Source organism: Artemia sp. Qi Xiang Cuo, chromosome 4 (genome assembly GCF_049724085.1).
Source record: "Artemia sp. Qi Xiang Cuo chromosome 4, ASM4972408v1, whole genome shotgun sequence".
Taxonomy (NCBI): domain Eukaryota; kingdom Metazoa; phylum Arthropoda; class Branchiopoda; order Anostraca; family Artemiidae; genus Artemia; species Artemia sp. Qi Xiang Cuo.
The window spans coordinates 82,998,839-83,070,927 of NC_142797.1; the positions used below are offsets into that span (position 1 = coordinate 82,998,839).

General features: G+C 33.4%; 2 protein-coding genes across 2 annotated transcripts; both read right to left on the reverse strand.

Moving 5' to 3' along the window:
- Positions 1–8,879: 8,879 nt before the first annotated feature.
- Positions 8,880–10,582, reverse strand: LOC148953525 (uncharacterized). Its single transcript, XM_089087997.1, is given in 2 exon segments — positions 8,880–9,461; positions 9,464–10,582. Coding segments are annotated over 2 exon segments (1,701 nt in total).
- A 26,550-nt stretch (positions 10,583–37,132) lies between these two features.
- Positions 37,133–58,289, reverse strand: LOC148953526 (uncharacterized). Its single transcript, XM_089087722.1, has 3 exons — positions 58,169–58,289; positions 54,846–55,042; positions 37,133–37,411 (listed from the first exon to the last, which is right to left on the reverse strand). The coding sequence occupies exons 1-3, from the start codon at positions 58,190–58,192 to the stop codon at positions 37,255–37,257; spliced, it is 378 nt and encodes a 125-aa protein (XP_088943848.1). The 5' UTR covers positions 58,193–58,289; the 3' UTR covers positions 37,133–37,254.
- Positions 58,290–72,089: the final 13,800 nt, after the last annotated feature.

Consider the following 72,089-nt stretch of genomic DNA (forward strand, 5'->3'; position numbering starts at 1 on the left):
CCGGGTGTGGGCCTTTGGGGTTCCGGGTGCTCTTTGAGCGACCAGGGGACCTTTGAGGCCGGGGGGTTTCGTTGGGGTTTGGGGTAGGGGGTTTGGACCCCTTGAGGTTGGAGGTAGGGGTAGTGTAACCCTTGTGGATGGGGGTTGAGCGATCGGGGCCCTTTGAGTTGGGGTAGAGAACCTAACAACACTGTGCAATTGAAACTTGTGTATATAATGACCACGCTTAAAACTCCTTTCAAAATCTCTTTAAAAATCATATTTTATAATGACTCTAGCTGTTTCACCGAAATAATTCCATAAAATAGCTAAAGCGGTTTCGGTAAAATAATCTCCAAACAGAATTTCAGCATGTTCCTTTTGGTTGACATCTCTGCACTAAAGCATTACAAATTATTTTGAAACCTTTTCCTACTCTAAGATCTAAACATCTGCCAGTGAATCAATTCTCTTGTTAGAACCCCAATTAATTCCCCTTCCATATCAATCAATCAATCATGACATCATCTGTGATTTAATTGTTTCTTGGGGATTTTTATCTTTGGAAATGCAAAGACATTAATCAACTTCACGTTATCTGCCAGACATTGATTAACTGTATCCTGGGAACTCGTAACATTTGGCTCGGAAACAACAATAACAAATACAATTTCTGGGTCATAACATCTGCCTCGAACAGGAAGGAAGTGTCATTAACTGTTCCCTTGAACCTCAGAACATCTGGCTCGAATAACAATAACAAATACTATTTTTGGATCATTTCATATGCCTCAAACAGGAAGGAAGTGTCATTAACTTTGCCTCAAACAACAACAACATTGATCACATTAACCATATGTTCTCTCTAATGACTCTGTTCAAAACAACAACAACATTGACCTTGGCATTTTGCCTCGGAAACAATAACAAATACTATTTTCGGATCATAACATTCGCTGAGGGCGTGCCAAAAACACACCTGGAGAAAGAGACCATTGACTCTGTCCTCATTAAACTATGTAAAAAAGTTGTAGGTGGCAGCAGGGGTGAGGGATCGCGCTGGTACCCCCATCTCTACTGAAATATGCTTTTGAAGTTTGAGCAGAGGCTTAAAAGTGTAGATTTTGAGTTTCTTCAGGATAATACAGTTATTGATACCAAATTTGGTGAATGGTATGAAAAAATAAAATTACTATTTCAAGAGTGTTTGGAGTTTAAAGAGACAAAGCAAAGATTTGCCAATTAAACCTTGGATTACAAAAGGATTACTAGCCTCAATGGAAAAAAAGGCAAGTCATGTATAAAACGTGCGCAACCGACTCAAAGTTCAGCATCTGATAAAGAGCAATATGAAGAATTTAATAGAAACTTAAGAAGTCTTTTAAGAAAAGCAAAAATGGATTACTATGCACAGAAATTTAAAGATTACGAAGGACACCCGGCTAAAACTTGGCAACTGATTAAGTCGGTAACTCCGATTAATTTGCCGTGGGAGTCGAATAGTGGTGTAGGCATTAACTTGTGTACCCACTTTTCAGAGGCTAAAAATATCGACATCTGTGGAATGCATAAATGGTAATGGTACATACCAGAATTTTCTTCCTGAAGCAAGTGATACAACCATTTATCTTCATCGCGTGAACTTGATAATATCTTAAAAAGTATGAAAAAATCGGAATGGACTTTATAACCTTTTAAATAGTTCAAAAAATTTACCCAATTATATATAGTCGTCTGTTGTACCTTTTTCATCAATGTTTTGAATTTGGAGTGTACCCTAATTGCTTGAAAAGTGCTATGGTTATTCCTCTGTATAAAAGAGGTGATAAGGAAGATATGAACAACTACCGTCCAATATCTCTACTGCCAGTGATTTCTCGTATTTTTAGAAATTGATTCATAGACGACTGATGGATTATTTTGAAAAAAGATGTTTATTTCACTCTAGTCAATTTGGTTTTAGAAAAAATAAGTCTACAGAGCATGCTTAATTATTTTTGACAACATTTGTTAACGATTGCCTAGATTCAGGTTTAAAGGTGGGTTAAATTTTTCAAGATATTATGAAGACTTTTAACTGTGTTGATCATAAGATTTTATTGGCTAGGCTTGAAAATGGTGGAATTTGTTTTAAAAGTCTAAAATTGATTGCTTCATTTCTTGAAGGAAGAACGCAATGAATACGGTTGGGCACAGTCATGTCAGAAGAGATGGTAGTAAAGTGCAGTGTGCCAAAGGGGTCTTTGTTGGGTCCCCTATTATTTCTTGTGTACATTAATGATCTAAATGGATGCTTCAAACAACTTTCAACTCCAAGGTACACTTATGGCCCGATGCGAGCAATAATTCAAAGTTTTACTGATGATACTCAATTTACAATGGCTGCGAAAACAGAAGCGGATTTGAAAAATGGCACTAAACAAGGAATGGTGATAATCGAGAGGTGGATGCGAGTGAACAAACTGCTTGTTAATCAGAAGAAAACAATGTTCATGTTATATGGCAGAAGTGCAAATTACTATCCATGGATTGAAGAAATTGAGTTAGTACATGGAAGCATAAAACGGACAAGTACAGTAAGGTATCTTGGTGCAATGGTAGACGAATGCCTAAGTTTAAAAGATCATATTGCATTTATAAGTACTAAATTAGCCAAAAATGCTAGAACTCTGTGGAAGCTGAAATTTTATTTTCCTAAAAAGGTTATTAGAACGTTATGTTTTTCTCTTATTCATCCATTTTCGCTGTACTGCGTTACAGTTTGGTCGTTGACGTTCACTAGCCATTTGTATCCGCTCCGTGTGGTACAAAATAAAGCTGTAAGATTTTGACCAATGAATTGTCCCAGAATTCGGAGAGATCGAGTTATCACCAATTAAAAATTTTACCATTCTTTGGTTTGGTTAAATTCTATGTAAATTTGTTTATGTGTAATTTTTTTTCTAATTCGTGACCTGCATGTTTTTTGAAACTTTATAGCAAAAAGGACCATAGTTATGAAACTAGAAATGTTGAAATAGTTAGAACGCCAGTTCCAGTTACTACCAGATCTAAATTTTCTATTAGGTTTATTGGTCCTGAAGTATGGAACAGGCTTCCGGCGGATGTAAAAGGTAAGAAGGTTCTTGAGGAATTTCGTACTTCTTTGCGATGTATTTGTTTTAACCAGTATTGTAGACACGGATAAGGTGATTTATCTGGGAGTGAGTATATGCTTGTGAATGTTAATAGAGAAAAATTTTCTTGTGTGTTGATAGAGGTGATTGTCGGCATATGAAAGGAAGCATGATGAATCATAGAGCATGAGTGTTGAATTCCTTTAAGTTCCCTGTAAAAAAATGTGTTATCCTTAGAATGTTCATTTATTGTTTAGTTGGGTTGGGGGAGGAGAGGAGGAGTCAAAGAGTATTATTTCCCCGAGGCTCATTTTATTGGAAATTCAAAGGGCTAGTGACTTTTTTAATATTTGAAAGTAATTGGAGAAAGACTAACGCCCCTCTTACGCCCTCCAATCCAATCAAAATTGTGAGATAGCCATTTTGTTTAACGTAGTTGGAACTTCTGGAAATTGAGGGTTGTAATTTATACCCTGGTGGCATATAAGGTGCTTATAGGAAGTGTTGTCGTAGAAACTCAAAAAGGGCTCATTCGATTGGAAATCAAAAGGCCTAGTGCCCTTTTTAATAGTCAAAAGTGATTGGAAAGCTTGACATTTTTATACTAAAGATCAATATGGGTATAATTTATTAGTTTTTTGTTGTTGTTGTTGTTGTTTAGACCAGGAAACTTTGTATCGAAGGAGTTGTCGTAGGAATTTTGAAAAGGGCTTCTTCGATCGAAATAGAAAGGGATAATGCTCTTTTTAATGGTCGAAAGTGATTGGAGGGAAACTAATCCCCCTACCCCGCCCCCCCTCCCATTTGACTTTATTCTTAAAAACTAAATGTTGCCATAAAATTAAATCAAAATACACTGTGTTAATGTTAATTCCCAATAAGACATCTCAGCAGTATCCCAAGAATGACTGACTGTATTATGTTCAAACTTTCAGGGCTGCTTCAGCTCTTAAAATGCAACCAAATCAAAATAGCGGAAGTTTATCTAAGCTAGCAAAGAAAGTAAACAGATTTTCTTGTGAACGGTATCAAGTTTTCCATTTCAGGTCAACTACAGGAGGTATGAAACTATATTAAACAATACTGCTTGTGTCTAGATTTTTAAGAGGGTGTATGTTGTTAGAAATTGCCAAAAGAAATTTCTCCAGCATACAAATAGCAGGCCAAACTATAGATTCTTAACAAACGAAAAAAATTAAAGCATTATTTTATTTTTTCTTAAAAGATTATGTCAATATAAAACAAACAGAACTTAATTAAAAAAACTTTAAAAAAAAAGTTTTTTAAAGAAAAGTAAAGAACGCCATTAAACAAAAAATGAGCAAAAAAACAAATCAAACATTCTACCAAGTGTGAAACTACCACAAATCAGCATCGATAAATAAATGAAACCAAAAACAAACAGAAACTACCATAAATAACCGAGTCAAACTCAAAACGAGCAGAAATTAACATAAGTTGGGCTCAAACCCCTATGCTTTCCCAAGGCCAGAATATAATTTGCACTTTACTAAAAAAATACAAATAAATAGGCATTGTCAGTTTAATATATATATACTGCTATTTAGCAATAAAAATGTTAATATTATTAGATTTAACAAGTTATAAAAGTAAAAACATTTATATTTTTTTAAGTGAAGTGCAAATCATGTTCTAGCCTTGGGAAAGTATAGGGGTTTTGAGCCCAACTTATGTTAATTTTTGCTCGTTTTGAGCTTGACTCGGTTATTTATTGTAATTTCTGTTCGTTTTGGGTTTCATTTATTTATTGATGCTGATTTGTGGTAGTTTCACGCTTGATAGATTATTTAATTTTATTTTTACTCATTTTTGGCTTAATGGAGTTTGCTTAACTTTAAAAATAGAATCTTGAAAATAGTATATACATTAAACAATTCTTGTTTTGTGCTGAATTTAAATTTATAATAACTATTAAAAATATAACCATACTTTTCATTGAAAAACTTATTTTTTGGAAAAAGTTGTTTTAATTAATACTAACAAAAAGTAATTGTTGTAATATTCAACAAGGGTATAGAAGAAACTGTATATAAAAAGCACCTTAAACATATTTAGACAAAGAATCGGATGGAGAATAAAGATCGACCTTCACCCATACGTTGTGAAATTTTAAAAATAGAATCTTGAAAATACGTTATGAAACTTTTAAAATAGAATCTTGAAAATAGTATATACATTAAATAATTCTTGTTTTGTGCTGAATTAAAATTTATAATAACTATCAAAAATATAAGCATACTTAATCTTTATATTTTTCTTAGGGAACAATATGCGAAGTGGTTTTAAGTGGATTAATAAAGGTAATAAATCTCCAAAATAGTTTTTTCAATATCTAGCGGGGAAGGTCATTTTTTTCCATGAAAATCCAAACAAAGATGTTTTTGAAAATTTAGGGGGGGAATACAATCTATGTTGTCATTTCCCCCTCTCCCCTCCGCTTGGAATAAAACTTGGACATTTTTCGAAAGACTGGGTGGATACTTTTTTGGAGGAGTTTTGGCCGTGTACAGGTACAGTTTTGTTGCTAAGAAATCCTGTTGAAGAATTGAAGAATTAAGCAAAGATTTGGTGAAAATTTGTGGCCTTTACTGTCCATCTGTTTACTGTCACTACATCTATTCATTTTTAACTGTGTCAATTCTGTTGCTACGTGTCTGTCCAATGTCTACTATTGTCCTTTCGAAGCTCGAACCAAAGATTATATTATGTTTTTAATTGTTATTACTACAATAGAATGAAGCACTGTGTTTGTCACCAATTTGGAACAAGCATGCGAAAATAATCATTCATAGGAAAATAAACAATGTTCTAAATAACAAGTTAGGAAATTTAACACGACTATTATTGAATTTATGCAAGGGTAGGAAATATAAGACAAGTAATAGATATCAGAAAGTCAAGATAATTTTATTCAAATAGAAAAAAAGTGCCCTAAGAATCTTAACAGAAAGTATACCATTGGAGTCATTATTAAATTAGTCAATTAGTCATTAGTCAATTAGTTTGAAACTATCGAAAAGCGTTGTACAAAGTTTCTTGCAAAGGGTTGAAGTCCTTGTTTTGCCGATCATTTGGTTTGGGATGGGTGTTAGGGGCGTGACTATTTAAGCTCAGCCACTATTGAACCAGCTCCAAATAGCTACTTGAAGAAACCAAGGACCGCTGGTGCTGACTGTTTAATCTGATGAAATCCTTTAATTTTTATGTAAAACTTCTTAATTTCTGAGGATACAATAACTTATTAAGTGGTTTTTTTTTGTCTTGAAAGTCAGAATCAGATCCAAACGTTGAAGCAAGTAAACATCGTTATCAAACGTGTCTGATGTTGATTCCTTTAGAGAATTTTGAGTTGACTCACACTACCAATATCCTTGCAAATTTTTGTTTAGGATTCATCTTTATTAGCTCAATATTTGGATATTTAAAACGCTTTATAGGTAAACCTTTATAGTTTTATAGGTAAAAAAAAACTATTTTAACTTTTTTTTTCTTTTTTTCCTCCGGAATTTGCGGCGCACTGGTAAAACATAGAGAGATGTTTAATGGCTCATTTTAAAGGAATTTGATGTATTTAAAACCCTTTTGCAATTCACAAAAATAGTTTTAAAAATAAAATCGATTTTTTACGAAACACTGTATTGACATGCACAAGATTGATAAATTACGTCATAATCTTAGGTTGTAACTATATATGGCGTGAAAGTAAATGCAATATTATAACATTAGCTATATTTACATTAGTACAGAATCGCTAATGTTATTCTGCAAGCTGCAAATATATTTATGGTGTCAGAGTAATACTCCTTGTGTATTATCCACGAAAACTTATTCGTGAATTAATAATCGAAGAAATTTATTCATGGTTGCACCGGTTGTAACAATCTATTAGGAGGTATAGTGAAGAGCGAACCATAGCATTAGTATGAAACATCCCGATTTAATTTTCTTCTTTACGACTTATTTTTTTTCAAATCTTTTGCTGAACTATCTTGCAGCTCTAATGCATAGGATGATTTAGTATTTGTCCAAAATTGCATTTTTATTTAATATTTTAGTTACTATTGGCCTAGAGTTTGTTCTTTACTATGAAAACCCAGATTAAAAACAATAAAAGGCCTACGGCTTTTCCTTCTTTGAAATAGTAAGAGACGAACCCCAAAGAATCGATTTTTTAACCAAGTTCAACATGTAATGGTTTGCTCTTCTTATGATTGTCTGTTAATATTAATTTTCATCGTCTTTTACTAAAATTTTCAGAGAAAAAGAGGCCATATATGCCGTATATAGTTGAAGCAAATGTTCTTGTTGTTCAAGCCAATAGATTTTCTCTGTTATTCAATCCCAGGGAGAGTTGGTTTCATGTATAGGAGGTTGGATTAGGTGGTTCTAATAGTGTACTTCTTTTTTTTTATCTGACTCTAGTTTTACGAGTTATTTTTTGTATTTCTTAGTATTGGACGTGATCATCTCTTACTAGGTTGCTAGCCACAGCTCCAACCCGGCTTTGCAAGAGTTCGTTATTTATCATCAAAAATCCTTTTAACGAAATTGCTAAGAGATACAACCCATAAAAATAGCAAAACTATAATATAATTTAGTGCTTACAACTATAACATAATTAACACTAATGACTATAATATATAAAAATTCTAAGCACTATAACACATCTAAATACTAACAACAATCATATAAATCATAGTACTAAAAATACAACATAAATAATGCTAACAACTATTACACAATAATACTAATAACTATAACACGACTATTCTAGCAACTATAACAGATAATATTGTCACATCTATAAAACATGAGCATAAGATATAACATTATTAAAATGCTTAAACATTTTTTTTTTAATAATTCTCTATAAAAACTGATAGTACTTTCGATCAAGTTGATAATTTATTTGATAACCTAACCTAACATACGTAGTTTAAACCTACCTACTTACAAAATCAACGACTACCCACTTTAAAACGTAAACAACCTACCTAAATTAATACATCAACAACCTACCTAGTTTAAAACATCAACAACCTACTTATTTGAAAACATATACAACCTACCTAGTTTGGAACATCAACAGCCTATCTAGTTTAAAAAATCAACAACCTAGCTAGTTTAGAACGTCAATAAAACTACGCAGTTTAAAACATCAACAACCTACCTACATTAAAATATCAACAACCAACCTACTTCGAAATATTGACAGCCTACATAGTTTAAAACATCAACAACCTACCTAGTTTAAAATATCAGCAACCGACCTAGTTAAAACATTAGCAACATACCTAGTTTAAAACTTTAACAACCTACCTAGTTTAAAACATCAACAACCTTCTTAGTTTAAAAAATAATCAACCTACCTATTTTAAAACATCAACAACCTACCTAGTTTGAAAAATCAACAGCCTACCTAGTTTAAAACATATACAACCTACCTAGTTTAAAACATCATTAACCTACCTAGTTTAAAACATCAACAACCTACCTAGTTGAAAACATATAAAATCTACCTAGTTTAAAACATCAACAGCCTACCTAGTTTAAAACATCAACAGCATACCTAGTTTAAAACATCTACAGTCTACATAGTTTCAAACATCAACAACCTACCTAGTTTAAAACATCAACAACCTACCTATTTCAAGACGTCAATAGCCTACCTAGTTTAGAACATCAGCAACCTACCTATTTTAAAACAAACAACCTACCTAACTTAAAACATCTACAACCTACCTATTTTAAAACATCAACAGCCTATCCACGTTTTAAGAACCTAATCTTGACTTTAGAATTTCCAGTCCGCTTTACACAAAATCTTTTACTTTCTGAAATTCCTGTTTTATTATTTTCAATATACGGTAGATTTAATTGAAAATATTCCAAAATTTCTTTGGTATTCGGCCTTTTGTTTGGATCTTGGTTCAGACAAATAAACAATAACTTTTTAGCCAGTGGTGAAATGGAGGATGCAGATATTTTGCTTTCCAAGGCCTTCAAGTGTGTGCTCTCCCAAAATGTTTCTGGTTCAATAAATGAAAGTTCTGTCAATATTGATCCCAAACTCCATGTGGTTACTGGACCTATTTTATTGAGTCTACTGATTTCATTCAAGATTTTTTTGTCACTTTCTGTAATGAATTCATAGTCATGAGTATTGTACTTTTCTTTCATTCTTTGGTGATGGCTGTTCATTTCGAAAGGAGGATGAATACGGTTAAACAATGTTCTAAATCCCTCCTCTTCCATGTTTATGGAGGCATCAAAATCAATTATTGTTACTTTCAAATTACAATCTATAAGTATATTATCTGGTTTTAGATCTCCATGAGCGATTCCTATGAGCAATGAGCGATTCCACACTCTTCTATTTTTGCAACTATGGATACTATTTGTTGGAATATTTTAAGTACTTCACATTCACTCAATACTCTTTGTTGGAATATTTCAAATAATTCAAATTCACTCAACCCGTGTTTACTTATTTCATCTCGCTTTATCTGTTCTTTAAGGGGGATCATTATATGGTAAATTAAAAGGTGTAAACCAATCGTATTTTCTCGGTATTCAGTAACAATAACAGCATTTTTTTCGTCAACATAATAGGCAATACATTTTTGGCAGCCTTCTATATTTTTGACTTTTTCCAGGTAATAAATTTCTGCTGGAACAACCATTTCGTTTATTTCATCTTGAATCGTGGCATCTTCTTCTTGTTTCACAACTTTTACAGCAACTTTTTTTCCGTTGCATTGCCTTTCACTTGCAAGGAAGACTTCTCCATTTCGTCCCTCTCCTAGAATTGTCTCGCTCAAGCAGTAATCATCATTAAACATCTCCATACTTGTCTTTAAATTCTTTACCAGTTTACAGCTGCTCCTGGAAGCATGGCTAACACTGGATAGAAGAAAATCATTACGTTTAGCTTGAAAAATCACAGCTCTAACACGGTCAATAATATAGTTCATTCCTACCGCTACCTTATTCTTATAGCAATGTATCATAGCTGACATAGAGAAAACCACACAATTAAGTCCAATCATCACTTCTTTCACTTTACTGAGCATACTGTTTATGTAGAAAAGACTTTTCAGTTTGTCATAGACATGCTTTTCAGTTCTTTTATTCAAATGATCATCATATTGGCAAAAAATTCGGTGCGTAGCATTACTTCCTTCGGTCTTTTGAATGGGTATGAAGTCTGCACAGAGCTTTTTCTCGTAGTTGTGCATATTTTCAATTAATCTTGCGTCATTCCTATGCTCAAAATCACCATTCTTAGGTATAGCATCTGTAAAGATCTTTGGCATTTGTATAGCATCTGTAGATTCTTTGGATTTTTCACTTGTTTCTACAAAACACGGTAAATCACTATTAAATCCTGATATACTTCTTAATTTTTGCAGGAGGCTGTGAAACCAATTTTGGAAGATTGTTGTTATGTTGCTAAGACAATACATTTTCTAGAATGAGTCCACTGTACTAAATAATCCATTTATGTAGTCAAACTACGTCATCACAAACAATTTTCAATGACGCACTGAGTAAAATAATTTGGCCTCATCCTATGACGTCATAGGATGTAGTGTTATGACGTCAGTAGTGTTAGCACCCGATTTCCTTACTTTGAATAAACCAAAAAATCGATTTTTAACTCATTTCGAAATTTTGAGAATTCTTATCTGAAATATATATTTGGATCCTGTGAAGAATTTTGAAGATTTGTAAAATGTCTAATTGACTTAAAACTAGATCTTCCATCCTTTTTAAAGGTAAAGAAGATAAAAATACCGCTTTGGATTTTACAGGCCCTACTTTTGGTGCTGATCATTGTTTCATGGCCTGTCAGCCAGGATTTGCAATGCGAGGGGGGGGGCAGCCTTCTTGTGATTTCACAAACCCTTCCTGTTCACCTACCCCAGATGCCTCCTGATACCCATTTAAAGCTGGGTCAACTCCGGTTATGCTTACAGCGCCAAGTCAATTACCCTGACTCCAATCCAGTAAAAATAGTATGCCACATGGGTAATGTTTTTTTGGTGCTGGACTAGTGTAAGCAAAACAATGTGATAAACTTGACAATGATTTTGTCCATGAAAATTCAAAAACTGACTATTTGATAGTTCCCAAAGACGAACACACCTTCTAAGAAAAGCTAGCCTTTCTTAGGTTGTTTAGAGCTTATTTTTACCTTTATTTTAGCTTAATTTTTAGCTCTGTTCTGGCTCTTATTTTTAGTTCTATTTTAGCTCTTATTACAACTCGGAGTGTTTCTAGCAATGGTCCCGAGATAAAAAAAAAACTTTTTCAAACTATCAGGAGGAGCTCATCGTATGTATTTCATCCTTCATTAGCTGAAACTGATTTTTGCTTTTTAATCACTCTGCTGAAACTATATACACTGTATCTAAATACACTATATATATTTCTGAATCTATAAGGCGTCATTATTTTTATTGAAGAATATTTTTCCAAAATAATGTTCTAGTCTTTTTTTATTATACAAAACTTAAAAAGAACAAAAATCTATCTTGTGCAGCACTCTCTATGTCTGCTATGCGAAAAATAGCAGAGTTCCGCTCTTCTTTGGCACAGTCTTGTGCCCAGCCTTCGCATTCACCTTGTACCCTTGGCCCAGCCTTGTGCCCGCTCTTCAATGCCCAGCCTTTTTTCATCACCTCCAGTGATGAAAAATAACAGGAATTGTCTATCACCTTTGAAGTTGATCTAGGAAACCTAGCACTATATACCGGACGAAAGAGAAGAGATGTTCAAGATTAGATTAAACAACAATTGAATACGACTTCAAGAAATTAAAATTCAGAAGAACAAAAACATAACACGTCCGTAATATACGGACGTCTGATTTTAGCGTCTCCATAAGCAAGTCAAAGCAGCAACCAGGGATGATAAGAGGATATTTCTCGAAACTATGGCCGAACAGGCTGAGGCAAACGCTAGACGGGGAGATAGCCGTATTGTGTATGCCATAACGAAGCAGTTAGTGGATATTTCAAAGGCGTCATCGACCCAAGTTGAAAGCAAAGATGGCATCTTATTAACCGAGACTGATGACATAGTCCGACGCTGGAAGGAGCATTTTAGCGAGGTACTAAATCAAATGCCGGACACAACTACTTTAAATATCCCTGAAGAACCACTGTTCAATCTCGGAATATGTTCCGGACCTCTCATGCTTAGTGAAGTCAAGGAGGCCCTAAAGACTTGGAAAACGGAAAGGCTGCAGGCAATGATGGCATATCACCAGAATTGAAAGCAAAGATGGCATCTTATTAACCCAGACTGATGACATAGTCAGACGCTGGAAGCAGCATTTTAGAGAGGTACTAAATCAAATGCCGGACACAACTACTTTGAAAATCCCTGAAGAACCACTGTTCAATCTCGGAATATGTTCCGGACCTCTCGCGCTTAGTGAAGTCAAGGAGGCCCTAAGGACTTGGAAAACGGAAAGGCTGGAGGCAATGATGGCATATCACCAGAATTACTGAAGTACGGAAGAAGCGCCCTAGTCGAACCCATATTTGAACTTCTTTCCCGTGTTTGGGATGAAGAAAGAGTCCCTAGTGAATGGTCGAAGGCAATAATTGCAAAACTCTTCAAAAAAGGACAAAAGACTAAGTGTGATAATTGAAGAGGTATTGCTTTACAGTCTGTTGGCAGCAAAGTCCTGTGCCAAATAATTCTTAACAGGATTCAGAGTAAAGCGGAGACAGTTCTAAGGGATGAGCAGCACAGATTCCACCAGAATAGATCATGTTGTGACCTGAAATTTAGCCTGAGAGTCCTGCTAGATGAATCCAATGAATGGCAAGTTCAGCTACTTATAGTATTTATACATTATCTCAAAGCCTTCGACTCGATACATTGCGGAACCAAGTGGAAGATTTTAGTTCATTATGGAATTCCGACCAAAATTGTAAATATAATTAAAGCGCTATATCATGATATCATAAATTGAATTTATCAAGTATTTTGGGCAATAGGTTGCATCATGACTGGGCTGGGTAATTGTAGACAGAGAAAAGCCAAGACAGATAGTCCAAGTAACACCAACGTTTGTAAAACTCGTGATTTTATTGATAACATTTTATTTTTTAATAAAGTTAGTTTTAAGTTTCAAGAAATACGAACACCCTCGTTTAAAATACATCATATTTTATTAATAATATATGATTTTTTGATAAAGTTTGAGTTTTAGTTTCTAAATATATGAACATCCACGTTTAAAATACATCTGGTTTTATTAAAAATACCTGATTTTTAATAAAGTTTGGTTTTAGTTTTCAGAAACAATATCGTTCAAATTTAAAAGACATGTGATTCTATTAATAATATTTGATTTTTTTAATAAAGTTGAGTTTAATTTTCAGAAACATGAACATCCCCGTTTAAAATACATCTAATTTTATTAATAATACTTGATGTTTTAAATAAATTTGGGTTTTAGTTTTCATATATAAGAACGTCCACGTTTAAAATACATCTGGTTTTATTTATATTATTTAGTTCTCTAATAAAGTTGGATGTTATTTTATAGAAATAAGAACATCCATGTTTAAAATACATCTGATTTTATTAAAAATATTTGATTTTTAATAAAGTTGGGTTTTAATTTTCAGACATAAGAACATCCACGTCAAAAATAAATCTTATATTATTAATAATATTTGATTTTAAATAAAGTTGGGTTATAGTTTTCAGAAATAAGAACGTCCACATTTAAAATACATCCAATTTTATTAATGATATTTCATTTTTTAATATAGTTAAGTTTTCAGAAATATGAACACTCACGTTTAAAATACATAAGCTTTTATTAATAACATTTGATTTTTAATAAAGTTGGGTTTTAATATCAGGAATTATGAACATATCCCTTTAAAACAAACCTGAATTTATTCATAACATGTTATTTTTATAGTAAAGTTTGGGTTTTAGTTTCAAGAGATGCGAAGATCCACGTTTAAAATATATATGATTTTATTAATAATATTTGATTTTTCAAATATTAGTATACATCACCGTTTTAAATATATCTGATTTTATTAATAATACTTGATTTTTTTTAAAGTTGGGTTTTTGTTTTCAGAAATAAGAACGTCTACGTTTAAAATACATCTGATTTTATTTATAATATTTGATTTTCTAATAAATTTGGGTTATAGTTTTCAGAGATATGAACATTCCCGTTTAAAATACATGCAATTTTATTAATAATGTTGTTTTGTTAATAAAGTATTGTTTTTAGAAATATGAGCATCCCCGTTTAAAATACATCTGATTTTATTAATAACATTTGATTTTCAGATAAATTAGGGGATTTGTTTCAAGAAATACGAACAACCACGCTTAAAATACATAAAATTTTACTACTATTATATGATTTTTAAATAAACGTGGGTTTTAAGTTTTGAAAATAAGAATATCCACGTCTGAAATACATCTGATTTTATTAATAATACTTTACTTTTTTTAAATAAAGTTGGGTCTTGGTTTTCAGATATATGAATATCCACATCTAAAATACATCTGAATTTATTAATAACATTTGATTTTTTTTTAATTTGGCTTTTTATTTAAAAAATATGAACATCCACGTTTAAAATACACGTAATTTTATCAATAATATTTGATTTTTCTAAATAAGGTTTGGATTTTAGTTTTCAAGAATAAGAACTACTACTTTTAAAATACATGTGATTTTATTATTATTACTTGATTTTCTATTAAATTTGGGTTTTACTTTTCAGAAATATGATCATCCCTGTTTAAAATACATCTGATTTAATTAATAATATTTAATTTTTTTCTATAGAGTTGGGCTTTAGTTTTCTGAAATATGAACATCCACGTTTAAAATATATATAATTTTATCAATAAAATTTGATATTTTTAATAAAGTTGGGTTTTTATTTCCAGAAATACGAACAACCACGTTTAAAATACATAAGATCTTATTAATAATATTTGATTTTTTTTATAAAGTTGGGTTTTGTTTTCGGAAATAAGAGCTTCCACGTCTAAAATACATCTGATTATATTATTAATACTTGATTTTTTAAAGATAAAGTTGGGTTTTTAGTTTTCAGAAATAAGAACACCCACGTAAAATACATTTGATTTTATTAATAACATTTGATTTTTAATAAAATCCGGCTCTAGTTTCCAGAAATAAGAAAATCCCAGTTAAAATACATCACATTTTAATACTAATGTTTTATTTTCTAATAAAGTAGGGTTTTATTTTTCAGATATAATAATATCCATGTTTAAAATACATCTGATTTTATTAATAATATATGATGTTTTAATAAAGTTGGATTTTAGTTTTCAGAAATAAGAACATTCACGTTTAAAATACATCTGATTTTATTAATTCTTTAATAAATTAGGTTTTTGTTTTTAGAATTAAGAACATCTACGTTTAAAATACATCTAATTTTATTTATAAGATTTGATTTTTAATAAAATTTGGTTTTAGTTTTCTGAAATAAGAACATCCACGTTGAAAATACGAATGATTTTATTAATAATAGTTGATTTTTTAAAAAGTTGGGATTTAGTTTTCAGAAATAAGAAGACCCACGTTTAAAATAAATGTTATTTTATTAATGATATTTGATTTTCTAATAAAGTTGGGTTTTAGTTTTCAGAAATATGAACATCCACGTTTAAAATATATCTGATTTTCTTAATAATACTTTATTTTGTAATAAAGTTGGGTTTCGGTTTTTCAAAAGTAAGAAGACCCACGTTTAAAATACATATGATTTTATTAATAATGTTTGATATTTTTCAATAAAATGGGGTTTTAGTTTTTAGAAATATTAACACCCACGTTTAAAATAAATGTGATTTTATTAATAATATTTGATTTTTTAATAAAGTATGGTTTTAGTTTTCAGAAATATGAACACCCCTGTGCTGCACACCAGCACAAGCACAAGAGCGTAGTGCGAGATAAGTAAAAATTTAGGTTTATTTAGGTTCACTTGTCGAGGCGTAACGATAAGTGAACCTTAATGAACCTAACTTTTTGCATGTTTCTGTCATTAGATCCTTGTGCTTCAGTTGGTGTGCTGTCATCTATAACTATAGGTGATAAGAGGGCAGCAGATTTGGTAATGAAAATGTGTCAATATCTTTACTTTTTTAAATATGAATGAAGCTATTTGACTGCAGGTACTCGGGTTGTTTACTGTAACCTAACCTAAATGAATCTAACTTAAAAGTAGTTGACTAACTGTAACTTAACCTAGTGATGATACGACAGCCCTATGATGGAAATGCTATAATAATGCCTTTTGAAAAGTATTGTGAGAATTAGGGTATGCATAAAGGTTCTTATATCTGAAAACTAAAACCAAACTTTATTAGTATTTCTTCAAACTAATACCCAAGTTTATTAAATAACCAAATGTTATTAGTAAAATCAGATGCATTTTAAACGTTAATACTCATATTTCAAAAACTAAAACCCAACTTTATTAGAAAAAATCAAATATTATTAAGATAATCAGATGTATTTTAAACGTGGATGTTCATATTTCTGAAAACTTTGACCCAACTTCATTAAAAATAAATAAAAGTTTATTAATAAAATCAAATTTATTTTAAACCTGGATATTTTTATTTCTGAAAATTAAAACCCAATTTTATGAGAAAATCAAATATTATTAATACAATCATATATATTTTAAACGTTGATGTTTTTATTTCTTAAGACTCAAACCCCACTTTATTAAAGCAAATTTAAATATTATTAATAAAATCAGATGTATTTAAAACGTGGATGTAAAAAATTAAACATTATTAATAAAACCATAAAAAATCGTATATTATCAATAAAATCGGATGTATTTGAAACGAGAATGTTCATATTTCTGAAAACTAAAATCCAAATTTATCAAAAAAAGAAACATTATTAATAAAATCAGATCTACTTTAAACATGGATGCTCTTATTTCTGAGAACTAAAACCTAACTTTATTGAAAAATCAAAAAATATCAATAAAATCAAATATATTTTAAACGTGGATGTTCTTATTTTTGAAAACTAAAACCCAATTTTATTTTAAAAAAATCAAATTTTATTAAAAAACATATAAGCTTTAAACGTGGATGTTCTTATTTCTGAAAACTAAAAAACTAAATATTTCTGAAAATTAAAAAATCAAATATTATTAATAAAATCAAATATACTTTAAACGTGGATGTTTTTATTTCTGAAAACTAAAACACAACTTTGTTTTTTTTAATCAAATATTATTGATAAAATCAAAGGTATTTAAATTTTGATGTTCTTATTTCAGAAAATTAAAACCAAACTCTATTAAAAAAATCAAATATTATTAATAAAGTCGGATGTATTTAAAACGTGGATGTTCTTATTTCTAAAAAATATAACCTAACCTTATTCAAAATTAATAAAATCAGTTGTATTTCAAAGGTGGATGATCTTATTTCTGAAAACTAAAACCCAAATTTAATAAAAAAATCAAATATTATTGATTTTTTGACTTTTAAAATCAAACTTGAAATCTCTGTCTACAATTAGCCGTCTTAATGGAACCTACTATAAATACATCTAATTTTATTAATAATATTTAATTTTTTGTAATACCTAAATGAAACGTAAATGAACCTGATTTTTTACTTATCTCGTAATACGCCCTTGTGCTGGACCTGGTTTGCTGCACGGGGATGTTCATATTTCTAAAAACTAAAACCCAACTTAAAAAAGTCAAATATTATTGATAAAATCTAATTTATTTGAAACCTGGGTGCTAATATTTCTGAAAACTAAAACCCCAACTTATTAAAAAATATTATTAATAAAATTATATTTATTTCAAACGTGAGTCTTCTTATTTCTGAAAACCAAAACCCAACTTTATTATAAAATCAAGTATTATTATTAAAATCAGATGTATTTTTAACGTGAATGTTCATATCTCTGAAAACTAAAACCCAACTTTATTAAAAATTCAAATATTAATAATAAAACCACATTTATTTTAAACGTGAGTGGTCATATTTCTGAAAAGTTAAACCCAACTTAAATTAAAAAAAAATCAATTATTATTAGTGAAATCATATTTATTTTAAACGCGGGTCTTCCTATTTCAGGAAATTAAAACCCAACTATATTAATAAATCAAGCATTATTAATAAAATCAGATGTATGTTAAATATGGATGTTCTTATTTCTGAAAACTAAAATACTGCTTTACTAGAAAATCTAAAACCCAACTTTATTTAAAAAAATCAAATAATATTAATAAAATTACATGTTTTTAAGCGTGGATGTTCGTATTTCTTGAAACTAAAACCCAACTTTAAAAAAAATCAAATTTTATTAATAAAATTACATGTATTTTAAACGTGGAAGTTCATATTTTTGACAACTAAAGTCCAACTTTGTTTAGAGAATCGAATATTGTTAATAAAATCAGATGTATTTTAAACGGGGATGATCATATTTCTGAAAACTGAAACACGTCTTAATAAAAATCAAGTATTATTAATAAAATCACATGAATTTTAAAAGTGGCTCTACTCATATCCGTAAAGTAAAACCAAAACCTTATTAAAAAATCCAATATTATTAATAAAATCACGTGTATTTTATGCATGAATATTCATATTTTTCGAAATTAAAACCCAACTTTATTAAAAAATCAAATATTATTAATAAAATCAGATGTATTTTAAACGTGGATGTTCATATTTCTTAAAACTAAAACCCGACTTTATTAAAAAATCAAATACTATTAATAAAATATGATGTATTTTAAACGTGGGTGTTCTTCTTTCTTAAAATTAAAACCCAACCTTATTAAAAGAAATCAAGTATTATTAATAAAATCATATGTATTTTAGGCGTGGATATTCTTAATTCTGAAAACTAAAACCCAGCTTTATTAAAAAATCAAATACTATTAATAAAATCTGATGTATTTTAAACGTGGGTGTTCTTCTTTCTGAAAACTAAAACCCAACTTTATTAAAAAAAAATCAAATATTATTAATAAAATTTTATGTATTTTAATCGTGAATTTTCGTATTTCTTGAAACTGAAACCCAAATCTTATTAAAAAATCAAAAATGATTATTAAAATCATTTATTTTAAACGGGGATATTCATATTTCTGAAAACTAAAACCCCACTTTATTAAAAAATCAAATATTATTAATAAAATCAGATGTATTTTAAACGGGGATATTCATATTTCGGGAAACTAAAACCCAACTTTATTAAAAAAACAAATATTACTAAGAAAATTCGATGTATTTTAAACGGGGATGTTCATATTTCTGAAAACTAAAACCCAACTTTATTAGAAAATTGAATATTATAAATAAAACCAGATGTATTTTAAACGGGGGTTTTCGTATTTCTTGAAACTAAAAACCAACTTTATTAAAAAATCAAATATTATTAATAAAATCACAAGCATTTTAAACGTGGATGTTCTTAATTCCGAAAACTAAAACCCAACATTATTAAAAAATCATATATTATAAATAAAATCAGATTGTATTTTAAACGGAGATGTTCATATTTCATAAAAGTAAAATCCAACTTTATTAAAGAAAACAAATATTACTAATAAAATTAGATGTTTTTTAAACAGGGATGTTCATATTTCTGAAAACTAAAACCCATTTTTATTAGGAAGTCAAATATTATAAAAAAAACAGATTTATATTAAACTTGGACGTTTTTATTTCTAAAAACCAAAACTCAACTTCAACACTCAACTAGCGGGGATGTATACTAATATTTGAAAAATGAAATATTAGTAATAAAATCGTATGTATTTTAAACGTGGATCTTCCTATATTTTGAAACTAAAACCTAAACTTTATTATAAAAATGAAATGTCATCAATAAAATCAAATGTATTTTAATCGGGCTGGTTCATATTTCCTGAAATTAAATCCCGACCTTCCTAAAACTCCAATGTTATTAATAAAATTATATGTATTTTCAACGTGGATGTTCATATATATGAAAAATAAAACCCAACTCTAATAAAAATCAAATATTATAAATAAAATCGGATGTATTTTAAACTCGGATGTTCTCATTTCCGAAAACTATAAACCAACTATATTAAAAATCTAATATTATTAATAATATCGGATGTATTTTAAACAATGATGTTCTTATATCTGAAAATTAAAACTGGACTTTATTAAAAATCAAATATTATTAATAAACATGGATGTTCTTATTTCTGAAAACTAAAACACAACTTTATTAGAAAATCGAATATTATAAATAAAACCACATGGATTTTAAACGTAGACGTTCTTATTTCTGAAAACTAAAACCAAAATTTATTTAAAAAATCAAGTATTATTAATAAAATTAGATGAATTTTAATAGGGGATGTTCATATTTCTGAAAACTAAACCCAACTTTATTAAAAAATCAAATATAATTGATAGAATCACATGTATTTTTAACTTGAAGGTTCTTGTTTCTGAAAACTAAAACCAAAGTTTATTAAAAAATCAAGTATTATTAATAAAACCAGATCTTATCAACATGGATGTTCACATTTCTGAAAACTAAAACCCAAATTTATCTAAAAAAAAAATCAAATATTATTGATAAAAACACAAATATTTTAACCGTGGACTTTCGTATTTCTTGAAACTGTAACTCAACTTTATTAAAAAAATCTAAAGTTATGAAAAAAATTAGATGTATTTTAAACATGGAAGTTCATATTTCTGAAAACTAGAACCTGAACTTTATTACAAATCAAATATTTTTGATAAAATCTGATGTATTTTAAACAGGGTTGTTTGTATTTCTTGAAACTAAAAGCTAACTTTATTTAAAAATCAAGTGTTATTAATAAAATCACAAGTTTTTTTAAATGTGGATGTTCTTATTTCTGAAAAATAAAACCCAACTGTGTTAAAAACAAATCAGTATTATGTCCGTAATTCTGAAAACTAAAACCCAACTTTATTAAAAAGTCATATATTATTAATAAAATTAGATATATTTTAAACGTGGATAATCTTATTTCTGAATATTGAAAAACAACTTTATTAAAAAATCAAATATTATTAATAAAATCAGACGTATTTTAGACATTGATGCTCATAATTCTGAAAACTAAATCCCAACTTTATTAGAAAATCAAATATTATAAGTAAAATTAGATGTATTTTAATCTTGAATGTTCAAATTTCTGAAAACTAAAACCCAACTTTATTAGAAAAATTCAAATATTATTAATAAAAACTTATGTATTTTAAACGGGGGTGTTCGTATTTCCTGATACTAAAAGCCAACTTCATTTAAATATTAAGTGTTATTAATAATAAAATCACAATTTTTTTAAACTTGGATGTTCTTACTTCTGAAAAATGAAAAACCAACTTTGTTGAAAAAAATCAAGTATTATGTCCGTAATTCTGAAAACTAAAACCCAACTTTATTAAAAAATCATATATTATTACCAAAATTATATATATTTTAAACGTGTATGTTCTTATTTCTGAACATTAAAACAAAATTTTATTAAAAAATCAAATATTATGAATAAAATCAGATGTATTTTAGACATGGACGTTCTTATTTCTGAAAACTAAATCCCAACTTTATTAAAAAATCAAATATTACAAGTAAAATTAGATGTCAAAACTAAAACCAACTTTATTAAACAATCAAATATTATTAATATATTATATTTTAAACGGGGGTTTTTCTACTTCTGAAACCTAAAATCCAACTTTATTAAAAATCAAATATTTTAAACAAAATCAGATTCATTTTAAACGTTGATACTCATATTTCTTAAACTGAAAACTCTCTCTGCCTGTATGTCTGGACAGATTTTTGCTGGTGTGTTAAAATTCTTGAGAAAAAAATTCATCTCATTTCCCTCAGACTTTGGAAAAAGTTTTTTAAATCTATCTCATTTTCTAGCGTGGGGGGGTGGTGACGAGCTTAGGATGGGCAAACCCTTATTTTTAAAAATACTAATTAATTTAAAATTTAGATTAATATTTTAACATACATTAGCCACTCCTTCATACATAATATGCCATTAATGAAAATTAATAAATAATATTAGAAAACTAATCGTCCGTGCGTTCTAGAGTAATTATACCCTTAATCTTAGAATGTGAAATTTTCTTTCAAAATATTGCAATGAATCTGTCATCCTGCTGTTAACCGATCGAACAAAACTATCTCATTATCCTTTTAGTTTAATTTTATGCAATATGTAATTTGAGAGGGTAAACAATACTATCCCTTTGATCTAGATGATCCTATTGCTTGTCTATGAAAGGAATTTTTACAAATTTAAATCTAATTTGTTTACTTTTCAAATCTAATCGAAGTAAATCAACGGAACTTGAAACTTATGTGGATTTAATAAGGATAATAAAATTAGAATTTGAATACATTTACTTTTGTTGCATCTTGTCAGCTGTTTTAGACGTTTAGACAGTTTTTAAACGGTTCTGCTAGCTCAATTTTAATTAGTAGTTGTGGCTTTGTTGTTTTGGTAGTTGTGGCTTTGAGCTGTACTCTTGTTTGTCGTAATCTCTGTTCGTTTTATTTGCAAAGTTGTTAAAACGTAACAATAATGAACATAAACAAGTTTTTGATGCGTTTATCACATTTTTTTTTAATTTGGAATAAAATTTGATCATTTGTATCCTCCTTTCGAATTGAACAGCTATCAGCAAAGAATGATATAAAAATACAAAACTTATACGTATAAATTCTTTTCAGAAAGTGACAAAAAATCGTGAAAGAAATGATTAGACTCTATAGAATAGGTCCAGTAACAACTTGGAGTTTGGGAACAATTTTGGCACAACTTTTACTTCTTGAACCAGGAACATTTTGGGAGAGCACAGACCTGAAAGCCTTGAAAAGCAAAATATTTACATTCTCCATTTTACCACTGGTCAAAAATTTGGTGAAACCTAAAAATCGAGTTGTGGCTGTCAATCGTTTCAAGCGAAGAAATTATGTTCAGAAAAATGTAGTACCCTTCTCCGAAGTAGTAGTCAAAAGTAGCATTCTACAGTGAAAGTAGTAAAAGGAGTACCAGTTCAACCAGGACAAGACGACAAGCCTATTTTTAGACCAATCAGAGGGATAGAAGTACTGTAGGAAGTGACATCAGACCAGACTTTCTAGGAATTTAGCGGGACTCTAAAGAGATAGAAATTGTGTTTTAATAAGGTTTCATTTCCTTTAGTCGGAGAGATGAATTACGGAATTACTATTTCGAGGCTCCTTATAATGTAATTAGGACATATTGGATATGTTTCAGAGATACAAAGAGATTAATTGAGATTGAATATATTACTGAGCCAGATTCCTCGGAATTTAAATGTATCAGCGCACAGCTGCAAGAACAAAAGAACCGTCAGAGATTAATCGACATTTTAAGGGGTTATTTGGGCGAAACGGATTGAAACATTTTATGGGATTATTCTGGCGAAACAGCTTGAGTTGTTTTAGACGATTATTTAGGTGAAAGAGATTGAGACATGTGAGTTGACTTGGCTTCACTTCATGGCTGTGTTCTGTATAATACACATGTAGCAATTGAACAGTGTTGCCAATATAAAATATTGTTTAGCATTGGAGTAAAGTTGAAAGAGTTGAAAGTAGATAGTTGAAAGTAATGGAGCCGAAGGTGCCAAGAAAAGATCACGTGACTTGACTTAGCTCTCAATTCTTAGCTGTGGTCACTATAATAGACATATGCGTAATGTGAGATGTGGATGATATAAAATATTCTTTAGCATTGGAGTATACTAAAAAGTTGAAACTAATAAGGTTGCAAATGCCAAGAAAAGAATTTTAATATAGGAATTCTGAACAATCCTTCGAAATCCCTGGAAATCAACCAGTGAAATGGTTATGGATTTGAACCGGCAGGTACCACAACAATCAATGACCCTAGCCACCAACGACCTCAACCTCCAATGGTCTCTTTTCCCCAACCTCAAAGGGGCCCCCTCCCAAAAACTTAGAATTTTTTATGAATCTTAAATGACATGAAGAATGCTTGCAGCTGTACCAATCGTACTCTATGCTTCCTCATAGACACAATGTGGCTTGCCCTCTGGTACTCTATGGCCAGTTCTTGACACCACGTGGTTGCTCCATTTGAGAACTAAAGTTACATCTATCTGCAACATAGTAGATTTTAACATGGATCAAAGTATTGAGTTAGAAATATCTACTTATTGTGAGTGTGCTATTTGTAATAGCCAATATAATGACTTCAGTAATTTCTATGACAGTAATGCAGCAAATTTAGAAATCATGGAAAATCATATAGAAAAGGACAAAGTGAAACAAATGAGAAGAAGAATGAATTTGATGAAATGGTGAGAAAAAATGCATCAGTTCCAGCATTGGAAGAGAGTGAGCAATATCACAAGAAACAATACAAACCATGAACATCCTCTCCATTACAAGACAGATCAGGAGCAAAAAGAAAGCTCTCACAAAAGAACGTTCCATATAGCAGAAAAGAAAGATAAAAAGAAGAGACACAGACAAAATGGATATATCTACAGAGGGCACTATCAAGAGAGAACACAACGCATTATCTTATGGAGTGTATTCAGAATGTCAAAGGCTATTCAACGATGTTAATAATGTATCAAACATATTTTTATATTAATATTCTACAAGTCATTACTTCAATAAAAATATATTACACATTACTTTGTTATTTTTCCATTATTTTTAGGGTACACTAGCACCTCAAATGCTTAGAATATTTACTAAAAAGTTGGAGATGTAAGAAAAGGAATTTAAAGAAATATAGATGCTACTACTACTATCAGGATCATAGAGGATATATTAGAAAATGAGATAGGTTAAAAGAACTTTTACCAAAGTCTGAGGGAAATGAGATGAATTTTTTTCTCAAAAATATTCACACACAAGCAATTATCCATCCAGACATACAGGAAGAGAGAGTTTTCAGTCTAACAAATATGAGTATCCATGTTTAAAATACATCTGATTTTATTACAAAGCTTTGATTTTTAATAAAGTTGGATTTAAGTTATCAGAAATAGAAACATCCCCGTTTAAAATAAATAAGATTTTATTAATAATATTTTATTGTTTTAATAAAGTTGGTTTTAGATTTAAGAAATATGGACATCCACATTTAAAATACATCTAATTTTACTCATAATATTTGATTTTCTAATAAAGTTAGGATTTAGTTTTCAGAAATAAGAGCATCGATGTCTAAAATACATCTGGTTTTATTAATACTATTTGAATTTTTAACAAAGTTGTGTTTTAATATTCATAAATAAGCACATCCACGTTTTACATATCTAGTTTTATTAATAATATATGATTTTTTTAATAAAGTTAGGTTTTAATTTTCAGAATTACGGAAATAATATTTGATTTGGTTTTAACAAAGTTGGGCTTTTATTTTTCAGAAATAAAAACATCCACGTTTGACAATCTTTTTATTTTATTAAAAACACTTGATTTTTAAATACAATTGGCTTGTAGTTGCAAGAAATACGAACACCCCCATTTAAAATACATTAGATTTGATTAAAAATATTTGATTTTTAATAAAGTTTAGGTTCTAGTTTTCAGAAATATGAACATCCACGTTTAAAATACATCTAATATTATTAATAAAATTTGATTTTTTTAATAAATTTGGGCTATAGTTTCAAGAAATACAAAAGTCCACGTTTAAAATATAAGTGTTTTTATCAATAATATTTTTTTCATAAAGTTGGGTTTTAGTTTTCAGATATATGAACATCCATGTCGAAAATACATCTGGTTTTATTCATAATACTTGCTTTTTTCATAAAGTTTGGTTTTAGTTTTCAGATTTAAGATACGTTCAAGTTAAAAATACATCTGGTTTTATTTGTAATATTTGATTTTCTAATAAGGTTGGGTTTTAGTTTTCAGAAATAAGAACATCCACGTTTAAAATACATCCGATTTTATTAATAATATTTGATTTTTATTAGAGTTGGGTTTTAGTTTTCATCTATATGAACATCCATGTTTAAAATACATATAATTTTATTAATAACATTGGATTTTTAATAAAGTTGGGATTTAATTCAGGAGATATGAACATGCCCGTTTAAAACACATTTGACTTTATTGATAATATTTGATTTTTATATTAAAGATTGGGTTTTAGTTTCAAAAAATACGAACATCCCCGTTCAAAATACATATGATTTTATTAATAGCATTTGATTTTCAAATATTAGTATACATCCTCGCTTAGAATACATCTGATTTTTTAATAATACATGATTTTTATAACAAAGTTGGGTTTTAGTTTTCAGAAATATGAACATTCCTGTTTAAAAAACATCTAATTTTATTAATAATTTTTGTTTTTTTTAAATAAAGATGAGTTTTTATTTTTCAGTAATATGATCATCTCCGTTTAAAATACATCTGATTTTAAAAATAATATATTATTTTTTTAATAAAGTTGGAATTTAGTTTTCGGAATTAAGAACATCCACGTTTAAAATACATCTGATTTTGTTAACAATGCTTGATTTTTTTTAAACAAAGTCGGGTTTTTAGTTTTCAGAAATAAGAGCAACCACGTTTAAAATGCTTGTGATTTTATTAATTACATTTTATTTTTTAATAAAATAGGTTTTTAGTTTCAAGAAATACTTACACCCCCCTTTAAAATACATGTGGTTTTATTTATAATATTTTATTTTCTCACAAAGTTGGATTTTAGTTTTCAGAAATATGAAGATCCCCGTTTAATATAAATCTAATTTTTTAATAGTAATTGTTTTTAAATAAAGTTGGGTTTTAATCACCAGAAATAGGAACATCCCTGTTTAAAATACATCCTGATTTTATTAATAAAATTTGATTTTTTAATAAAGTAGAGTTTTAGTTTTCAGAAATATGAACATCCCCTTTTAAAATAAATCTGATTTTATTAATAACATTTGATTTTTAATATGGTCTGGGCTTTAGTTTCAAGAAATACGAACATCCACTTTTAAAATACATACAATTTTATTAATAATATTTAATATTTTAATAAAGTTGGGTTTTAGTTTTTGGAAATAAGAACCTCCACGTCTAAAATACATCTGATTTAATTAATAATACTTGATTTTTTATTAATAAAGCTAGGTTTTAGCTTTCAGAAAGAAGAACACCCACGTTTAAAATATATCAGATTTTATTAATAGTATTTGATTTTTTTAAATAAGGTAGGGTTTTATTTTTCAGAAATATGAACACCCACGTTTAAGATACATCTGATTTTATTAATAATATTTGATTTTCTAATAAAGTTGGGTTTTAATTTCAAAAAATATGATCATTCACGTATAAAATACACGTGATTTTATTAATAATATTGGATGTTTTAATAAGGTTTGGGTTTTAGTTTTCGGATATAAGAACAACCACTTTTAAAATACATGTGAATTTTATTAATAATACTTGATTTTTTATTAAATTTGGGTTTTAGTTTTCAGAAATATTGTCATCCTTGTTTGAAATACATCTGATTTTATTAAAAATATGCGATTTTTTAAATAAAGTTGGGCTTTCAAAAATAAGAACAACCAAGTTTAAAATTCATGTAATTTTATTGATAATATTTGATTTCTTTAATAAAGTTGGGTTTTGGTTTCAAGAAATACGAATATCCACGCTTAAAAAACATGTGATTTTATTAATAATATTTGACTTTTTTTTAATAAAAATGTGTTTTAGATTTTATAATAAAGCAGGGTTTTTGTTTTCAGAAATAAGAACATCCACGTTTAAAATACATGGGATTTTATTGATAATATTTGATATCTTATAGAGTTGGGTTTTAGTTTTCAGAAATAAGAACATCTATATTTAACATACATCTGATTTTATTAATAATACTTGATTTTTTAATAAAGTTGGGTTTTAGTTTTCTGAAATAGGAAGAACCACGTTTAAAATAAATAAGATTTTATTAATAATAATTGATTATTTTGATGAAGTTGGGTTTAAGTTTTCAGAAATACGACCACCCACGTTTAAACTAAATGTGGTTTTATTAATAATATTTGAATTTTTAATAAAGTTGGGTATTACTTTTCAGAAATATGAACATCCAAGTTTAAAATACATCTGAGTTTATTAACAATACTTGATTGAAATAAAATTGGGTTTTGGTTGTCAGAAATAAGAAGACTCACATTTAAAAACATGATTTTATTGATAATATTTTTTTTAATAAGTTGGGGTTTTAGTTTTCAGAAATATTAGCAACCACTTTCCAAATAAATGTGATTTTATTACTAATAATTGTTTTTTTTAAACGGGTTTTAGTTTTTATAAATAATAACATCCCCGTGCAGCATACCAGGTCAAAACACAAGGGCGTATTTCGAAATAAGTAAAAAATTAGGTTCATTTAGGTTCACATATCGTGGCGTCACGATAAGTGAACCTAAATGAATCCATAATTTTTGCATGTTTTTCTCACTAGGCCTCTGTGCTTCAGTTGGTGTGAAAGCCATTTATAATTATAGGTGTTAAAAGGGTAGCAGATGTGGTAATGAAAATATGTCAGTAACTAAAACCCAACTTTATTAAAAAAATTTAATATTATTAATAAAATCAGATGTATTTATAGTAGGTTGCACCAAGACATGGCTAATTGTAGACAGAGATTTCTAATTTGATTTTAAAAGTCAAAAAATCAATAATATGTAATTTTTTTATTATTGTTGGGTTTTAGTTTTCAGAAATAAGAACACCCACCTTTAAAATACAACTGATTTTATTAATAATATTTGATTTTTCAATAAGGTTGAGTTATAGTTTTCAGAAATAAGAACATCCACGTTTAAAATAGATCTGCTTTTATTAATAATATTTGATTTTTTAATAGAGTTGGGTTTGAACTTTCAGATATGAGAACATCAAAATTTAAATACCTCTGATTTTATCAATAATATTTGATTAAAAAAATAAAGTAGTATTTTAGTTTTCAGAAATGAAAACATCCACGTTTAAAGCATATTTGATTTTATTAATAATATTTGATTTTTAATAAAGTTGGGTTTTAGTTTTCAGAAATAAGAACATCCACGTTTAAAATATATATGTTTTTTAATAAAATTTGATTTTTCAAAAATAAAATTGGGTTTTAGTTTTCAAAAATAGGAACATCCACGTTTAAAATATATTTGATTTTATTGATAATATTCGATTTTTTAATAGAGTTAGGTTTTAGTTCTCAGAAATAAGGGTATCAATGTTTAAAGTAAATCTGATTTTATTAATAATATTTCATTTTTTGATAAATTTGGATTTTAATTTTCCGAAATATGAATATTCACGTTTCAAATAAGTTTGAATTTTTTGATAATATACGATTTTTTATGGTTTTATTAATAGTTGGGTTTGAGTTTTAAGAAATAAAAACATCAACGTTTAAAATACATTTGATTGTATTAATAAAATTTGATTTGCTCATAAATTTGTGTTTTAATTTTCAGAAATAAAAATATCCACGTTTAAATCAATTTGATTTTATTAATAATATTTTATTTATTTTTAATAAAATTGGGTCTCAGTTTTCAGAAATATGAACACCCATGTTTAAAATACATCTGATTATCTTAACAATATTTGATTTTTTTAATAAAGTTGGGTTTTAGTTTTCAGAAATACGAGCATTCACGCTTACAATACATCTGGTTTTATTAATAAAATTTGATTTTTTAATAAAGTTGGGTCTTAGTTTGAAAAAAATACTAATATAATAAAGTTTTATTTTAGTTTTCAGATATAAGAACCTTTATGTAAACTCTAATTCTCACAATACTTATCAAAAGACATTATTATATCATTTCCATTATAGGGCAATGTATTAAATAAAATCAAATATAATTAATAGAATCATGTGTATTTTAAACGTAGGTCTTCTTACTTCTGAAAACCAAAACTCAACTTCATTAGAAAATCAAGTACTATTATTGAAATCAGATATATTTTAAACGTGGATGTTCATATTTCTGAAAGCTAAAACCTAACTTTATTAAAAGTTTTGTATTTTAGTGATTAAAAGTGATGTAATTTAAATGTCGATATTCTTATTTCTAAAAACAAAAACCTAATTTATTCAAAAAATAATAAAATCAGCTTTATTTTAAACGTGAATATTCTCATTTCTGAAAACTAAAATCCAACTTTATTAAAAAATGAACGTGTCGTTGTTAAATGTAGGTGTGGATGAATATATAAACGGTTTGCATTTATCTTTTATTTCGTCTTTGTCTTACTTGAAGTTTTTTTATTTATATTCCAATCCAACGCCTTTCAAAATAAACCAATCGATTCTTGTTCATTGAGTTCAATTTGCGTGGCTGCAGAATACAGGAAAAAACTCTGACCCAGTGGAGGAATATCTGAACGGATTGTCTAAACTTCTAAAGGACTACGGACTATCTAAACTGAACAAGAAATGAATTGAACTAATCAAAGAAGAATACATTTGACTCTATCTTCTAAAGGCCACAGTGATACAACACTAATGAGAGGAGTGGTTGTTCTAGCCTCTCTTGATTCCCTTCCCCCCCATGTCTCTAAAAAAATTCAAGCGAAAGTTTAACAAAGTTTGCATATATTAACGGAATTATTTTCAATTTATTAATGAATTTAGAATTTATTTTTTTAATCACTTTGATTTATTATTCAAATTATTAAATTATTTCAATTATAATTATTCGTTTTTTATTAAATAATTATCACTTTATTAATTATTTCAATTCATTAACTGCATCCTCTGCTTTATTTTAATAAAAATAAAATTTCAAAAAATAAAAAATGATTATAACGGTTAGATTGTTTATTTGAAATTTTGCACCAATAATATTTCTGCGCCGGGAGCAGGTGCACCTCCTGTGCCTCCTTAAAACCACCTCTGTGTGAGAGAGATATACCATTGACTTTATAATTAAATAACAATATAAGAAAACGCTGAAAACGAACATGACACAGAATCTAAACCAGCGAATAAAGGAAGAAAATGCAAATATTTCTGCCAATACCACCGCTCAGCTGCCCTAAATGCAAAAGAATAATAAAGACAAGTAGAGAAAGTCAACGAGACGAAAATGATGAAAGTGAAACTGAGACCGAAGAGTTACGTTCTCAGATGGACAGTTTTTGGGCGACTGAATAATAAACCCCGATGTTAAATCCGTAACAGAATTTAATTAATGCTTGATTAGTTTTAAAACTGGGAAAATTAATCTTACAAGAAACCAATATTGAAAGAAAAGGAAAACAATTAATTAGAATTAAAACCTGTTTCATCCAATTTATTTGCTATCTTTACTATATGACTAATGAATAATATGAATAATAAAATAATGAATAATATAAAATAAAATATAAAATAAAAAAATAAAATAAAAAATAAAAATAAAATGAATAAATAATGAATAATGAAATAATTTACTATATGAATAATAACCTTTACTATATGACTTTTACTAATAACTTTTCTATATTACTTTATTACTATATATAATAGAGTATGGTCCGTAATGTAAGTTACCCATTTCCTTGGGTTTTCTTTTTACCCATTTCATTCAATTGATCAATCTTTAGGGAAAATACTAACGCAAAAAAGGATTCGAAACTTTACTATTCTTTGTAGATTACAATGAGGTACTAAATGAAAAGCCTTTTGTTAAAAGTAAAAAGAAGTTTTTTCAAAGGAGTGTAAAGAGCAGCATGAACACCTGAAAAGAAAATAGTTTACCCTATAAACGAAAAGGGCTGCCACCATCCCCTCAATTTCCCAGTCCTGTCGCATAAGTTCGACGATTAATACCCTGAAAGTGTGTTAGAATGCAACATATTTTATTTGCTATTTGTTTTCCGAAACACTTTAGACTGAGCTTTTTTTACACAGATGAGCTTTTAGTGCTAGTAAGGATCATAAGCGAAATCTATTTACAGAAAATATGACATCAATTTCAGATGGAAACATTATTAAAGTGGAAAAGAGATGGGTGCAGCTGAATTTTGTGAAGTTAGTGGCCTTTTCACAACCGTTAGCGGTGGATGTTAACTAACTTTTGTAGTTAAGGCAAAGTTACTACGGCTTACAAGCTGTAGTTCACCCTAGATGTGCTATACAAAAACACTATATCAAAAGTAAACATCAGATTGTCTAGCGAAATATTTTAACAGGCGTTTTTCTTATTGTCAGAATTAAATTAAAAAAAATTTCAACTGAAAGCAAGGAGCAACATTAAAACTTAGTTTTTTAGTACTTTTAAAAAAGCTTCCTATTGTTCTAATCAAACAACCCTTGTGTTTCAGGAGTGGTTCTTAGACATAGACATATTTTATTAAACTTACTCTTTTTAGCACTAAAAGCACTAATACCGAGGGTTTTTACAAATACGACAAAGTTAAATAGCAAATACGACGACAAAAAATGAATAAAACCATATTACTTTTCTTAGGATTTGGTGACCATGTCTGTAAAAAAAGGGGACAAAGGAATACTGGTAGCGAGTCATACGGCATGTCACTGGGTTGAGCTTGTATGATTTCCGGGTACGGGACATAACGGGGGCTAGCGGGGGCAGGATCGTCCTGTGTTTGCTGCTACGGACCTGTAATTGGCTGAACGGGAAATTAAAACTGTGCGAGGGTTAAAAACGTGAATCGAGGCCAAAAACCTTAAGCGCATTGTCATAAGTAGTGAAGGCTTGACCCAGCATAATCTTACAAGCCCGTATTTGGATAGCTTCGATATCTTGACACATCCCAGCACTCAACTGTACATTAGGGCCCCATACTGGGCACGCATGTTCAATGATGGGTAGGATACAAGTCTTGAAGGCAAGCTTCATGGAATTCACACTGAACCCGAACCGCTTCATGGTAACCAGTGACTGCAGCGCTGCATACGCTTTTCTCACAAGGTCGCTTACGTAGTTGTTGAACTTACTGTCAACGGAGAAAATTACCCCAGAATTTTCTCACTGCCAACTGCTTTAAACAAGGTAGGGGACTCCTGAAAGTCCGATTTAAGAGAGTTGAGACGCAACTCTTCTGCTCTGCACTTCTGCTTATTGAGGGTAAGGCTAGCTCACCCGCATTCATTCTGAAAAACCGTGGGTAGACTAAGATCCAAAAGGTGGATTGCAGATCGGCCTTCTAGTACATATTTGAGTAAGAATGACAGATCATCGACGAATTTTTATCTGTCCTTGAAAGTACGCAGGATGAAGTTAATCACAGCGAGGAAAATAATTCCGGCTAGTTTAGTGCCCTGAGGGGCACCGCAAGTGATTGGGAGAAATACAGAATTTGAATCGTCTTCGCTGAGAGCAAAAATGCACTGCTCCCGCTGGGAAATAAAATCAGCGACTAGACGCAGCAAGTCACTTTTGGCGCCCATTTTAATTAGGTTATTGAGAGCAATAATGTGTTTGATAAGATCGAAGACTTTTCTTTAATCAGCGATGGCCAAGTATACGAAGCTTTTCCTTTCTCGAGCCACGATAGAATGTCGTCATACAGATGCACTAAGTACACTGACGTGTTGGAGCCGCTGTGGCATCCGTACTGGAAAGGGTCTATATTTGGTTCTATATCACTCATCAGCAGTCTTGCAACGAAGGTCTCTGTTACCTTGGCCATCCAGGGAGTCAGCGAGATAATCCTTAAGTCATCGCAAGATTTTGGCGGGGATTTCTTAGGGACCACTTTGATGTAGGACTTTTTCCAGGGGATGGGAAATTTGCAGAGTGTTATGCAAAAGTTGATGATACTAGCGAGAGTAGCAAGAAAGGGCGCAAATTCACGAAGGAGACGCACTGGGATTTCTCCAGGATATGAGGAGCTACAAGGTTTGAGATTCAGTAGTTCTGTGCACACTTGATGGGGCTCAACTGACGGCCGTTGTTCACAAGGTGCACAAGTGTCAAGGACTGTAGCTAGTTCCTCTTGTGAGAAATTCGGGTAAGTGGTGCAAATACCAGCAAAAAAACCATTAACCTCAGTAGCTGTTACGTAAGTATCGTCCTCTTTCATGATTTTTAAGTGAGGATCACGGGTTTTGCCTGTTAACCTTTTCACTGACTCATGCCATTTTTTGCTGTTACTTAATAGGGTAGGATCAACATGGTTAGATGCGTAAGCTCTTCTGGCTGTGCGACAAAGAACAACGACTTTGTTGCACAATCGAGCATCCTGCGACTGGCCCCGTTGTTTGATAAGGGCTTTAATCTCAGGTGTGATCCACGGTCGGTCAGTATAAGATCTATAGACTGTTTTTGTTGGAAAGTGCTCCTTGTATTTTTTGTACAAGACGGAGTTGAAAAGCTGAGTCTTCTTGTCAAGATTCTGCTCATTTATGATTTCTGAGAAATCATGTTGATCGATCCAGCGTCCGAAAGAACAAATATTTGAATCAGTGGTGGGACGCACGACAAACTGTGTTTGTTTCGGTCTTTTTGTCGGAGCTTTTGCTTTCCAAAGAACAGTAAAGTGATCAGATTTTCCTAGTGCAATCAAACAGACCGGGTCAGTGTAAAACTCGCCGGAATTAGTTAGGATCAGGTCCAATGTTCCACCGGCTATATGGGCTAGGGACTTTTACAACTTGCTTAAGTCCGAGGCTGTGAGCTAAGTACTGTTTGTTAGTTTGGTTAAAATTGCCACACAACGATGGCCAGACAACTGAATTTGGTGCGGCAATAGTCTACTCCTTTCTGGAGGTGCAAAATCAGTTCTTAAAGAATTGGGAAAAAATTCAAACTTTAGCGCAAAGAGTGAGGTGTTGAGGAGGGGGCAATCCTCTTCCTACACGTAATAATTTCTGTTCGTTTTAATGTCGCTCATTACTTTCAGTTGAAAACACTTATTTTTTTAATTTAATTTCTGATCGTTTTTAAGTAATGCCAAGAACTCTGGCCCCACTTCCACGGAGAAATCCCCCTCCCCACGGAAATATCCTCTAGACAATTCAATCCCGATGAAAATTTACCCGGACAATTACCCTTAACAACTCCACGCGTAAAATTGAAACGGAAAAGAGAAAGCAAGACATTTAAAAAGAAATTTGTATAGGAATTCTGGCTAATTTCTTTTGACAAGTTCACCCCCACGTAGCTTCCCTCCTTAGAAAATTCTCCCGTAAAAAAACAGCAAAAAATCCCCCACCCCCAACCCGAAAATTTATACATACTTCACAATAACAAATACTATGAGCAAAAAATGGGCAAATTTTATGACTTGAAGACCTTTACCCTGGGGCTGTGGGTGTGGCCAATTTCGAAATTTTGATTCGACGACTTGAGGAAAAAAGGAGCAGGGGAGGGGGCCAGATTACCCTCCAATCTTTTTGGTCGCTTAAAAGGGGCACTAGAAATTTTTATTTCAGTTCGAATGAGCCCTCTCATGATATTCTAGGACCACTGAGTCGATACGATTGCTCCTGGGAAAAAAAAGACAAAAAATAAAAATTAAACACGCATCCGTGATCTTTCTTCTGGCAAAAAAATACACAGTTCCATATTTTTGCAGATAGGAGCTTGAAACATCTACACTAGAGTTTTCTGATACGCTGAATATGATGGTGTGATTTTCATTAAGATTCTAATACCTTTAAGGGATGCTTCCCCCTTTTTTCAAAAATCTGGCAAATTTTCTCAGGCTCGTGGCCTTTAATCAGTAATACTAAACTTAATGAAACTTATATGCTTAAAATCAGAATAATAAGCCGATTATCTTTATATATCTATTGGTATCAAAATTCCGTATTTTAAAGTTCCGGATACTATTGAGCCGGGTCGCTCTTTACTTCGAACTGTTTGATTAAAAAAAAAAATTTATTTTTTCAAATTGAAATTTTTTTGAAGGTTTCAAAAAAAATGTTCTCACTTCATCCGCTTTCCTCGCTAGTAACTTTTTTTTTTCTTATTTCTTTCATAAACTTTATAATGGTGCTTACTCCGGTTACCTCACTTGTTAAGATAAATAAACGACTCTATCAGGTTTTCCGGTACCTAACTTCACTTCTTCGACCATATTTCCCTATTTTAAGTGAATTAGTTCTTTTTTCATTAATTGTGGAACCTATTCTCACACCCTGGACTAGAAAACTCGAAAGGTTGGTTCATCTGGCAATAAGACAGTAAAATCATCTACATAATTCAGATTTAAAATCATACTGATAATTTTAAGCACGTTATCCTTAATTTAATATTCATCTGTTACAAAAACTCATCCATCCTATCATGAGGAGATAGAGGCTTGTCACTTTACAATTTCTTTAATATATTTACGTGTAGCAACTGACCAACTTCGACTCTACTTTGATCAGCGGACTATAGTCTACAGTGGACTTATATCACTAAATTAGAATGAGACTACCCTAACTCAAGGTTGACCTCGAATGAAACCAATCCAGTCCAAAATTGACAAAATGAATAACGAGTTTATCTGATGCAAAATTTTTGTGCTGCATTCAATTTTACTAGCAGAATTTACACTTCCCGTCAAATGACAACCAAATCTCCAATTTTTTCTTGAACCAATTATACACACTGGGTTTTTTGAAAACTAAAATGGTTCTTTTGATAAATAACAGTAGGCCAAAATTAGTGACACATTCTTGAGCTAATCGCGGTTTTTCTCATTTAAATCGTAGAAAAGCTCCCATAGCTCTATTTTCATTTTCTTCTAACATTACAAAACATCACATATGCTGTGATCAAACACAAGAATGTTGTTTAGGGAATGGAACTTTTGAAAAAACTACTTTTTTTTCCAAATTTGATTATGTTTATTTGAAATATTAGTTTTTTTCAGTTACTATGTTTTTTCAGTCTTGCCAGGGAGGCGGTTGCCATCTCCTTATGGACGCAAATTAAATTGGCACAAAAATCACAAAAAAAAAATCTTTAATCATCAACAAAAATGAATAAATGTACAGAAAAAAGTTATATGAATCCACATTATAGAAAAATACAAATTAGAAACTAAGTATTCCAAAATTAAAAATACCCTTAAAATGAAAAAAAAAAATCAAGAATCAAAATCAATTCCTTCTTCCAAGCTTTGCAGCATGCGGAGTCCCTGCTCCAGACCAGGTATAGTTGTATCTCCAAGTCGAAGTTGAGGTGCTGATTCATTACTCGCATCATCAGCCAAACTGAACAAAGGCGTTGCCACACTTCTTTCGCTATAAAACAAACAGGGGGCGTTTCATTACAACGAAAAATAGAAACAGTTTATCTGAAGATTATCCTGGCAAACACACAATATATTTTCTAAAGGAGGGGGAAGGAGAGCGACAATTCTACAGTAGTTGCAAAAATAGTCAGATTAAATGGAAAACCTAACAAATTACACCACAAATCGTGAAAAACTCAATGTTTCAGGATAGGGGGTAGGCCTAGATACCCTGCTATGTACATGCCGACGATGATCATATATACATATCTTCTGTAGATATATATATATCTACAGAAGAAAGCATCAATTCTGAAATAATAAAAAAAAGTAACGGCGTTTCGCAGCTAGTTAGGTAGGACCGTCATATTTTAAAAACCTAGAAGCCGCCATCACTCTTTCTGACAAAAGAAAAGATACCCAAGGCTATTGAGCCAATGCACAACGACAGAGAGCTAAACCAATGATACTTCAGTTCAACACGGCTATGTGGATTCCTATTAGTCCTTTTTTTCCTCATTAACGCTCCTGGTTACTTACATCATAATTCATTCATGTGACCAAAAAAACAGATTTTGCGTCTGAAACCCTTTTTTGAAGCTATCATGAATATTTTGCAATAGCTGATGATTTTTACGGAACATGTGTGTGTTGGGGAGGGGGGTAATGCAAATTGATCCACAAGTAACGCTGATCTGTTTTAATAAAACTGTTGAGACTGTAATTATAATAGCAGTCTTGTTTGTCTATTTCAAACATTAAGAACAGCAATATCACTTTTCCGGAGTTACATCCATTGCAAGGGCTATATTTTACGGATCGCTAGGAGGAGGAGGAGCGGTCTAAAATAGTGTTTTCATGTTTTTTCAATAAAACATCTTTTAAAAGATAAGATATTCATAAATAGAACCGTACAAATAAATGGAGGAGAAATTTCCCCACAAAAGTTGTGTAGCCTATAAAAGAAGAGGGAGATGACATATTATTTAACTGAAAAGAAGACATGGAAAGACAAAACCAGAATGGAACAAAAAGGGAGTCACAAATAGCCAAGGGTAAAAACCTCCAGCAACCACTAAACAGGCTTCAGCCTATTCTGAGTACACTAAATATAATGCATAGTCAGAGGAATGAAATTTGACCTTAGGGAAGTAAGAAAAAATTGAATATCATTTAATTATGAATATGATGGCTAGACTGATAAGAGCAAAATAAGGAAGAATACTAAGGGCCTTACAGACAACATGGATCTGAGAAAAAATAAAACATGCGTTTGAAAGAATAAAAAAAAATAAATAAATAAAATGCTTCTAAATCAAGTAATGGTAAAATTCCCGAGCGATGAGCTTCATGCATAAAATTTGTTGCTTTATCATAAACCTTAAAAGTGATCTCAGAGAAAAGTTGACAACTATATAATGACATTTTTGACATCTATATAATGTTGAAAAGTCGAAACCTATATAAAGTTGACAATAAGAAACACGAGACTAAATCAAACACTGAAAGATGACTCTAAAAAATTGAGTGAAATATGATAAAGTTTTTTTTTTTAATACCAAGATTCATGCATGACGTCATCTTAATGGAGTCAATTTTTCATTTTAATCGGTTTTAATAGGTATTCATTCAGAAGCATGCCCAAGAATCGGACGACTTATAGGTCTACTAACATAATCATTTGACCGACGTATTTCCGATAACTGAGGACGAACCTGAGTTGCACAAGAAAAAATTAAAGAAACTCGACTTAGAAACATCTATGGTAAGATTCTTAGCATGTACACCCTCAAAAAAATCTACTAAATTTGAAAAAAACTTCAAATTCAACTAGTACCAAGGGTGCTATCATCAACGAAAGCGACAGAACGGAAATAAGAAAGTACGGTACTTATTAGTATCATCCATGTTTTTTTTGAAAATTATATCGAGTAAGTATCACTCCATGTTTTTTTGAAAATTTTTGAAGGCATATTGGCAATATAGTCGAGAATTATGGCACTCACTAAACAACATTTTGATGACCGAATGGACGAAGTCCTGCAGAAAATCGCAAAGCTCCAGCAGGAAAATAAACTTCTATGGTCGGAAAACAGGTCGCTCAGATCCGAGCTTTTAAGAGTTAAATCGACCGCTCTTCGGTCAGAAATATACTCGAGAAGAAACAATCTTGTCATCCACGGTCTAGAATCTTCAGATGGCGAAGATCTCCGTCAGAAAGTAGTTGGTTTCTTCGAATCAAAACTCGGAATAGTTACCGCGAATGAGATACGGATGAATGTGGTATACAGAATTTCGAAGAAACCGTCAAATGCCGAGTCGTCTGGCTCTAGCGGTCCAACACTGAGAAACAGCGCGCAACGAAAAAATTCCGCTGATCCGATTTTCGCTAGCCTTGAAAATTTTGATCGGTCAGAAATAATGAAAGAGTGTGGTAAACTGAAGAAACCGGTTTTAGCGTATCTGCTGACTTGCCAGCTGACCTCGGGAAACGACACAAAGAACTTTTATCACTTGGTTATAAGCTACGAAATTCAAAAGTAGCGAGTGAGAAAAAAGCGGAAACGCGTCTGATCTAAAAAGGGATCAAACTTTGGTTAGAAACCAAAAAATCAAAGACGGCTCAGTGGATGAAGTTTTCAGACAAATGCTACGATCCGCTCAAGCTCCCCCGCGCTAGCTCAGACGATGTGAATGATTCTAATTCGGACGCCTAGAATATATCTTTTTTTTTAATATTTTGTTAATATTTTGTGATGTTTGTGGGGCAGCTATAATACTGAAATAATTAGGAGTGAATATTGGTAAAATTAAGTAGTAAAATTGATGAATAATTTAAATTTAAAAAGTATTATAACTGCGCCATGAGAGAGTGTTTGTGTGTAATTTGCCGCTTGCATATTCTTGATTTCTGTTTATACAATGAGATGTTTTTCCCTTTCGTGTGTTCTTGCTTTGTTTTTCTTTTCCAGAGTTATAAGAAAAGTTCGGGTTTACAAACTTCAGAGTGGTCTACTGCTCTTCTCAAAGGTTCAGCCATTGCCTCTCTTCAGTATGTTGGTAAGTAATGAATTCCTGTTCTAATCCTCCCGGGAGTGCCTCCTCGTCAACAAGCCAAATTAATGCTAGATTAGTAGAGCTGGAAGAAAATTTTTTGAATTTAAAAAATATTTTTGATTTAGAAATTAATAATGAATCAGATACCCCGTTATTTGATAAAAGTAAATTTCCTAGAAGCCGTTATGAAGAAGTGAGTAATTTAAGTACGGGACGCTCTGACTCTCAGCTCACTGCTCTTCAACTGAACTGTCATGGGTTATGCCCATCGTTCGCGGATCTAACGACTCTTTGTTAACAGTTGCAGCCAGATGTAGTAAGACTTTGCGAGACCTTTTTAACAAAACAAACAGATACCCTTCTGGAAATACCTGGATATACTTCCCATTTTTTGCACAGAACAGCATTGAAGAGAGGAGGTTTAGCTATTTACACACGGCAAGAGTACTCGGTATGCATTAACAAAGATTTATCCCGGAATATAGAAGGAAGTTATGAATCACTTTTCCTGGAAATATGTTTACCTTCACAGAAGAAATTAACAGTTGGAGAAGTATACCGCCCACCGGCAGGATCTGTTTCTTCATTCTTGGAAAACTTAAGCCAAATATCGGATCATCTAGAGAAACAAGGGAAAGGAAGCTATTTTAATGGGGGACTTCAACATCAATCTTATTCTTCCTCTATCTTCCGGTGCGACAGATCTGCTTAGTATAATGTCTGCTTCGAATATGTACCCCTCGACGACGATTCCAACCCGAGTAACTGCCACTTCCCACTCACTGATTGACAACATTTTTTCGACTCTGCCTCCAACATCAGCCACCGTTCTGCTATCCGACACTTCAGATCACTTCCCTCTGCTTACAAATTCAACATACAGCATAAATATCCAAAGCCTAATGCTTCGATTAAGCAGGGGTTCACTACCTGGAAACTGAATGACGAGAACTTGAAAACTCTTAATCAAAATCTGGAGAGCACATCCTGGGAAAGTGTTATGAATACAGATGATATTAATTCAGGATTTGAGGAATTTCATAACATTTTCATGAGAATATATACGGATTGCTGTTGTGAAGAGTGTTTAAGGAAGACGGGACGGAAAAATCAACCCATAAACCCTTGGATTAGTCATGGACTGCTCCAGTGTATTAACAGGAAAAATAAACTTTGGATGGATTACACAAATGACCCATGCATTGCAACGCTGGAGAAATATGAAAAATATAAAAAATGTCTTCGATCAGTTTTACGTAAAGCTAAACGAGATTGTTTTAGTGAGAAAATAGCTGAAAGTGGCAAAAAATGTCGGAAAACATGGAAGGTTGTTAACTCTATAATGCGTACCTGCAGCCCCCCACCTGAGCTTCCATCTAAATTATCTGTCAATGGGGAGACAGTAACAGGACCAGATAACGTTGCAAATGCATTGGGAACATTTTTTGCAGAAGTGGGCAGAAAATCAGCAGATTCTGTTGGGAATTCCGCGAAGAGTTTTAAAGATTACCTCGACCCGGCATGCACTAAGTCCATGGCAATAGAGCCTGTCTCTCCATCTGAAATTATGCTAATCGTACTAAATCTAAGAGGCAATTCGGCTTCTGGGTTCGACCGAGTACATACCAAAGTGTTAAAAGCAGTTGTCCTTTCAATCATAGAGCCCCTTACTTACCTCAGAAATTTGTCTCTGCACAAGGGCACTTTCCCAGAACTGCTAAAGAAAGCTAGAATAATTCCACTGCACGAAGGGGGTTCTCGAGTTGACCCGGCTAATTACAGACCTATTTCTATTCTCTCAGTTTTTCCAAAATTTTTTGAAAAACCTATGCAACAGCAGCTACTCCAGTTTCTGGAGAAGAAAGGGTTTCTTAATAATCGCCAGTTTGGGTTCAGACCAGGGCACTCAACACAGGATGCACTAACGGCGTTAAGTTTATGGATAAGCAAAGCTTTGGATTCTGGTCTACTACCTGCAGCGGTTCTGCTTGATATCCGGAAAGCATTTGATAGCATGTACCATTCAAATCTCCTCGGGAAACTGGAAAATCTAGGAATAAGAGGTGAAGCTCTGGATTGGTTCCGATCATATCTGAGGGACCACAGGATTTATTTGGGAGAAGATCCTGGAAACGATGTGCTCGTTAACTACGGTGTCCCCCAGGGCTCAATATTAGGACCATTAATTTTCCTGATCCATGTAAACGATCTGAGTCGAGTGCTGAAACCGGCACAAACAAATCTTCGCTGCTGTAATTTGTGCCAAGATGAAAACTCCCTCCGGTCCGAAGGTGAAGATGATGAGCTCGTGGCCTTTGCTGATGACACCACGCTTGGTTGCTGTGAAACGGATAAGACAACGCTCATGTCTAAACTGAGGGAGGTTCTGAAGGGGACGTATCTCTGGATGGATGCTATCCGACTTGTTATTAATGTTGAGAAATCTTCCGTTCTATTTTTTTCCCGGGTTGGAAGTGTCCATCCGGAGATATGTGGTATCCGGACTTCCAGAGGTGTGATTAGTCGGCCAGAAAAGAATTTTGCAAAATACCTAGGAATCCTCCTCGATGAGAACCTATCATTCGTGCATCATATTCAAGCAGTAGAGTTGAATCTATCCCGGAATTTTGGAATAATAAAAAAACTAAAAATCACTTTGCCGCAGAAAACGCTGGTCCTCCTGTACAATGCTCTTATAAAACCCCATTTACAGTATTGTGCAATGATCTGGCAATCAATTTTTAAATCCCACCTGCGAAAACTGAATTCGATTCATCAGCGATGGCTGATATTAATTGGAAAAAATGAAGAGTACTTGTCATTAGGGTCCCTGCATTAATTATCATGCTTGACCTTTGTCTTCAAGTTTTTAGCTGGAGACCTGCCATCTGCGTTTAAAAGATTATTTCGACCTATTTCAGACCAGCATAATTTGCATACCCGATCATCATCAAACCTGCAAATACCCCTCACCCAGACCGTGCGATCAGATTTCGCTCCTAACGTATCTTGTGCAAAGATATGGAACCTGATCCCAGAAGAGCTGAGAGGTAGGAGCTCCCTCGCATTATTTAAAAAAAGAGTAAAAAATCATTTAATAGCATTACAAATGAATAGTTAAAAAAAAAATAGAATTAAATGTAAGCTTTAAATTTAAATTACAAATGTATGATTTTTAAATATGATTGATAACATCATATATGGCATCATATAAGTATTTTCTAATAATAATAATAATAATAATAATTTTATTATAAGCCAAAAAACAGGCCATACAGAACAGTATTCTTAATTACACTCCACAAGAAAAATAACATAAATATCAAGTTTCACTCATTGAGTCAACGCTTCATTTACAAATTTACATAACTGCCTGATTGTCCTTTTTACAGTCGTTTTCATGAAACACCGGAACACCCACTTTCCACCCTCAAAAAAAATTTAACATAATATATAAAGTTTCTGGCACTCGGTGAGAATATGGGTCACATCCTCAATACCTAGGTTACATCTGGGGCAAGAGTAATCCGCATTTGCATCTGGGGCCACCCTATTTCTTTCAAATACTCTTTTTCTATTTTTTAGTGGCAGACAATTCGCTCGGATCCGAAACCAAGTCCTCAATGTCTACCCCGGTAATCCTAGTTTAAAATAATATTCAAATCCAAATATCTCTTTTACATGGGAATAAAACTTCAATGTTTCAGATGTTTTAACTGCCTGGGTCCACATTTGAACTTCCTGGTCTTTTATTCTTTCTACAATCATAGCCAAAAACGACTTACCCTGATCTGAGGGTCCTAGCCCCTCATTTCAAATATATGATAATCCTAATCCATCTAAAACATTTTTTATTTGATACGGCCACGATCTTTTACGTTTCGACCGTAGCATCTCCACATAAGCTGCATTTACTAACCTATCTTCTGACAGACTTAGAACCCTTAGCCAGTACCGGATCATCTGTGCTAATCTACTCATTCTCAGCGAAAATATACCTAGGTCACCTTTTATTGCCTGATTGTGGGTCGTTACGTGAAGACCAATTAATCTCTTAAAGTGATGCAGCTGAATTGATTCCAATTGTGGTGCCGGGTCATGCCCCCGAAGTTCAGCTCCGTAATGGATAGTAGGCAAAACTTAAGAATTAAAAACATATTTATGCATTTTTAGATCTTTTATACTTGAAAGCCTTGAATTACATAAAATGGAAGCTGAAACTGCTTTCCCTCTCTTAATAATCTGTTTTACAGGCTCTTTCCGTCCTCCTTTTGCTGAAGGTGTTACTCCCAAATATTTAAAATTTTCGCTCCCTTTTACTTTTTCACCTTTATAATAAAATTCTACTTTTTGATCATCATTATTCACACGAATTCCTCTAAAAACCACAATCTCAATCTTTTTCATATTCAACACTAGTTTCTTTCTATCTAAATATTCTTCTAATATACTCAATAAGATTTGGAGCTCCTCTGGTGACTTGCCTAACAACACCGCATCATCAGCAACAAGCAACAGAGATAACGTCTGGTTCCCTAGTGACACTGTAGGGGCCCATACCTTTTTAAAATGGTCAAAATTATCATATATATACAACGTGAACAACCTAGGCGAAATATTACTACCCTGTTTTACTCCTTTTCTAATTTCAAACGGTGACGATAATCCCTTCCCTAAAACTTTAACTATACCAAATGTGTTTTTATACATATCAGCCAATATCCTAACGAAAAGTCTTGGTAAGCCTACCTTTAACAGTTCTAAGCACAGGAAAATCCTATCAATACTGTCGAAGGCCTTTTCTAGATCTAAAAATGCAACGTACAACCTATTCTTCCCCTTTTGCATATTTCTCTACAAGCGCCTGTAGGACTAAGATCCTATCAATAGCATTATATCCATCTCGAAATCCTGCCTGCTCCTGCTTCAAATCCTATATTTTTCTAACCAATGAGCTAATCTAGCATCTCGTATTCTTTCTAATATTTTGCTAAGACTAGGTACTAAAGATATCGGTCGATAATTACTGTGATCCGCTGGGTCTCCCTTTTTGAATAGCGGTAAAATCAAGGATGTTTTCCACGGCGATGGCCATTCTCCGGAGGCCAGAACAGAGTTGAAGATAGCCAAGAAGATGGGCATGAATAAAAGTTGGAATTGTTTTAAGATCTTTGTTGGGACTCCATCGCTACAAGGTGCCGATCTACCTTCCATGGCGCTTATGCATTCTTCGATTTCTTCTTCCGATGCGGGTTTTATCAGATCATAATCGTGTTCTTTCAGTGAGAAACAGGTCTCATTCTCTGTATTCGATAATTTGTCGCTGAACCAGCAGTCAAACGAATAGTCTTCCTGAACCGCGTCCTTGTAGTATGTAGGCCATGTTTTCGGGTCAGGTACTTATGGCTGAGCTATGGAGGCCCCTTTTTTTTATCTTTCTCTAGAAAAACCGCGCATCACTCTTTTCATAAAATTGGATCAGCTCCTCCTTACCTTTTTGAATAGCCAGTCTCTTCTTCTGTTTTAAAAGGCGTTTATACTCCCGGCGAACATTTTTGAACCTTGTTACTAGTCGAAGCCTATTTTCCTCTTCCCTCAAAATCTCCATTTCTTTAATAAATTCTAATTTTTTATTCTACATTCCTCATCAAAAAATTCTGTATCCTTACAACCTCCTTTACTTCCTAGAACTGGGCCTGCTATTTCATGTACAAGCTCCGTGAACTCTTCTATCAATCTGTCATGGTTATTTGTCTCCTCTAAATCACTTAGCCTTATAGCTACATCATCCTCTGAAAACGCTTCACTTAATTTAACATTTTCCTCTGTAGACCATTCCCTAGGTATCTGACGTCTAACATTTTTATTATAAATACGACTTTCACTTGAAATATCCCTCATTTGGGGAGCATTCCTTGATCTAATTTCTAAAAATACCGGTAGATGGTCCGATCCTACTAGCTTAATCACATCCCTCTTCTTCTTCTTCTGCTAATTCACAGCTGGCGGGCTATTCAGTTGGTACTATTTAGCCCTCTTCTTTTTGCTTCACTCTGTGGGCTACAGAGCTACTGTCTTGGTTGTCTCTTATTTATTAGATATTCTCAGATATCTTTCAGTAGATCCTTTGACTCAAGGAGTTCAAATATAAGATGATAGATATCGATTGGCTAGGCTTTTGGCTGATAGTGAGATGTTTGAAGATGTGTGGTGTTTGAAGAATTTTAACAGTTTACAAAGCAAGGTCTGTTGTGCAGACGTCAGTATATTACATTCAAATAGGCAATGGTCAATTGTTTCATTATTCATATTACAATGCCTGCAAAGAGGGGACAGGGGAATTGAACTACTTGAATTAGAAAGCTTATATGAGAATGCAAGGAAATTTTGTCCATTTGGTCCAGAACGAATTCTATGATAAATTTTAGAAAGACACTTATTGGGAAAGGGGAAAAGGAAAGGATTAATCTTATTAAAATTAATATCTGATAGCCTCCATCAGTAAATATCTCTAATTGGGATTGGTCTCCCACTTGGCTCGTCAATATTTATAGCATTTTTGCTATTTCATCAACCTGATGATTACCACTTATGCCAGAGTGGCTAGGAATGTACTGAAAATAAGCTTTTATGCCACATGAAGCACGATTATCAATAGTACTGAGGCAATGATAAGTGTCAATGTCCAACTTATATTGAGGAGCTAAGGCCAGCAACTCAAGGCTTGATAGAGAGTTGGAATAGATGATGATATTATTTAAATTTGCAATCAAAGGTTGGTTTTGCTTAAGGTGTTCTAATGCCATGATTATGGCATTTAACTCAGCAGACATTATAGATAAATTATTAAATAATCTCTCGCCCCTTGCAATTTTCAGATGAGGAAGGAAAACACCACTTGCAACCTTCTCATTCATTTTTGACCCATCAACAAATATTTGAAAGTGTTTTTATAAGTAATTGTATTAAGTTCTGCAAATTTTTTCTGGACAAAAGCAATGGGGGTTAAATCTTTATTCCAATTTGAAAATTCAGTATTTATTATGGAAAATGACCAATTCCATGGAGGGGATTGGGGCAAAGTGGGTGCAATAGACTTTCCTGGTACAGGGAACTTCTTTAGAATATTGGCATAATCATCTGCAATACCTCTATACATGGCTGGATTTCTTAGCCAATTATGTAATGTGTGTGAGCTATTTGATTCAATTTTTGTGAGATGTTTTGTCAAGAAAAAGCTACGTATCTCCTTTATTGTTGTTAATCCACTCTCCATAAGCAGAAACTTCGTACTTGTGTGTTTCCTAAGACCAAATATGAGACGTATTATATCATTTTGTATTGTTTCAATTTTTGCATCTGGGTCTTTGCACATGCAACATAGACGATGAGCCCATAGTCAATATGGGGTCTTATATGTGATTTATTAAACTGGATTAAGGTTTTCTCCTTACGACCCCAGGGTGTGGAAAGAAGTCTTTTCAGTATACTTGCTTTTCTATAGCTTTTTTCTATTGTGTTTGAAATGTGGAGGTGGAAATTAAGTTTTTGGTCAAGCATGAGACCTAGGTAATTAATATGATTATCTTCTGGAATAGTTGTTTTATTTAGAGTTAGTTTTGCATTAACATGGTTTCGCTTCGGTGAAATTGGATTATTTTTGACTTGGTGGGTGCAATGGGTAAATCTGAATGTTGAGAGAATTTTTCAAACTGGAAAAGTAACTTTTGCAGATTTGACTGTGCCATCTGAAAGGTGTTGCCAGATGACCATAGCACCAGATCATCAGCATATTAAAGATTCGTGTGGGGTAGGTTCATGTCCCAGAGATATAGGGCAAATAGGAGGCAACTGAGGACTGCTCCCTGAGGTAGGCCTTTGGATATTGTCTTTTGGGGTGAAGAGGCTGAACCAACACAAACAATGAAACTTCGCACTTCTATGAAGGATTTAATAAAAGATACTAGCTTAGGAGGTACTCCAAGGTTTGCAAGTTTATTTAAAAGGGTTGTGTGGTTCACATTCTCATATGCCCCTTCAAAATAGAGGGAAGCTGCCGCTAAGATTTTATTTTTTGAGAAAGATTCATTTATTACATTTCTTAGCAAAATGAAAGCATCTGCGGAGCGGTGGTATTTCCTGAATCAAGATTGAGGGTGTGGGAGCAGATTATTTTTTTCAACAAACCAGAGGAGTCTGCGATAAATCATTTTCTCCATTATTTTCCCCATCACAGGTGTAATCATTATGGGCCTATAAGACTCAGGGTTATCTTTTGGTTTATTTTTCTTTAGGATTGGTAGGAAGGACGAACATTTCCATATATTGGGGAACATAGAAGATGCCCAAGCGTGATTATAACAATTTAGCAGTTCTTGTTTGTATGAAGGTGTGAGATTCTTTATCCATGTAGGGTGTATATTGTCATAGCTGCTGCTAGTTTTGGTCCTAATATGATGTATTACATTATTCAATTCCTGGATTGAAAATGGGATAGTTATGTACTCGGATCCTGGGCGTGGTTGGTAACTTGGGTTCATTGGAATTGTGGACAGTTTCCTTTGAATATTTGATGTTAGCTTATTAACAAAAAGAGTTGCAAATAGGTTAGCCTTTTCATTATCATTGTCATAATGGGTATTATTATGTATAAGCTCATACAGGAGTGGGTTGGGGGAATCCTTTTTCCCACAGATGTAGCTTATGACTTAATGTATAATTGGCTCATGCGTTTCTCTGGAGAGATTATTTGCAAAATTATTCCAGTATTTATATTTAGCATCTATCATAGTCCTTTTTAGATTAGATTCTGCTTGTAATTTTTTTTATATATGTAGCAGGTGATGGTTTTTTTATTAATTCTGTCATAGCTGCCTTTTTTATCCTCCATTTATTTAGGCACTCATTGGTCCACCATGCTTTAGGAATTTGTTTAAGGAATGTTTTCTTAGGTGTTGTCCTGGGGATAGCATGATTAGCTGTATTTATTAGTAAAGATGTCAAGGCTTCAGCATGTTTGTCAACTGTTGTGTTTGAAATGCATGAACTTTGGGTGAAACTTGTAATTTCATCATTTAGCTTATTTTGGAACATAGACCAATTTGCTTTAGTGTTAATATATTTGGAGGTATGAGATGAAGTTTCAGCAGGTTCAGTTAGGGAGCAAACTATAGCAAAGTGGTCTGTACATAGACTATCAATTTTATTTATGTAAATTTTGTTAAAAAAAAATTAATGAAACAATTTGTAGGTCAATTGTGGAGAATTTGCCACTTTTGGGGTTGAAATATGTATTCAGGTTTGGAGGGATAGCAACAGCTAATTCATTATTATTTGAAGTCATATGCTCAATAAATTTACCAGCTTTATTTGCTGGTTTATTCCCCCACAAAAGGCTGTGGGCATTGAAATCACCACAAATAATGATATTATTAGTTATATAATTAATGAAATCCTTGGCATCTGTAGTTTGACCATTAGGGTTATAAAAGCTTATTATGTAGGTTTTTAAATTATTCAGCCAAACACTGATACCAATGACAGCAACATCATTTTCAAAATCTGTAAAATTGATACCACAAAATTTTATATTATTATTGACTAATAAAGCTACCCCACCTCCTTTTCTCTCTGAAGATCTATCCTTTCTTGGGATAGTATATCCCAGAGACTTAATTTGTTGATTTTGGGTTAAATGAGTTTCCAGGAGGCAAGCAATACTAATCAAATTATTATTCATAAATGATATTAGTTCATATAGCTTATTTTCTGAGAGTGATCTTACATTCCATTGGAGTATTGATAAATGTTGTGTTGTTGATTTATTCTTCATATGACTGTGTATCAATGTTCAGCTTTGTTAAAAGTAAAGCAAGATCTTTTTTTGCTTGAATGAGCATATCATCTGGGATGTAGATTTTTGCCAATTCTGCAATAATTTTTGTTTTCTGTAGTTGATATATCTTCATGGCCTGAACTGCATTACAGTTTAGAATGAATAAGCATATATTTGGGGATTGCATTTTTGGTTGTGCATCCTGTTTGTTGGTTAAGGGATTGATTCCTGGTAGTGTTTCCGGTTTGTTTCTTCTTGGGAGGGAGGGCCAGGCTGACCTCATCTCACCGGACAAGAAGGCTTGTTGGCTTGGTGATTCCTTCTGATAGGGATTTGAGCTAGGGGGCTTAGAAGATGGTGTTTTATATGGGGTGTTTGAGGCATGGGGGGCATTTGACTTGGGGGTTTTGGTTGGTTTCTTTACAGGCTTTATTTGGTATCGTTGGGCAGCATTTGCTTCCATTGCTGCAAAGGGGTATGGGATGGCCTTTTCTGTTGATATTTGGAGTGATAGAGCTCTTTTCTTGTATGCAGGGCATAATGATTTATTTGTAGATTCATGTGGGCCTTTGCAATTGATGCATGTAGGCTGAGTGTTGTTGCAAGTTGTCAGCTCTTTAGGATGGAAAGCTTTACAATTACTACACTCTCGGAGAATTTCATTAAGGTAATCCACATTAAGGTAATGCGGATCCCAGCGAATATCCACCAAAACATAATCAATTAAACTTGCTTTAACCCCAGATACGCAGGTAAACTCACCCCGATTTTTATCGTTTCCAAATCTTCCATTTCCAATCATCAAACCCGATTCTGCGCATAGTGTCAGCAACCTTTTACCCCATTGATTTATTCTTCTTTTTTCATCCCAGCTAGCTCTGGGAATTCTGTAGACGGCTGGGACTGCTGACGGAATACCTGGAATTAACACATCTTTTAATTCAACTTCATCACTAGTATAAACATTAAAATCACCCATTAATATCAATCTATCATTTTCAAAATTACCTCTTTTTTCATCTAATTCTTTTACCAACAAATTCCACGTATCTTGATTTCGGTACGAGCTATTTTGAGGTGGAATATAAATCTAACCTATTACAATATAAAGTCAAACAAAACATCCTAATCTAACGAAAATAAAATTTTCTGATTTACTTTTCAGCTTTGTATAAATTTTGAATGACTCATCATTTATCAACACTACAATGCCTCCAAAATAACGATTGTTAGAAGCTAACTCTCGCGATACACTTTCCACATTAAAACCTCTTACTTTTGGAGTTTCACTAGGGCAATGCCAGGTTTCTATTAATGCTACAAAGTCAAAATTTGACAAATCACTTTCCACAGAACTTAACTTATTTTTATACCCTGTACATTCCAAGATACAAACTTCAGGTTTTGTGTATGGCCTTGTCGATGCTATTGGGCTCCGTAATCACTCGGGGGGAAAGCTAACCGGTAATAATCGTCGCCCTTAGGCCTATTAATATCCCTGTACTGCCAAGGCTGATTTTTTTGTAGCTGCCTAAACGAGCGTATGTTTTGTCTGTAAATTGGTGGCCGATTCCCTTCAGTAACCCGGCTTGTCAATGGCTCCTCATTTCTTTGCCGTACATTTTTAGCGATGCGACTGTAAGTATTATCAACGGGGCTAATCTCGCTACTTTTATTACCTTTCCCTGTTCCTATTGTTTTCGGCAAGTTGCTGTTTCTTTCAACTATCGTGTTCGTGTCACTTTCATTACCAGAACAGTCCGACTTATCTGAAGGGCAATTCTGGACTGAGCTGTGGTCATTTTCATTCACATTGGCGGGATTTATACCTCTGATCTCTGAGTTACTCTGTGCTGGATTAGGGGCCCTAATTGGGTGGCTTACCGTCATTTCTTTTATTTTTTGACATTCACGGTCGTATGTGTACGTTTTACCTTATATGATAAGCCTATCGCCTTTGAGCCGCGCATTTTGACCTTTTACTAGGGCTTGGGACAGCACTGGTTTTAAATTTTTTCTAGCCTCGCGTTGATACGTAGTGTAGTCCGGAGCGACCCCTACGCCGTTCTGTTTCAATACAAAGCTTTTCCTGAGAACCGCATTTCGTTTTTCCAAGTCGTGCCACTTAACTATTACAGGGCCTGATCTCAGGCGGAAAGCATCCTTTATGTCCCTCCGAGAAAGCTGTAGGTTCGGGAGGCTCCAGCTAAGAAACTCGCAAAGCTCATCCTTCAAACTCGACTGGGATGGACCAGTCACAGGGAAATTGTAAAACACGAGGTTGTAACGCTTTATTTCTGCCTCCAATGAGTCAATTTTCAGTGTAGACTCTCTGAGTTTGTTCCTCATTTCCGCTGGATCGTTTGAAATTTCTGATTTTGTTGTATACTAAAACAATTCATTTTTGCCTCTATACCGGATAAGCTGTTTGAGAGCTGTGGGATCAAATCCAATTTGAAATTTATTTTACGCATAAACTGAGAAATAGCGTCTGGATCCGACGCATCCGGAAGTTGAGGTGGCTGAATCTGATTCCCCTTCATTTCTGCTTGCGTATTCAAGATAATTAAGATTGCCTACCTTATTCTCTGCCAGCAATATTCTCCGGCAGTAGAGTTTATTCGTTACGTCCCGCTTTAGCCCGGGACACAGCTTTGTAGCGCTCTCTTCTTCAGTTGTCAAAGAAATGAATCTTTATCCGGAGACGCTGCTATACTGGGGGGCGTGGCTAAATTCTTCTCGTCCCTGCGCACTGAATTTTGTATTAACTGTTTTAAACTAATAGATGTAACCACTCTGAATAACCGATGAATACTGATCGAATATATGATGTCATGCATAGCATAAATAAGATTGTTGAGTTTCCAACGCAACAGTTATTTATATAATATAATGTCTGTTGAAAAGTTCAAAAAACGAAAACTTGCAGTTGCAGTTACTATATATGATGATTTTTTTGAACCAACACCTGAACTATCAAACATGATAAGATGTGAAATTTGACAACCTGGACCATCAATTGTAACAACACCAATACGGAGAGATAAAGCAACGGCAATTGCTAAATTGTCTGAAGTAATCAAAATCCAAAAACATGTCAAAAATTAAAATAAAGAGCAAAGACACGGGCGATTAGAAGATATGCAAAAACGACAATTAGAGCGTTTTAAAAATGAAAATAGAGAGCAAAGACGCATGTGGTTAGAAGAGATACGACACCGAACAAGTAAGGGAGTCAAAAGTGAAAATGAAGAGCAGCGAGTCAATGAAAATCAACCTTTACAGCGAGAATCAAAACTTGTCAAAACTGAAAATGATAGCGATGATGATTGGGTTTCGGATTTTGACATTGATAAGGTCATCAATGCCTACCATACATTTGTTAAAGGTTTGGCGGTATGTATCTCATAATGACGAAAAATAAGCCGAGGTGTAACGAAGCAAATAAATTGAAAATGATAGCGAGGATGATCAGGTTTTGGATTTTGACATGGGTAAGGTCATCAATATCTAACATACTTTTGAAAATTGAAAATGTGGACTGGATAAAACGTTGGAAGAAAAAGAAGTTTTTGTCCCACCACCTGTGCAATTAAAAGAAACGAAAGGTTTTGCGTTACGTCTTTCATAATGACAAAAGACAAGCCAATACAAAAGAAGAAGTTTTGGTCCCACCACCTGGACAATTAAAAAAAAAAAGGTGGTCGTCAATGCCTTCCTTGACTTTGAAAATCAAAAGCATGGACTACATAAATCATTGGAAGAAAAAGAAGTTTTTGTCCCACCACCTGAACAATTAAAAGAAACACTTTTAGAGAATTAAGAGCCCAATAGGAAAAAAAGAGTTTGTAAAAATTGGCTGCTTTAGTGAAAAGCAAAAAAGTCAACTCTAAAGTTTTGCATTTAGAAAAGGATAACATACCGATGATATTCCCGTGACTATGTTTCAAAACTATAACATAAAAAAAAACTTAAATTATTTTGTATTCAAGCTTGAGGAATGAACGTCAATTTCGGAATAATGTAAGACAAAAACACAAGTATTTTTTGCTACAAGTTTTTCTGGCACTCCCGTTTTAATACTAGTCATGATTGAAAGTCATTTTACGAAAATATAAGCAAGTGACGAAGATAATAATAATAATAATACATATAAGGTTTCCTTTTTCCTTAAAATCAATAAAAATAATCAGAAGTGTTACGGCTAACGCTCCCAAAATTCCATGTTTGTGTTCAAGCTGTTGCAAAGACTGTTGTGTTCATGTTTTGGTCTCTTTGTGAATAAATCAATAAAATTCACCTGCTTGTAGAGTAAAAGAGCCCATATCCCAAGACTGAACCACAAAAAACAACATGCGTAATACAATATGTACTTGGGATTGCCTTTCCCAATATTCTCTGCCTGTGTTAAGGCTTTTGAGTCGAAGACTTCTTCTGGTCTAAGCTTTCAATCAATGTTTGGGGTATACCTATTTTCTATGACCACAGATTGAAAGCACCAGATTTAGACAGATTTCATATGTACAAATGATAATTCAAAAGCAAATTATACCTTTTTACAGCATGCTTGTCATCGGGGACACCAAATCCACCGTAAATATGATTGGCTTTGTCTTCACGTTGACTTTTCATACCTTCACATTTTCGCACCAGCTTTTTGCGATAACCTTTTACTCTTGTCTCATAAAAAGAACTCAACTCTCTTATCCCATGAACGCCATTTTCGTAAAGAGTCCGCTCAAAAGGATCCTATAAAATACGAAATAGGTGAAGGATAAATTAGGTTAAAAGAACAATAATAGACATATCTGCAGAAAGGGAAACAATGAGAAAGCTCCTCAAGATCTATCGGAAATATCCCTATCAGGAATATGGAGAAAGCGAGGAAAACAGAGCTAAACAGACAATTTTTTAGGGGTTCCAACCTCTAAAAAGATTTAATCTAGCCCCTGAAGAGTCAAAACTGTGATAATTAAAAAACACGTTGACCACCGGGACAAAGATCTCCAGGCCCATGTGCATGGACAGTATTGACAGGGGGCCTAATTTTCGAGGAAAAATAATTTCCCGAGCTATACTCAGGGCCTTACCAACTGCCACAGGACAGTTAACCAACTACTACTACTTCTAACCATCTGTAAAACTACCACTGTCTGCAACTAATACTCTAACCATCTGTAAACCTAATATTAATACTAGCTGCTACTATAAATTACTATTGCTACTACTACTAATTATAGTCCCAAGTTGCCGGAGGTCAAGACATTTGCACACACTCCTTGTCTGTCCCAATTTATTCTAAGTTATTCTTTGCTCTCTCCCATGATGTTTCAATTTCCTTTGAATGTTTTTTTTATGGTGGCTTCCCTGGTACGACCAGGGAAGTATGGTGGCTTCCGACTTCATTCTGGTGCGACCTGCATTTCATTTGGCCCATGATGAATGCCCAAAAAGAAACAATGAGCTGTAAGAAAGATCTTAATACAAAAGACCTTAATGGAAATGAAATGAAAGAAAGAAATGAAAAATGAAAGAAAGGTTAAGATGCTTGACTTTACAGATGCAGGATGATAGGTTGATGAGGTGAGAAAAGGTCAAAAGAAAGGATTTAAAGGAAGTAGGAGCTATACTCCCATCCTCTCATAGGAGGGAGTGAAGAGTGAACCTCTAAAAAGTGGAATGGATGACAGGTGCGCAGTTGTGTTGGCCTCAAACAGCTAGGTGCTACGATGAGTTTTCAGCATTAGTAGCAATAGAATAAAGCGATTGTCTTCACATAGTCGTTTCGATTGACAAAATTTACCGTCTTTTACCAGAGATTAGCATAATCATAGTAGAAATACTGAGTTTTAGCTATGTTGGGATATTGCTACTTTGAAAATGTAAAAAAAAGAAGATTACTTTATTCATTTTAGTGCTGATATATTCTCATTTGTGCATGTGTCATTTGGTTCATTTTAGTGCTGATACATTCTCATTTGTTTGTCAGTATTAAAAAACGTTAAACCACAGCCTTCATTCAAAGTTTCTTAAATCTATAAGATAGAATACAAGCTATTTGGTAGTTTATTTTTATGTAGTTATTTTCTTTGTAAAATATTCTTCACAACCAAACAGCAATAAAACGAATCTTATTGAGCAAATTTGGAAAAAAATTTACATAGCTGATTTTATGAAACAACAAAACTGAAACCAAGGAAATTCGTTCATGCTCATTTCTGTACAGAATCTACTATTTATACACAAATTCAACAGTCATAGAAGTCTTTGACCATGTTAGAATATACCATATTCAAAAGACTTGGTGTTTATACTGGTAGCCACGGCTGCCACCAGATATTGGCGCATAAATGGTGCTACACCACTTACTGGAGGGGAAGCCACGCTGGCGCCAAATATTGTAACGGAATGCCCGCGATCACCACTACTGTTCCGTAAATATAGAGTATATTAGTACTCTTTTTACGTTATACTTTGCTCCTGGGTACGGTAACGTAAACGAACGGTCAAACAGACAATCTCTAGGACAGGGGTGCACCCAACCTGGGTCACCACTAATATCTCTAGCTACAGTATCTCTTTGGAGGATAAACCCTGTCGATATATTAAATGACGGTATTTCTCGCAACTCTTTCCCTATCCTGTCTGGGTTCCTGGAAAGTAGTCTACACGGCTGTAGAAAATAACTTACTTATATTCTTCCAAAAAGGCACAAAACACATATATTACTTCTCAAGACAGACTCTCTAAAAGGGGTCTCACAGTCGACTAAAAAATAATATTTTAAGACACAAAAGAATCTTGGCACTTGGGGTGTGGCTCTGTGTGACGTGGGCCAATCTAATGTATCAAGTCCCTCAATTGAATTTGTCCTAGGCATACTTTAAGAATCAATGACTTGAGATCTAGAAGGCCCATGTGATGACTCATACCGAATTATAACCCAGTCAACTTATTTTCTTTTGCAAAATGATTGCCTTGACAACGAGAGGTCAGCTTACCCTTGAAAATTGCATTATAGGAAAATCGAAGCAAGTGTAATTAAGAAAAGGATAAAAGGTCATTTATCTGAGAAGAGAAAGAAGGGGCGGAAAGCCCCTAACACTTAGCAAACGACATTGCTCTGAATGTAATGTGAACCTCCCCGGTTCACTTAAAGCGACTAAAGTCCTAAATATATACAAATGAAACGACCAAACGAGGTCACTACACAAAGTTTGAAGGCAAAATACTCTGAAGTCTTCCATTAAAATTGAATGAAAAAAAGAGACTTTTTTAATATTTATTAAAGAGGAATATAAGTAGCCTATGTTTACTAATACTTGTTTTTTACTTTCAAAACTTTTTTTTTTACTTTCGGTGTGAAGTCACTCCCAGGCGTCAAGACACCCCACCCTACACTACCTATTAATTGTGACTTCCAATGAAATTATTGCATTTTTTCTATACTTCGAAAAAAATTACTCGAAAACAAACAAATCATTTTTTTTTACTGTCTTCATAAAAAATACCCGGTCTTTTTTATTTTTTTCCGCTTACGGAAAGGCAGTTACAATATCATCACCATTTCACTTGCTTCAATGGGCATATCTCGTTCATTTATTTGAAAGTAATTACTTTAAAGCCCAAGTTGTAAGATTAATTTAATAATAAAAAAAATTGTAAACAAAAAATAAAAGAAAGATATATACGCAATTATTGACTCGAATCTAAGATAAAAAATATACAATCTCTAATAAAATGATAGTTTGCAAAACAATGCATGATGTAGCTTTTACGATTAGGAGGGCAACGGACCTCCATAACTAAACATCAGAAGCTTAGAAAATGAAACAAACATTCCATAGACGTGAAGACATCAAAAGCTTTGATTACAGAGAATCCAGTAGAAGCATGCATTTGTTCATTTTCAACATTTTTTGGTACAAATTTGCCAAATCACTAATGTAGTCTGAAACGACATCTACGAGGAAGTCTAATGGCATTTGATTCGAATCTAAAATCAATAGAATATGGGAAAAATTAGTTGAATGCAAATAAAATTGACAAAGCAGCCTAACACAGAAGATTATTTCTCACGTAATATTTAACATACTGTATGTCTCTTATGTGCCTTAAAATCCAATTGCTCATTTTATAACTAGAAGTATACGCCCCTGTAGAACTGACTGACGGAGATACTAGGGACTCAGATGAATTTTACTTACAGTTACAGGAGCAAATAGACAAGGTCCCAGGTACAAATATGATTTCATTACTGGGAGATTTTAACGCCCAGGTTGGTAGAAATAGGGGGAGATGGTATCCCAGCCTAGGTAAATTTGGTGTAGGAAAAGAAAACAGTAATGGATAAAGACTTTTACAATTTTGTAGGTATAACAATCTAGTTATAACCAATACGGTGTTTGGTCATAAAATGGCTCATAAGTTAACATGGTATTCACATGATGATAAAACAGCATACCTTACTGATTATGTTATAGTAAACCAAAGACTGACGGGATCAATACAAGATACTAGGGTATATAGGGGTGCCGTTATTGATGTTAAAAGTAAAGACCATCATCTAAGAGCGTAAAGGGTTAATTTAAACTGAAATATCGGAAAGGTAAATACCTCCCGGGAAGTTATGATGTTGGTAGACTCCAGGATGAGAATTTGAGAGAAACTTTCCAGGAACAGTTGAATACTAAACTTGAGAGTTTAAAATTTGATAATGTAGAAAATGGTTGGAATAATTTTAGAAAAATAATTTGTGAAGTTGCTAAAGGTGTATTAGGGAATAAAGCTAGAACTGCAGCCAAGAATATTAGTGAAAAAGCTTTATGTTTAATAGAAAGGAGAAAGGACTTGTACTAGAATTATCTGAGTGATAGATAGTATGAAAACAAAAGAAATGTAAAGAAAGTGGAGAAAGCATTAAAGTATGAACAAAGGAGGTGTGAAGTGGAGGCCCTGGATAAAATTGCCGAGGATCTGGAAGATGCAGCTAGACGGCATAATAATAAAATATTGTACTGGCACGTTAACAAATTGAGAGGGAGTAGTCAATACAGACTTGTCCCAGTTAAAGATAGGAATGGGGTCGCAATTAGCGATAAGGAAAAAACTAAAGAGAGATGGGCCGAACATTTTGAGAACTTGCTTAACCAAGATAGAGTTGCAGGAAAAAATATAGAGGAAAATGAAAAAGTTTGTGATGACTTGGATGTGAACGAAAATTTGTAATGTGAGGAGGAATTAGCAACAGTACTAAAACGATTAAAGAATAATAAGGCTCCAGGTGCTGATAGGGTGGTAAATGAGTTTCTTAAATATGGTGGCTCTGAGGTCAGAGATAAGTTATTGAAGATTATGAATATGATTTTTGAAGAAGGGGAAGTACCTAACGATTTTAGGAAAACCTTAATTAAGCCACTTCATAAGAAAGGTGATAAAAGTGAGTGGTAATTATCGAGGCATTAGTCTGGTCTCTGTAGGTACTAAATTACTTAGTAATATGATACTTTTTAGACTGAGAGATGCCACAGACAAAGTTTTAAGAGAAGAGCAGTGTGGTTTTAGAAAAGGTAGAGGATGTGTCGACCAAATTTTCACTTTTAGACTAATAATTGAGAAGTGCCTGAGTTTTCAAACACTTTTGGTCCTCAGTTTGGGGCATCCTAGATGAAAGTGTGAGCAAAATGAATGAAGTTTTAGAGGTTTTGCGAGTTAAGGGTGCTAGAATTGGTTTGAAAATTAATGTTAGGAAGACTAAGTCACTAAGGCTAGGAATTAGTGAAGATAAAAAGGTGATGTTGGGTAATGAAAAGATTGATCAGGTGGGCAGCTTCACTTACCTTGGTAGTATTATTAGTATTGATGGTGAGAGCAGTGAAGATGTTAAAAGTAGAATAGCCAAGGCTCAGGGTGTTTTTTCACAGTTAAAAAAAAGTTTGAAAGAATAAGAAGATAAGTCTGCAAACCAAGATTAGAATATTAGAAGCTACAGCAATGACAGTGGTCAAATATGGCTCTGAAGCATGGACGCTCCGAAAAGCGGATGAAGATTTGCTAGATGTTTTCCAGAGAAATTGCTTAAGGATTGGTCTGGGTATCCTACTTGACTGACTGTATTTCAAACAATAGGCTATATGAAAAATGTGGTTCAATACTGCTCTCTAGGGCTATAATGAAAGAAAGATTAAGGTGGTTAGGGCACGTTGTGCGGATGAAGGATGACACATTGCCAAAGAAAGTTCTTTTCAGCCAACCATCTAGGGCTAAATGGAGAGCAGGTCATCCCCTTCTGGGGTATGGGACGTCATAAAGAAAGATTTAAAGGAAATTGGAACTTCCTGGGTGGGTGTAAAAAGGGAGGCTTTCACTTGTATTTTCCTTGATACTTTGAGATTTGGGCAAAAATGTGTAAAAAAGAACCCAAAGAGGAAACTAACTGTTTTTTTTTAATTTTTATTTATTTATTTATTTTTTGTACAACAAACATGACATGACTGAGGGCATAATTGTATATGATTGTCAGGCATGAAGAAAAAACAGCCAAATAAAAAAACATATCCAAAGATCAGCCAATAGTGGAAATGGTTACAATTAATGAACATGCTTGATAAAGTTTTTATCTAGCTAGTTTTTTATAAGTTTTTATCAAAATTAATTTTTTTTTCTAGTCTCCTACAAGTCTTATTGGTATTTAAGATATTGTGATATTTAAAAGTAAGTATTTGACTTACCTGGCATTCCAGGTTCTCCTGGTTCACCAACTGGTCCGGTTTCACCAGTAGGACCTGGCGGGCAAAAAACATCAAGGGCCCCAGGAGGGCCTTCTGGTCCAGGGGTTCCCTAAGAGAATAAAAATGTGAGTTTGATCAAAGTCAAAGTCGTCGTTGATATAGTAAGATCGATACATATCCCACCTAATTTTCCAAGGTCTTATCAAGTAGAAAATATGTACTTGGAAAGTTCTGGGTGAGATCACTCAATTTCAAGAGAAATATTTTATGGTCAGGGAGTCATATGGAAACTGATTTAAAACAGGAACAATGGTAGATAAATTTCAATAAAAAAGTGTATAAGTTACAGCATGTTGAAATAAGGGTCACGTAACTATCTTCTATTGGAAGGCCTGATGTAGAGCCCTTTGTTTTGTGAATACTTTAAAAAGGTTTAAATGTTTTATCCTTTTAAATCTCAATAATCATTCACAGCCTATTTCAGCAAATCAGAACACAGTCCGTAACTAATCCACAAAAAGCTCTCAATTTATATCACAGTTTACATAAAAATCCTTTCTGATCTTGTTGATTATAAATCAATCAGAGGTTAATAACGCAATAAAAGTTACTCCAAAATAAAAATAGATTCATTTACATTTTTCATAAGTTACGTGCGGTTTTCATAAGTTTCTCAAAAACTCAATTCCTTCCCTTTCAAGCCTAAAAAGCTTATTTTACAAAATGGGCAATTGGCCAAGAATAGTTTAAGTGAAGTCATTAGTGAGACCCCCAAAAAACACATATCTGTATTACCAGCAATTATAAATTTTTTTTTCACACAATGCATAGATCTTCTTTCCTTGGTTTCTTAGATTGAAGAGGTTTAGAGGTTTTCATTTTTTTTTTTTTTTGCATGGTCATGGTTGTTATTACTAAGGCCTACAAAAAACACTTCCAGCAATCCAAAAGGATGCAAAGCGGGCTCTTTAGCTAGTTATTAAATATGACACCAGCAATAGTTATATTTTGATGGACTTTATCTTAAGGAGCACAAGAAAGACAATGGGAGATCACAGAATCAAATAGGGAGGAAAAAATCTTCCGGACTTAGATTATGCTGATGATTTAATCATCCTAGATGAAATTATGAGAAAAATAAATGAAATTTTAGAGGTTTTTCAAGTTCAAGGTGCTAGAATAAGTTTGAAAATTAATGTTAAAAAGACCAAGTCACTAAGGCTAGCAACAAGTGAAGATGAAAAGGTGATGTTGGATAATGGAAAGATTGATCAGGTGGGCAGCTTCACTTACCTTGGTAGCATTATTAGTAAAGATGGTGGGAGCAGTTAAGATGTTAAAAGTAAAATAGGCATGGCTCAGGGTGTTTTCTCACGGTTAAATCAAAGCTTGGAAGAATAGGAAGATAAGTCTGCAAACCAAGATTAGAATATTAGAAGCTACAGCTATGACAATGTTCAAATTTGGATCTGAAGCATGGGCGCTCAGAAAAACGGCTGAAGATTTGCTTGATGTTTTCCAGAGAAATTGCTTAAGGATTGTTCTGGGTACCTGGCTGACTGACCGTGTTTCAAAGAATAGGCTATACGATAAATGTGATTCAATACCGCTCTCTAGGGCTATAATGAAAGAAAGGTTGAGGTGGCTACGACACGTTGTTTGGATGAAGGATGACAGATAGTCGAAGATTGTTCTCTAGGGCAAAACTGAAAGCAGGTCTTCCTCGTCTGGGGTGGGAAGACTTCATAAAGAAAGATTTCAAGGAAATGGGAACTTCGTGGGCGGATGTAAAAAGGGAGGTTTTAAATACATTGGGATGGAGGAGGAGCGTGCGTAGCTGTATTGGACTCAGGCGGCTTGGTGCTGCGGTGAGTTTTTAGTAGTAGTAGTAGTAGTCCTCTTATCAATAATGGTTATCTTAATATATTAAAGAGTTATGTGTCTGCGAATATTAACACATCCCCACAGCCCCTCGTGAAAGGTATGTAAGTCATGAATTTTGCCCATTGTTTATGTGTATAATTTATTATTGAGAAGTATAGAGAAATTTTTTTGGAGAAGGGTGGGGTGAATTTTCTGCGGGAGGCTTTTCCATAAGGAGAATTTTCTGCGAGGAGCAAAAGTTTCTGAAGGGGGGTGAAATTTCCAGAGGAAATTTTACAATGGAGAAACTTTTACACATTTTGGCTAGAATTCTTATACGAAATTCTTTTTATTTGTCTTACTTTCTCTTTGCTGGCTCGATTTTGCTCGTGGAAATGTCTTCAGAATGTTTCAGGGGAATAATTTTACTGGATTGGAATTGTCTAGAGCGTCTTGTTGTAGGGGAAGGGGGATTTTCATCTAGAGAAATTCTCCATGGGGGAGTTTTCCACAGAGTAATTCAAGAGGAGCAAAAGTTTCTGAAAGGGGGTGAAATTTCCAGAGGAAATTTTACAATGGGGAAACTTTTACACATTTTGGCTAGAATTCTTATACGAAATTCTTTTTATTTGTTTTACTTTCTCTTTGCTGGCTCTATTTTGCTCGTGGAAATGTCTTCGGAATGTTTCAGGGGAATAATTTTACTGGATTGGAATTGTCTAGAGCGTCTTGTTGTAGGGGAAGGGGGATTTTCCACTAGAGAAATTCTCCATGGGGGAGTTTTCCACAGAGTAATTCAAGAGAGAATTTTCTGCGGGAGCAACTTTCTACTAAGGGGAGGGGGATGGAATTTTCGGGGAAACTTTTACATGGAGATAGGGATATCCTTCAAGGATTTTAAAGAAAAATCAGAAATGAAAGCATTTTTTAAATGAAAGTACGCCAAGAAAAACTTTCACCTGGAACCGTCCGCATTAAATTTTCCGGTGGGAATTTTCAGCTAGAATGGAATTTTCTAAAAATAAACCATTAAACAAACAAATAATACTACAAATAAGAGTATGGGTAACATTTCATTAGCCTTCTATATCATTATGTGTACTTTACTGAAAAGTTACCATGTCGAGCAGTGTTTTTATTTGTTATAAAAAAAAGAAACCATCATGCTATTCAATATCACTACCACTGCTACTACTACTACTATTGCTATTTCCACTACTACTAGTGCTACTACTACTGCTGCTACAAATACTACTACTACTGTTACTGCAACTATTACTGCTCCTACTTCTACTACTACTACTACTACTATTACCACTACTACTACTGCTATTATTGCAACTACAACTACTACCACTGCTACTACTGCTACTACTAACCGTTCATTACAGCACCAAGCCGCCTGATAATCAAAACATTTGCCCGCACTTCTCATCCATCGCAATATTTTCAACCTTCCCTCTATGCCCCCTTCCAAAAAGTTCTTATTTCATTAAGATCCTTTCCTCAGACCTCTTCCTATTCCTCTTGGTGATGACTGGCATTTCGTTTGGTCCTAGTTGGATGACCTATAAGAATGATATTTGGCAGTTTGTCATCCTTCTACCGCTAAACATACCCTAGCTATATCTACCTTCCTCTCATTATAGGCCCTAGTATACCACTTTTCACCGCGTCCGTATTTTAGTCCGTTTTTTAGAGTTTCGGCTACTATTGAGCTGGGTCACGCCTTACATACAGCTCATTACCACGAACTGTTTGATTTTAAATATATTTGATCTCCCCTTTGAACGTACCTCAAAGGTTCAGCTACATTCCTTAAGTCATTAATTTATAACCTTATATGTACATCAGATATTCCATATACGTCCTTTTCAGACATCCGCTCAACCGTTCTCAGCGCAATAAAGGAAATAACAACAAAAGTCAAAATAAAAAGTCTGCAGGACAAAATAAACAAGCTTAAAAAAGTACTAAATTAAAAGAGGCTCTCTCAAAGCAACAGTGAAAGGCAATTACATCTGTCATTCCTGAGATATTCTATTTCATTCGATGCAGATGTGCCCTTTTGACCTTCTGGATACACTTTGTGCTTTTTGATATTGTGCATCATCCCACCCAACATTCCCTGAGATTTTTGTGTGAATAGATTGAATGTTTCTAGAGAGACATCCCCCATTTCCATGTAATAAAACTTATATGTAAGCATTGGGTAACTTAGATAATACATAACCCTTGCCTAAGGGACTGTGGCTAGTCATTTCATAGTCAGAGGAATAGTTTATTAGACTTTTTGACTATTTTGAACAAAGGATATCTCAAAATTATTTCAGATTTAAAGGGAAAGGCAATTAAGATGGGCATAAAAGGGGGCTAGCTGCCCCCGTTTTAGTGTGTCTGCAATAGCTAAGAGTATCTAGCTGAAAATTTTAGAGAACAAGAGGATTTTGAGCTTAGCACTTCCGTTAAATGTTTAGGGCGATATTGAACAAAGTCAAAAGATATTCTTTGCATCCATGTTGCCAAACAGAATATCTTTAATATGTCAGGAGCAATATAGACTATTTAGTTGAAAATTTCAGGAAATGTTGAGGCGGATTTATAATTAAAGCTATAGACACTATCTGAATCCATGTTGTCAAAATAACGTATCTGCAAAATCCAAGAAACTACTATGGGTATTATGTTGAAACTTTCAGGAAATTTTGAAGGGGATGCTGAATTAAGTCAAAACTCACTATGTGCATCCAGGTTTTCAGAGGGTGTATCTACAATTTTTCAACAGCGGCCTAGGGCATTAAGTCTAAGTTTTCGTGGAAAGCTGTAGGAGATTTAGAAGGAAAACAAAAAGACACTATGTTCATCCAGACTGACAAAAGGACGTATATGGAATATCTGATGTACATACAAGGTTATAAATTAATGGCTTACTGAACATAGCTGAACCTTTGAGGTACGTTCAAAGGGGAAATGAAATATATTTTAAATCAAACAGTTCGTGGTAACGAACTGTAAGTAAGGAGCAACCCGGCTCAATAGTAACCAAAAATCAAGAGAAAAAAAATTGATACCAATGGACATACACCATATAAAAGAATCTGTTTATATGGTATATGGACATACCATATAAAAAGAATCTGCTTTTTATACAGATTTCAAACACATAAATTCCATTTAGTTTAATCCAACTCATATAAGATTACGAGCCTGAGAAAATTTTCGTGATTTTTGAAAAAACAGAGTTATATATCCCCTAAAAGTCATGTGATTTCATTGAAAATGATACCATCAGATTCAGCGTATCAGAGAACCCTACTGTGTAGGTTTTAAAAAATGGGGAATTTTGTATTTTTTGCCAGAAGAAAAATCGCGGATGCGAGTTCATTTTTTTCCCAGGGGGGATCGTATCGACCCAGGGGTACTATAATATCGGGAGAGGACTGATTCGTCCGAAAGTAGTAAGTATGCATAAAGCTTGACAACAGTTCGTATATCGTATAATCGTATATCGTATATCGTAAGATCGTATAAAGCGACCTGAATGGTTTCTGAGGCAACACCTATTTTCTGGACCAATCAGAGATATCGAATACAGAACCTACAAGTTTGAGGCATTTATATGTGTCCAGTTTCACCGATACATGTCTTACCACGGACAGGCATCTATTGATACAGAGGGTACAAGACTTGTCAAGCATGTTTTTTTAGGTTCAATAGACAAAACTAAGGATCTTCATATAGCGTATTCAAAGGTTTAATAGTCCTTTTGTAAAAATACTGGTTTCACCCGGAGGTCACATAATCATGTTTTTTCATACTTGCCAAACAGATTAATAATCTATGGTTTATAGGCATCAGGGCTTTCGCCAGTGTCGTTTACATTATTAGCGGTATCATATGTAACTCAATTTGCGAAAAAGGTATTCCATTGGCATAACTCTGCTCTGGACATGCTTAATTCGTGATTGAATAATAGGGGTGAAATAGAGCTCGATAACATTGTTAATTTGATTGTATGAAGGTGGTAAAAAGGGTTAAACTGCTTACCAGTTAAGGTAACTAACTCAATTTGCGAAAAAGATATTCAATTTGCACAACTCTGCAATGAAGGATCTCAATTGGTGATTAAATAGTAGGGGTGCAACAGAGCTTGATAACATTTTTAATTGGATTGTATGAAGGTGTTAAAAAGGGTTAAACGGCTTACCAGTTAAGGTAACTATCTCAATTTGTGAAAAAAAGGTATTCCATTGGCATAACTCCGCTATGAATAATCTTAATTGGTGATAGAATAATAGAAGTGAAACAGAGCTCGGTAGTTTTTTTCAATTGGATTGTATGAAGGTGGTAAAAAAGGGTTAAACTGCTTACCAGTTAAGGTATGCCCGAAGGGGTTTCTAACTCATAGGCAATTTATTATAAATTTGGAATAACATTGTTGGCATCTATCTAGGGATACAATTAGTGATGACAAGATGACCTTGTGAGTTGACCTAGCTTGACTTCTCGGATGTGTTCTGTATAATAAAAAGTACCATTTGAACAGTGTTGTCAATATAAATATACTTTAACATTGTAGTACACTAAAAAGTTGATACTAATAGTGATGTAGATGCCAAGAAAAGAATTTAATAAAGAAATTCAGAACAATCCTTAGATATCCTTAGAAATCAACTAGAGATAATTATAGGTTTGAAGCATCAAGTACCACAACCATCATTGACCCTAACCACCAAGGACCTCAACCTCCAAGAATCCCCTACCCCCAACATTCAAAGAACCCCCTCCCTCCAAGTTTTTGGGCCCTTCCTCCCATTTCTTTTATTTTTTTGAATTTTTTTTTATTTCTTTATTATCATTTTTTAACCTGGTAGTTTTTCAACTTTTTTTAACACATCTTAGATTAACATAACACATACTTAAAATATAAAAAATATCAATAAATATTTCAAGCAAATTTATGGTCATATGTCAATTATAAATTCTTGGTCAACCTTCTTAAGATCATAGGTGAGCGTGCCTTGTTTTCCTCTCATGACAGGCAATCTAACAGTCTTATGTCAATTTTAAATTCTTGGTCAGCATGCCTGAGACTCTAGGCAGGCATGCCTTTCCAAAAACTAACAAACAAGTAACTCTCAGGGCAAGGGTGTAAGTTATGTCATGGGAGCTTGTAAGGATCTTATACAAAGCTATGTTGTAAAAACATCAAAAAGGGCTCATTCAATTGAAAATTGAAAGGACTAGTGCCCTTTTAATAGTCAAAAGTGATTGAAGGGCAACTAATCCCACTCTCACGCCCACCATTTCATAGGCAGTGCGAAAGCGCTGCCTAAGTAAAGGGCGATATGGGCACAATGTTTTACTATTTTTCTTTTAGCTCCATACCCGGGCACTTCGTATCGAAGAATTGTCATAGAAACTTCAAAACGGACTCATTCGATTAGAAATTGGAGTGGCTACTGCCCGTTTTAATAGTCAATATTGATTAAAGGGCAACTAGCAACCCCCCCCCCCGTCCATCATACCCCGAAACACATCCAATCAAAATTTTGAGATAGCCATTTTGTTCAGCGTAGTAGATTTCCAGAAAGAAAATATCTTTTTGAGGAGGACACTCCCCCACAACCCTCGGAGCAAGGGTTTTAAGTTATGCCCTGGGGGCATATAAGGTGTTTGTAGAAGGCATTGTCGTAGAAACTTCGAAAAAGGCTTATTCGATTGGAAATTCAAAAGGCTAGTGGCCTTTTGAATTGTCGAAAGGGATTGGAGGGCAACTAGCCCCCCTCCACTCCCATCATTTCCCCAAACACATCCAATCAAAATATTAGATAGCCATTTTGTTCAGCGTAGTTGATTTCCACAGAAAAAATATTTTTTTGAGGAGGACACTCCCCTACATCCCTTGGGGCAAGAGTTTTAAGTTATGCCCTGGGGGCATATAAGAACGATGTTCGCACAATGTATATTTATTATGTTTTTCCTTTAGAGCAGGGCACTTCGTATCGAAGAATTTGTCATAAAAACTTCGAAAAGGGCTCATTCAATTGGAAATTGGAGTGGCTTGTGCCCTTTTTAATAGTCGAAAGTGATTGGAAGGCAACTAACACCCCTTCCACGCCCACCATTTCCCGAAAAAAAACCAATAAAAACTTTGAGATATCCATTTTGTTCAGCGTAGTTGATTTCCAGATAGAAATTATGTTTTTGAGGAGGACACTCCCCCACAGCCTTCAGGGCAAGGGTTGTAAGTTATGCCCTTGGGGCATATAAGGTTTTTATAGAAGGCGTTGTCCTAGAAACTTCAAAAAAGGCTCATTCAATTGAAAATTCAAAGGGCTAGTGCCTTTTTCATTAGTCGAAAGTGATTGGAAGGCAACTAGCCCCCCCCCCCCCATGCCCATCCTTCTACAAAACACATCCAATCAAAATTTTGAGATATCCATTTTGCTCAGCGTAGTTTATTTCCAGAGTGCCCTTTTTAACAGTCGAAAGTGATTGGAAGGCAACTAACACCCCTTCCACGCCCACCATTTCCCGAAAAAAATCCAATAAAAATTTTGAGATAGCCATTTTGTTCAGCGTAATTGATTCCTAGATAGAAATTATGTTTTTGAGGAGAACACTCCCCCAAAGCCTTCAGGACAAGGGTTCTAAGTTATACCCTGGGGGCATATAAGGTTTTAATAGAAGGCGTTGTCGTAAAAACTTCAAGTATTCGATTGGAAATTCAAAGGGCTAGTGCTCTTTTTAATAGTTGAAAGTGATTGGAGGGCAAATAACCCCCTTCTCACGCCCACCCTCTCCCCAAACACATCCAATGAACATTCATTGGAAATGGATCACTGGATCATTGGATCGCTATGCCTGTCCTGACAACAGAAAAAACTTGAAAGATGGATCACGCTCCCAAAATGTGTAATATTCTGTCTATGAATATAAATGGGAAAGCACTTGAGAAAACAGTTTTGCTTGATACTATGAGCCTAACAAATGAAGTAATTTGTATACAAGAGCACCTGCTTTCCGAGGACAATACTAACCTGCTCAAGTTCTCAAGTTCACTCCAGTGTTTTATTCGGCCAGCTGAATGTGTTAAATCCAGAAGTCAGCCATCTGGTGGTTTAGCCACTTTGGTGTGAAAGTCTCTTCAGGCTGAACTTTTAGCATCAAGTAAACACTTCCTCGCTGTTAAAGTTTGCGATACTGTGATAATAAACGTATATCTTCCTACTAATTATAGATCTAGCCTCTCGGACAGCAAGTTCATGGGTGCATGTACTCAGTTAAGCCGTTTCGTGAAGGCTCAAATTACTGGGAATACAAAAGTTCTATTAATAGGGGACTTCAACTGTGACCTACTTAATACCGAATTTGAAGGGATTCAAATCGTTATAGGCTCCTTTCCTGATCAGTTAAGTGTCGTTGATAAGGACAAAGCTTACACATTTATTAGTGTTGCCAACACCGTCTCAAATCTTGACCATGTCTTAACGAACTTTCCGGTGAGTGACGAAGTAAAAGTTGCAGCTGATAGTTCTTACTCTGACCATTTGCCTTTGTCATTGTCAATAACACTGGACTGTCCAAAGGTGTCGGGTCCGTGCAAATCTAAATGGAGAGTATACAGTGACTGGAAAAAAGTGTCAAATTACCTCTTTGCGGCTACTTCTGGCGATATCCTGAGTAAGATAAAAGTTCCCTTCCATCTTCTGCAGCGAAATGCAAACTTTTATTGCAATGAAATTGAAATACATCTGTAGATAAACATGTACTTTGCAGAACTACCGCATGCTCTGAGGATGGCGGAGACTTTAGCAGGTCCTGTGAAGCATGTTCGTAATAGATCACAGTTGACAGGGGGGTCTTGAAATCTTGAGATAGAGGTGGCTTGAGAGTCAGTGAAGCTCTGCCTGAGAGTTTGGCATGACAGTGGGAAGACACGAAGTGGACCAGAAAACGAGATGCGAATGTATACTAAACGAGACTTCAATAAAGCGTTAGAGGCCCACCGTGCAACTTAAAGATAATTTTGTGCAAAAGCTGAGTAAGAATCCGAACCTTATGTGGTCGTTTCGGTCTAAGCCTGAAGAAGCCAAGCCTACGTCTAATATTTCTGCTAATGAGTGGAGTGCTTACTTTGAGTCCGAGTTCAAAGCGCCTGGTCCAGTTCTGCAGTCTAATTACGAGAATGAGCTGACTTCAATGCTTACCGACACCTTTGATGATTTCTCAGTGTCACCGGTCACAATTTGCCAGGCCGTTAAAAAGCTGAAAAAGGTATACTCAAAAGGCTGCGATAGTATTTGTGCTCTACATAATTCTTTAGGAGGCTATGTTCTTTACCATCATAATGCCCTCCTGTTTCAGATGATTTTGACACAAGGGATAGTCCCGAGTTGCTTTAGTCTGGGCATGGTTATACCGATATTACAGAAGGGGAGGCCAGCCGAACAGCCTTCTTAGTATCGGCCAGTAACGATGTCTTCAGTATTTTGTAAACTATTCAAGATTGTTTTGTTTGATGAGATTTATGATAAGTGTGAGATGCCTCCACACCAGTTTGGTTTTTGAAAAGACCTCGGGTGCACCCATGTACTTTATCTTCTTGCTAACATATTACTTGATGCTTATCTCTCGCGAGAAACTTTGAGCTTAGGTCATTGTGATATCAGGAGAACTTTTGACTCTGGGATTCATGCCCAGATTTTTTTTTAGCTGTTTAAGCAATGCGTGCGTTCTTCTGTTGTAAGGTCACTACGTGATATGTAAAGGAACCTCAAGCTTCGTGTTCGTTTGCAAGATGGTGAACTTAGTGGGGAGATATCCGTACATAAGGGAATTAAGCAAGGGGCTATAACGTCTCCTACTTTGTATAATAACAGTGTTAATGATGCAAAACAGGTTATCTATCCAAGCTATATTTGCAAGCATATTGACTTGTCACTTGTGGGTTTTGCAGATCTTTTAAATCTGTCTCGGTTGCTTTCTTCATTAGAAAATAATTTCTCGCGTCTTGAAAAAGTTATGCTGATATTGGTTTGCAGTTTAATGTAGAAAAGTCTGCTGTTTTTGTTTTTTAATTGCCCTGAAGATAATGCTACAGTTAGGCTTGGTGGAATTACCGTAACACCGTCTAGTCACATTACATACCTTGGCCTCCCGATTGGTCGTAATCTTCGAGAGACCCAGTCTTTGCTTAT

Excerpts from the sequence above, each read along its gene's own strand:
- LOC148953526 (XM_089087722.1), bottom strand. The coding sequence starts at position 58,192 with ATGCATGCTTCTACTGGATTCTCT. Across the intron at positions 55,043-58,168 it reads ATGCTTCTACTGGATTCTCT|GATCCTTTTGAGCGGACTCT; the intron begins GTAATCAAAGCT and ends CGTATTTTATAG. Across the intron at positions 37,412-54,845 it reads GACAAGCATGCTGTAAAAAG|CGAAAGAAGTGTGGCAACGC; the intron begins GTATAATTTGCT and ends TTTGTTTTATAG.